Raw genomic sequence first — 72089 nt, 5'->3', positions numbered from 1 at the left:
TGGAGTTCCTGTGTTCAAAGTTTGTCTTCTGTGTTATTCCATGTCACGTATAGTCATCGAGTTGATTTATATTTATTTGATTCGTGGCTCGAGTTCGATAGTACCAAGCATTAAGTTATTCATATGACCCTCATCATTTTCAATAAAAGTTCAGCAAGCTCAAATTCCCAAATCTGATGAAGGGTCGAAAGAAAATGACATAAAAAATCTAAATTAAAACTTATTAATGCAGTCACTTTTAGTGTCAAGCTGTGCGACAATTTGTTTTACATTTATGATAGTGAAAAATCCGTAAGTAGCACTACTTAAGCTCATTAATCCGTACTATTTAATTGTATGTCTTCCTGGCATTGCTAAAAAAAATGTTATGCGCTGCTCGCGAGCATTATAGATTGAGCAATCACAAGTCAGGATATATAGGGGAACGTATGGCAAAGTAAAATTGTAAAATAATTTCAAAGTTTTCAGCGTCCCTAATCTACCAATATTTTATTTAAGTTCTTAAACATACATATTTGATTCCAGTCAAAAAATATGTGAAAAAAATAGTTCTAAAAGATAAAGGAAAATAATAACACAAGTCATTTTCAAAATGTGATGAATTCTGTAATATTTGTGGTTTATCATAAAATTATAAAGTACTTTTAATTAATATTTTAATTATTAATTTAGAGCTACTGATGTCCGGGATAGTACTTATTTATATATTATTGGGCACATGTTTTGATTTTAAACGTTTAATACAATTTGTCAAGTGCACGCGGGGCAAAGGGAAGTAGTTCATAAAGCTTACTTTCATTAATTTAGTTCATTAGTTTAGTTATTTTAATTCATTAATTTAGTTACATTCCTTCATTTTTTTATTCATTTATTTATTCATTAAGTCAATTGTTTTGTTATTTGTTCCTTATTTTATTATTTTTTCATATATTAATTAATTTATTTATTCATTCATTGTTTCATTATTTATTAATTTATTCATTCATTCCTTCATTTAGTCATTCATTTGATGATTTTCAATAATCAAATAGAAAATATTTCATTGGAAAACATTTTTAGTTTTCACTTTCCCTACACAACGGATAAAGTGAAAAATTTTCACTTTTTTGAAGGTAAAAATTTACGGCCAAAATAAAAAAATAGAATTTCAATGCATATTTTATAATGAAATAAGTTTTTCTTTCTTTATCAACGGTATTTTTCGAAATTAATTTCACGTTTCTTCTTCTTGAATAAAGTAATTATCTCACCTATTTAACTTCGCCCTGCATTCCCCTACATTGCATTGCTACAGCAAGCACTTAGCATATACGTGTAAATGAAGTACTTTTTCATCTTAAATGAAAAAAAATAAACAGTTACCTTACTTAAACGTAAATGCGAACGGAATTTAACACTTCAAATTTATTGACATCTGGAAAAGAGGCGCATGAAATTGAGAAATCATTTCATTTTAAGTTTGGATTGAAAACAATCACGTAATCTTTGAATAAATTTGCTACTAGTGCAAAAGAGACTTACTCAAAATTTTCTATAAATTCAAAAAAATAAAATGCGAAACACCTTTTCGTTAACAACGAAGCAACAAAAATAAATAAAAAGTCTTACCTGTTTTTGTTTAGGGAAAAATATTCTTTGTAACCAAACTTACTTTTCAAATCTTGTAGAAAGTTTTTTAAAAAATAAGCATGAGAAATGCTATGAACTATAGAAAAAAATAATTCGGCAATGATTAAATGATTTGTGTTTGCTGAAATACGGGTGTAAATTTGTTGTTGTTGCAAAACTCAGAAACCTCTTGATGTTTTTTTTTTTTTTTGCTAAATCAAACACAACCAAAATTTTACTAATTCATAGTTTGGTATCATATTCTCTTTTATAAAACAAAGATTAACTTCATAGAACTATTATGTAGTTACTGAGAGAGAAAAAGAAAGTTAATGAGAGAGAGAAAGAGAGAGAGAGAAAAAGAGCTGCCGGAGCTTTTGTACAAAAAAAAAAAAAAAAAAAAACCTTGGAGGTACGAGGGAGGGTTAAAAGGGGAGGGGGGGTATACCAGCTCTGAGTTGGGCAACACTTTCAACTCTTCCCTTCCGGCTTGACCTTGTATAAGATTAGTCTGGTGCTACTAAAGAATATCCTCCACAACTTGTCAGCATTAACTTTCTTGTTTGTTTCCGCTCATCAAAAGCTACTTCTTTCGACAAGAGAAATGTTTTTCCTTTTTTTTAATGCATGCACGCTATGCTTGTGGCTTGCTTCTATTATTTAATTACAAAGAAGATGTGTAAACACGTAATGAAAACTGATCGATGGCGTAATATTTAAACATATTGGCTGTTTAAGAATTTGCTGTTTTCTCGAACTCTTTGTTTTATGATTCTATTTGTAAGTTAATGGTTGAAAACGCTGATTTGAAAAATTTTAAAACAACAGATTCTCTGTGATTCTAAAAGTTCAATAATATCCCATTTATAACATCAATGTTTTTATTCGTATGCGTTTTTTTTCTTCTAATTTGTGTAAAATATTGCACTTAACGAGTAGGTAATGGTGGGAAACCGAAAAAAAAATCATTTAAAAGATAAAATCAATGCGTGACCCTCGGCATTTGTTGGTTACAAAACGAATTAAAACCGATTCTTTGTGCAATTAATATTTTGTGCTATTTATTTAGGAAATAATGCAGAAACATGAAAAATAGTGCTTCGTTATTATATTCGTTTGTAATTTTGGCTCAAAATGTTTTTGAAGGGTGGGATTTTTCTTATTCTGAGGGATCGAAAAGTACAATGAGTAAGTACTGAGTGAAGGATGGGATAATGTACCTACTGTTGTCCAGGAATGTTTATAAACAATTACGAGTTTTTAAGCTTCTCCTCTTATCGTAAGTTATTAAGATCATGTTCATCTTTGAATTTTTGCTGATATTTACTCCGCCATGTGTGAAATTTGTTTGGGATTATTGATAAGATGCTTTGATTCTTAGCAATTACCACAAAACGTTAAGACACAGAAAAGACAGTTAGTCCTTTGTGATAAGTCTTAAAGTGGCATTAAAGAATCAAACAGAAATTAATCCTTCTGTTTAAGAATGTAAATTGCTCTTCTTCGCTTGATAAATTGATTTACTTTGCGAAGAATTTCAAGAGACGCATTATTTAAATCTGAGCAGTTTATTTATTTATTTATTTATTTATTTATTTTGAGGGGAAAAAATATATATAGCCGCTTTCTGGAAATACTTCAGCAAGAGCTCAAGTTTCTTTGAATCTAAACATGTAAATTTTTACCATGACAGCTTCACCTGACCAAGCGTCACAAAAAAATAATGCAACCATTGCGGGGGGAAAAAATCACTGCTTTATTCTAAAACTATACTTCTCTGATGTCATCACTACAGCAGGGTTAATAAATTAAATTTTGCATGACCATAAATTCCATGGACTTGGAATTTAGAGAGGGCTTTGGTCTGGAGAGATGAGAGTATTCAATGAAACATTTTTACATTAGAAGTATTTTTTCTTATGAGATTCTTTCGTCAGAAATATCACACCGGAGTACTCATAAAAACTAATACTGATTGTTCTTTTATTTATTTCTTAACTTGGAAAGTCTTGCAGATAATTCAATTAATAACAAAGAGGAAATCATAAATTTTGTATTTATTTTTTTAAGCTGATGAGTTTAGTTGTCAAATGTTTTGTTGTGAGAAATTAATTGACTGCAAATTATATCACTAATTTTTTTTTCAGGTGTTTTGCATCAAATCAGATGGAATTCGTAATGAAGAAATTTTAACCACATAGGAAGAAATTGCAAAAGCAATGCACGTCGTGATGCTTTTGTATTTAGCACTGCCAGTTGGAAACATAGAGGAGAAATATATAGTTACATTAATATTTGAAATAAAGGTGCCCATTCAAGCTCTGAGCAACGGAAGAAAGATTTCTGATTGAAGAAGAAACATATTTTATAATTTAAATGAACCAAAAAAAGCTTTCGAGAGAGTAATTTCTTTTCGAAACGTGACAATTAAGGGTTTTGGCTTTAAAAAAAGTGATAATTCTAGTCTTAATGTTAACCAACCGGCCTACCACAAAGAGTGAACTGAATATCAGGTAATTATTTTAAATTTTGTAGTAAATATGTATTTTAAATAACTATTGCTTCTTAAATTGTTTTTCTCGGTTATTTAAAAATAGCTATGCATAATTTACACGTTGTAGTAAAAATATGTATCAACTAAGATTTTGCGAACCATTTACGGAATTGAAGTGTGATGTAATTTTGAGTTAAATGAAGTATATAATTTTCGACACAAAAGTATTTTCATGCATTTTTTTAATTGTGTGTAGCTATTTATTGTATATCTCATTAAAGGCGTTTGAACTAATTATTATAAGATATAGTAAAATGTTATTTCTCTTGCAATTTTTTTGTAAGAAAATAAAGAAGCATGCATCGTCAATTGTTAACTATTATTGTCTTTAAAAATTCGATAGGGCTTATTCAAGTAAATTCGAAGCGAAATAACTAATGCTGTTTGTTTATTAGTCAAAAAGCTGTGATACATGTAAAATGTTTGCATTAAGTCACGTATCACGTTGGTTTCTATGCAAAATTGCTAATTTTTATAGTAATATTATCTACTGGTGCTCAAAAATAAGTAAATAAAGCCCAAATTTTTAGGATAAACACACATGTGGTCAAGAGAAAATGCAGATTTGCACGAGAGGTGTTCAATGTCGTTCTTTTTACTGATCCGTTGATCAAAGGATCGTTTACTCTTTTGATCCGTTCATTTAACTCGTTCATTTGAACGACTTCGTTCATTTAACAAAAAGTTGTCGGTTGCAGGTTATCTCTCTGCACGACATACTCACTTACATTTAAAATGTTTCATTGGATCAGTAATATTCTTTGAAGGGAAAATTACTAAAATTATCTAAAAATAAGAAAATATGCTTATGAAAAGTGATTTAAAAAAACTTAATTCAGGTGTAGATGTACAAAGAAATTGTAGTTCATTTTGAAAAGTATTGCTCAGTTACCGGATGGTAAGATATGTTTTTCATTCCAAAAATCACATGTTCCATTTCAGCATATCACAAAATTAAGGTATTAAATTTACTGTATAAAAAATAAGTAAACTGCAAAATGAAATTTGCAAAATTGAACTTAGGTTAAATATTGCACTAATTTTAAATTGAAATATCATATCGCCAAGTGTAGTATAGTCACGGATGAAAATAAAACAAAACATAATTTTGAACGTGTACTTGGGGCTACATTTAAAAAAATGAAAATCACGAAATAAATAAAATAGAGAACTACCTAAAAAAAGAAAGAAACTGGCTATAATACATCAAACATGAGGATAAAGAAATGTTTATTAAAACTATGTACGCTAAATCATAAACTTAACAAAAATATTCTAATCATAAAACGTCTGCTTTTCAAATAAAACTGGCGTAAACTCTCGAAACTGACCTTTTTTGACCACAAAACAAACATCTGTCAACCATGACATCTACCCAAATTAAAAAGAGTTGCGTTCCTTCAAATATTTTTTATAGCTACAGCACTGTATACATACAAGTATTCGTACCAATAGAACGGATATCCAGCCGGATACTGGAAAGTTTAATTTAAAAAAAAAAGGATCTACCTAAATATTAGGGAGCTTAAAAATTATTCTACAGAACCAATGATAACAGAAAAAAAACCCGCAACACTTTTTTAAATGGTGGAAAATTAAACAGTAATAATCTTTATTTAAAATCTATGGATATTGAAAGTTAAATAAGCAACTTGGAAGTCGCCAAGTAAAAATAAAACCAAATCAATATAAAGTGGCTCCTAAAAGTGTTCGTTCACTTCGATTTTTAATGAAATATGCCCCTATCCATTATTTTTGCCAGTTGACCTTTTCTTAATTTGTTTTCGATCCGATTCTTTTCTTTAAAGTATTTTACTACGCACTTCACTATAGAATTGTATAAGTTAACTAATTTATTGATATTTCAAACCGATTTACCGCTACTGTGATGAAAAAAAAAGTGTTGTTTTTCACGAATACCAGCCATTTAAAAATAATAAGCAGAATATTAGGTAATAAATAAACAAAAAATTAAAGCCAAATAACTTTTAGGTGTCAACATAATGCAAAAATAATAAAAAACGACACATGATAATTTTAATTATGCGTTAATCCGAAATTATTTTAGTGTACGATGACTTTGTGGCATCTTATTTCGTTGTCTTTTCTCTTTTTCACCCATTTCAAATAGAAAATCAGTAAATATTTGGAAAAAAAATTACTGAATGTTACGTAGAATGACATAGAGATGATGTGAAAAAATATTGGACTTCCTATTCGCATTCAGCTTTGCGTTACTTTGGTTTTACTACAAAATTTCAAAGCGTAAGAACACTTTTGGGAGCCACTGTAGATGATAGTAGTTGATAGGAGGGATGTTATAGAAGACAAATTGTTAAAGAAAAGTGATGAATATAGTATCAGAAAGAAGAAAGGTTTGAAATGAATAGATTGCACTGCACTTAAAAAGGAATTTGAGATTGGTTCAGAGTTAAAAATTTAAAGATGAGTGTAATTCAAAAAAAAAAAAGAAAAAAAAAAGCGATTTTATCACAAGTGCATCCATACAATGTTCCAAACTTCTCACCGTTCAAAAGAACGGTCGTTCATTTTCTACGTGAACGAACGGATCCGTTCATTTTAAGGATTCGTTCTTTTTGACCCGTTCGTTCATGAACGACACATCCCTAATTTGCACTAACATTTAAAATGTAATATGAAAGCAAAATGTTTTTAAGCATTTTAAGAAGAATGCTATATTTTGTAGAGAATACGTAGTGAAACGAAAATGAATAAATAAAAAAAAAAGTAATTAGTGTTTATACTTAGTAGTAGGTTCCAAAATCTGGGAACTACGGTGTAGTTAAAGTAAATTCGTATGAAATGCATTCTGTTATCTTTCTCCTCATTGATTGAATAGTTTCATCCAAGTCATATGATTGAATGTGTGCATAGACGATGTTCTTATAAGCTAGTCAACTCTCCGGTGATGTGAGAAACATTCGCTTTTTTGCAGAACCGCACCTTCTACAAGTGAATTTCTTCTTGATTTTATGTTCCATCAACTTAAATTAAATAATGCTTCTCGTTGCATTGTGATCTTGCAATATAACCAGCAACTTTTTTTTTTTTTTTTTGTCAAATGTTAAACTGATTACTCTCAGGGGAAAAAGGAATCGGGAAAAAATAAAGATGCTTTAAAAAGTATGCAGAATAAAGCTGTAAATAGTTAAATTCTTTCTTTGAATAAACACGGGAAGTAAATGGTAAATAGTTTATTAAAAAGAAGGGAAATATTTAATGAGAATTGAAACGATACCATGTAGAAAATGTGAATGACATTTTAGTTCTTCTTCTTCTTCTTCTTCCTTTTTTTTTTTTTTTTTCTTTTGAGCGTATCTCTTTTACTGGGTGAGGAAAGAAAACAGGAGTTGGAGTTTCAGTAATGCAGTTATGTTTAGGAGAAATTCAATGGAAACATTTTTGTTCAGTCACTCGCAATTTACAAAGAATGCAGCAAAGAGGCGGGGGGAATGCCTTCATATTGCACGCTAATTGTATTTGTGAAATGTACGAGCATCGGACCCAGCAGGAGATATGTACCGATCCCGCCCCTTTTACAAGCAATGTAGAAGAAAAGAAAACTGCGTTTTTAGCCACAAATTGCCTAATAGATTACTCGCAACAATCGCGTGACATGTTGTCTTCGGTTCTTTTCCGTTACAACAACAACAAAATAAATTTGATTAAACGGGGAAATATGAGTTCGGGTTTCGACTCCCCCCGGGGTTATTACCTCTCCCAAATTTCACAGTGTAGACTGACGGCTTCACGCAAAGCCACATTGGGAAGGATTAAGCGGAGTGCTGGAGTACATAACCAGTGGGAAATCTCCCGCTATTAGATAATAGGAATCCTGTGGTGAAAGTAGCCGATTCCTGTAAATGCCGCTCTCTTTTCAATGCAATTTAGTATTCCGTTAGTTTGGTATTTAAAAGCGGCTAGAGGATAGCTGTTGACCACGGGTGGTTTACACATTGTTGCTGAAGGTTTACTACATGTGCTTCCTGCTAGGCTTTCTTGGAGAGGAATTAAGCTTAGCAGGAGCCGTAATACTTTAACTGAATCAATATCAGCTAAAGCCGTAAAGATGCGCTTAACTAATCTTAAAGAGCGTTAGAGCTGCTGTTGCTGTCAGAACAAGGCAATAAGCATGGATAATGTGGCACCAACCAGGGAAATCTTGAGAAGATCAGGCTGAACCACAGCTTTGCATAGGATTCACATGCCGTGAATAACATATTTTCACGAATAATTTAAGTGGTTTAAGTAGTGCGCGGGTGTTTATCGCAGAACCAAAAATAGGCTCTGTGATAAAAAAAATAAAAGCAGTAGCTTAAAATGCATAAATTTGATTACAACTAAAAGAAATGATTTTTTTAAGTGACAAAAACATTAGGAAAAAAATAAAAAGTCCACGCAACGTACACAAATAACGCTCCTAATTTATAAATTAAGCCCTCATTCCTTCATACAGCTTTAACTTGCCAATATAGTACAATAAATGAAAATCATTGCACCTAATGCGATGTTGCAAATGCAATAAATACCAAAGGCAAACTTCAAATGAATTAAAAATTTATGAAAACAGGTTTTAAATCCTGTAATAACTGGAGACTTTTGTAACTTCTAAATACAAATAAAAAATGTTGTTTAAATATTTGCCGTTTTGATTCAGCCTAAATTTTCAGACGATTATACAATTTGAAAACAATTATCGAAGCTGCATAATTCATACAAAATTACTGAAAGTATAAAAAGTAACTACAGTGTAAATAAAATCGAAAATTATACCTTAGTTTCCGAAAATGAAGCGTTTTATACTTCAAATTAACATTTCTGTGCACAATTCGTTTTAAATATTAAAGTTGAGTGCCAGCAATTATCCTGATAATATTGCTATAAGTGATTATTTTATTTTATTTTGAAGGTGTGTAACATCAATCCACTGGCAGGAAGGCAAACTAGGAATAAACATAATTTGCTGCAAATAAAACGCAATGTAAACTAGAAAAAAAAAAAGAAGTAAAATACGTATAACGTGCTAGTTTTCTTAATAAGTTTATTTTTAAGAAGCAGATTTCTTTGTAGAGCAATTTTCTTGAATTATGTAGTAAAAGCAAAAAATACATATGCTAAAATAGGTCTGGTTAATAATTTAATACATGATAAATTTAAGTTTATAAAACTTTAGTTTATATTTAAAAAAATCTTGTGCATTCATAAATTTTGACTTAAATCGGGTTCATTATAATTAAGAGATTTAGAAACTACCTGTAAATGGCTCAACATACCAGAAAATACATAAAAATATTTTTTCCAAATCTGTTCAGCACCAAAAATATATGAACCAAACTATCCAGTATCAGAAAAATCAGAGCTAAGAAAACTTATTTTATTGGGAAAGAAAATGACTCAAATCAATTAAAATGCGGAACACGATGCATCGTGAAGGGTATTGCTTCAGTTCGCTAACTGGCTCGCTAACTTTCACATTCGCAATTATTCCGCTAATTATCAATTGTCTTTACATTCAAAATTAGTTTTAAAAATAGTTTAAAAATATATAAATTAATCAGAAACATTTGTAACCAATGCTTTTCATCTTACAAGTTTAACAACTATCCAAAATCTCAAGAAACTGTTTGAATAATCAAACATGCTAAAATGAAAAATTCATCGCAACAAACACGGAAGTTGACCCCGCTCAATGTCAAATGTTACTTTTTAATAGCAAAAGTCTATTTTATGTTTACGACTTGGTTCCTTTTTGTTTATTCTAACCTTCTAAGATCTATTTGGAGAACTTAGTTTTTAAATAAAAAATCAATGCTTTTCTGAACTTATAACGTCAATTGGAGTAGTAACATATTTAAATAATCAAAATTTTTCATCCAAAACTTTTCTCCGCAAAAGATCCTATTCTGGGTTGGAGCATTCCGTTTTAAATAAACTATTGGTATGAATCTTGTCTTTCCAGAAGCTGATAACTTTTGATTCACTTACTTTAACCTGTCAGACCAATAAGTAAAATTAAAATTTCAGAATGTTTGGGGTTTCAGCTTTTGAATGGTTGGAAATGCAATGTTTGGAAAGCAAAAAGAGCACAAATCTGATTACACTTTTACACAATTATCAGAGCTCTAAAAGGTTTCTTGACAGTGAACTCGAATTAGTGCTGCTCTCATATTATGTTTTAATAGTATCTTATGCTTTCTAAATTGTATTACAACATGAGTAAAGGAAAAACAATAAAATAGCGTGAAAAGGCGAACTTTTCTGAGGAACCCCCTTTTCAATACAAAAGAATTGAGTTTATGGAAGAAAAGTCATCCATAAACTCAACACTTTAGCTTTGAAACAGGAGCTCCTTGTAACCACGAATTACGTGCATGCAGTTTCCTGCAAATGTGTGCCTCTTTTCGTTGTTTTATTTATTTTTTTTTTTTACTTTTCACACACAAAGGTATTTATGCAATTCTTGTGAGAAAAAGAGTTTAATTCTTTTTGCTAAAATCTCAAAACGCCCTTAATATATTAATTGTTTACTAGTGTGCTAAATTTCATAAAGGGATATCAATGCTATCTTACGTAAATGATTTTTTTAACTACATAACATATATGAAACACGTTATGAATTGTTTCCCATGAAAACCGCACCTATAAACTCATAAGTCAATATTTGAATGCTATTAATAAAGCATTTAAAAAAACATGGATTGACTCTTTCTGTGTCAATAATCATAATACAATGCCAGTGATCTCCCGTGGAGGTGGAAAAATGTTTCAATAAAGAAAAGAAAGAAAAAAAAAAGAAGAAGAAAACACAAACGTTTGGAAATGAAGGCTAGTTCTTACTTTTCATTTAGCGTTGACAGAAAACTTCAATTGGTTTTCGTTTATGCACTGATCAGTCAAGTGCATTTAGTGTTTTTTTTTTTTTTTCAAACTCTACAAGCTTTTTTCGTCTTTTTATCCGACTACGCGTGCGCGACGCAAAGGAGGGTAATGTGTTCATGAGTCTATGTATGTTTGTTTGTTCCTATATGGCGTTCTGGGGGCTAAACGCCTTGGCCAATTTTGATTATTCTTACGTCAATAGATTTGTTTTAATCTTGGAGTGTCAATAAACACATGACAGTAATCAAAATTCGCCACATCAACGACCAGTCGCTATATTATCCGTTCGGGATCGTGTCGCATACAGGTAACGTGCGACACAGTGTGCGACAAATGCAGGTAGCGTTTTCGCTGACTGATTTTTTTTGTTTACTAATCTACTAATTCGATTTTCATCTCTAACCTTTTGCGTTTGTTTTTGTCGTGATTCAGGGTACTGAGTTTCGCGACGTGTACTTTCTTGACAAACGTTTTTAGTTTTGCAAGAAAGATTTTACTGACGACGTTTCCGAGCTCGCGTCATCATGAGCTATACAGGCTGTTTATATAGCTGTGGTTGACTTATGTTCACGCATTTTTGCTAAAGGTAAAGCATATGTAGCTTTAAGTCGAATTAGATCCCTAGAGGGACTAATAATCAGTACTTTAGACCACTGCAAGTTACTTAATAACCATCACGATATAAACTCTCTCAATAAAATGACAAGATTGAAAAATGTACCGTCTTATAATCATAATAATTAAGTCAATGAAAATGAACTAAAAAGTGTAAAATAAAAAACGAGCAGATGTGTGCATCACATGACTTCCTTTTACTCCAATTTAATATAATTTCCTCATTATTGGCATTTTTAATGTGATTCAATAGTTTACTCTCTAAATATCATCATCAGTGACCAAATTGAAACCAGATTAAAAAAAAGAAATCGCCAAATTTGTTGCCAAGTTGGCGACAAAACTTGGCGACCAAAATACTGGCGATATATTGCCAAGTGTCCGTCAAACTATAAAACCACTTAAGTTTACATCAAAATTAACAATGATTCCCCCCCCCCAAAAAAAGGGGCAAAAGAACGGTTTGGAAACACCCAAATGCGACCAAAAGGGGAGGGGTGCACAACTAGACCCCACTAGGAGTCTACGTACCAAATTTCAACTTTCTAGGACATACCGTTCTTGAGTTATGCGACATATACGCACATACGCACCTACGCACATACATACAGACGTCACGAGAAAACTCGTTGTAATTAAATCGGGAATCGTCAAAATGGATATTTCACGTGTCTATACGTTCTTATGCACCTATCCACGTGTGGTCGAGTCGAAAAAAAATACCCTCAACATTCATTCGGGGGTGAGTAAAATGGAAATTAAAGTCGATTTTTAAGTGAAAATTTTTTCGCGAATACAAAACTTCCTCTTTACTTCCTTTTACAAACGAGCTGATGTGTGCATCACATGACTTCCTTTTACCCTAATTTAATGTCATTTTCTCATTATTGGCAGTTTTAATGTGATTCAATAGTTTACTTTCTAAATATCACCAACAGTGGCCAAATTGAAACCAGATTTAAGAATAAAATCACCACATTTATCGCCAAGTTGGCGACAAAACTTGGCGACCAAAAAGTGGCGATATATCGGCAAGTGTCCGCCAAATTATAACACCACTTGAGTTTACATCGAAATTATCAATGATTTCCCCCTAAAAAGGGGCAAAAGACCCCCTCTGGAGCATCCGAATGCAACCAAATATGAAGGTGCACAACTAGACCCCACTAGGAGTCTACGTACCAAATTTCAACTTTCTAAGACATTCCGTTCTTGAGTTATGCGACATACATACACACATACACACATACATATATAAATTACCATTAAAAACCATATAAATTAAATATCTATTAAAATTGTAACTATGCCTCCTTGACAAAAGACAAAATTCCGCTTTGCATAAAAAAACATTAGTTTCTATACCCCATAGGTTCTTAGTGAACTAATTGAGATGTAGTATTTCGGTAACGGAAGGACATCATATTGTTACCCCAGTAATGGACCTATTTCATAGTTGTAATAAAAGAAATTTGAAATTACTAACCAAAAACTTTAACTAGACATTCAAAACATAAAATTTGACCTAAATATTATTTGCTCATAATAAATTTTTCAAATTACAGTATGCAACAAAACAGAGATTTTTTGCTCTGTAAAAACATAAAGAGAAAACTTGAATTTGCACTTGAACTTCTGAAAGTCATCAAACTATTTGGGAAAAACACGTTAAGAATCGAGAAATTCATTTATTTCTGAAGAGAATGGTACATGGCAAGGGGCAGAACATTAATTTTTAAAATTCAAGTGTCATGTCTCCTTTTTCCTGGAATCCACCCCAACTATCAAAACTTGGAAAACTATAGTTTCAATTGAAGTTTGATTTATTAAAATAAAGTAGTTACAGCGTTCACGGCACTTTATTTTTTTCCCATAATGTATGAAACAACCTGTTTATTTGAAATGCATTAGAACTGAAGAGGGAGAGATCACTGATACGCGTAATCTTAAAATTTGGTGTTGTAGACGACAGGGCGGTCGATAGTGTTGTAGATGGTAGTCAGAAGTCCGTCGAATTCAGGGGTAAAGAAGTCGGAGTTGGGAGTTGACGGATTCAAAGTTCAAGAGTCGAGTCAGTCATTTTCCCTCTAGGTCTGAAACTCTTCCAGTGCTGGCGAATTTGGATTCGGAGTTGGAATATAACCGATTTTTGGTGCAAAGGACTCGGAGTTGGTCTGATTTCATGGTAAAAGAGTCGGAGTCGGGAGTGGACGGTTTGAAATTCCAAGAGTCGGAGTCGGTCAGTTTCCCTCAAAGTCCGTAACTCTGCCAGTGCTTGCGAATTTGGAGTCGGAGTAGGACAGATTTTTGCGATAAAAGAGTCGGAGAGGGAGGTTCTAAAATTCCCAAAGCCGGAGTTGGTCATTTTTTCTCCGACTCTGCAGCCCTGGTAGACAAGACATGGAGTTGCTTAGTTCTAATCAAACTTTGTTTAAAACGAGTAAAAAGGATCAAATTCTAGGCATTAAAAATACCCATTAGGGGAAAGTTGCCGTCAATGAACCACATAACAGTTTTCGATTTTTTTAGAAAGAAAATCCAACTCAAATTTCACGTTAATTATAGGAACAATTTCTCAGTATATTTCTCTTTTAATAATAATGCTCACTTCCATGATAAATATGCACCATAAAGAGTGAAAATTAAAAGTATACATTTTTGCATGTGGTCCATTAATGGCTACCGGTTGCTATGGATGGACCATCGAGTTTCCAACGATGGACCGCATTCTCAAATTAAAAAAATCAATGCGTAACTTACAAATATTTATAACAGGTGATCAATATACACATACAGAAAAATAGATTTTTTTTCTAAAATGCGTTATTTTCGGATAAGAGGAACATAAAAAAAAAAAAAAAACAGCACCACACAACACACAGCTGTTGTCATCACACCTCGTTCACCACTTGATATTTTCCCACCCTGTGCAACACCGTTCTTTGCTAATATCTTTTCAACTTCTTTCGAATCTTTGGGAATTTTTTTAAATCGATTTTAAAAATTTTCGTTCGACGCAAGATTGTACTTGCTCTCTCAAAAGTCAGAGAACATTTTTGACCATTTTATTACTGAAACCAAAAGTTTAAGTCTCAAACCACCATAGACTATGGTACTAACAGACTTTTTTGTCTTAATTAAATCTGTGGGACATGTTATTTTTCTCAGCCTCTTGAAAGGTCAATTCCCCCAATATTTCGGAAGTAATTCCAATTATTTTTTTCATTGTCATATTTATTTTTAAACAATTTAGCACTTTTCAAAGGTAATTGAGCTGAAGTTACAACAATATTCGAGATTTTCCATGAATGAAACACTTCGTCACGTGGACCATTCATGGAAACACCTCGTGGCTCAATGATAGCAACTGCGTCATTTTGAATATTCTTATTGGTGTTACTGCTATGACGAATCATAATGAAACAAGAAGAATGGGGAATTGTACTTAATAGAGCACTCTTCTAAGCCAATGTTCACGTTTAGATGATCAGTGATATTCAAAGCATGTTATAACTAAATGAAAATCTCAATAATTTGTAAGATCACGGTAGAAATCTTTTCTGACCGATTAACAATATGATGAAGTAATTTCATGTACTTGACGACTTTGCAGTAGACTGTTTTCAGACAAAGGAACGTACTAAAACTGATTACGCGTCTGCGCAAACTCTGGTACGAGAAATATCTTCGCGGTCTAGTCATGGAACCGGTTCATTGAGGTCAACCTTCTCCTATAGTTAATTAATGTACAACAGCGACTGAGAAAACAAAATGATTGCATTTTTAACACGAAAAAATCGTAGTTTGCTAATTAAAGGAATGTGGGGCAAAGTGAATTAACGGGGCAAAGTGAATTAGCTGGGCAAAGTGAAGTGGTGAAAAAGTTACTATTCTTTTAGCGCCACCTGCGTAGTATTACTTTAACTATGTAGTAACACATGTAGTCTATTGCAGTCAAGAAAAAATTACCTCTACAAATCAAAGAATCATAATACAAGCAATTTTCAAACATTGATGCTTATATTGTAATATTTTGTTGCAAGTCAAAACTTATCTTTGTTATTACTAAGTGATAATGTTATTGTTATTAACATTTTAAATATTAATTGAGACCGACTAATATTCGGTGCAGTATTTATTTGTTTAATATTAAGCTTATTTGTATTTCAAATGCTTTATACAGTTAGTCAAATTCAGGCGGGATAAAGCGGATGGGGCAACGTGAAATAGTACATTCATTTACTTATTCAATCTTTTATAAAATCATTTAGGAATTGATTAATTAGTTGTTACATTTAAACTCTTTCATTTAAAAATTCCCTTATTTATTCCTTCATTCACTTATTTTTCTTCTTTCATTTAATTTTCTCATACATTAACTTATTTATCTATTTATTTATCCGTGCATTTTTTCATTTTTTTTTCATTTATTCATTTATTCTTTTATTTACTCATTATTTGATCAAAAATATCTTTAACAATCGAATAGAAAATATTTCATTAGAAAAATATCTTATTTCTCACTTTGCTGAATAAAAAAAAGGGAAACATTTCCACCTTTTTTTTTGAAGATACAAATTTACTGTCAAAAATAAAAAATAATCTTTCAATGTAAGTTTTATTATAAAATATATTGTTCTTTTTTTATGCACCGTGATTTTCAAAACAAATTTCCAATTTGTTCATTTCGAAAAAAGTAAGTAATCGTAACTATTTCATTTTGTCTCACATTCTCCTACATCAAAATTATTCACAACATTAAAAAAGATTCTGAAATGATACAGCAAAACTGAAGTAAAATCTTCCAAAAGTGTAACATTTCCCTCTGCATCTTCAATAAAAAAAAAAAAAAAATAGAAAATAGTGCACTGCTGTCAAATTAAGAATCATCATGCGGCGTTCCGACAGGTTGCCGTGGAGTAACTGCATATATAACTCATTCTTGAATTTTTCTTCTACTAGATTCCTGTAGAGGACCATATTTTTGTTGTTGTACAATTGCATTTAAAAATCAAATGGTTCCAAAAGATTATTCGTTAAAAGTCCAATCAAAATATCGGAAACATTAAGATCAGCCGTTAAACTTAAGTTAATATTTTTTTTATTCCATCAAATTTTGTCATCCGTCTCTACTTTCCCTTCTACCTGACAAGTGAGGCTCTTCGTTCCCCCTTGCCCCTTTAGCCTCTGTGTGTGCGTGGATGGGCAAATTTACGATGCCACTTCGTAACCAAGAGACGCATAAAGACCTCCAACCAGAACGTTATGACAGAGTTCTGGAAATGGGGTTTTTAGGAATGGCAGCCATCATAAAAGAGGGTATTTGGCCCCACATTGCGAGGTCAAAAGCGGCTATCCGGCCCTCCCTCTATCCCTTAACTCGCTAGATTGAGTATGCGGTAGGTTTGATTTTTGGACCAGAAATTTCAATGGTGGATAACCACCCAGAATCAAGATTGCATAATTTTTAGAAATTATTGACAGAGTTCTTATTTTTTCCTGCGAGAATCTTCAAAGAGAAATCGAGAGTGAGTAGTGATAAAAATAAGAATAAATATTATTGCTGAATAAAACTGCTGTTAAAAAAAATCTGGAAAACAAATACCGTAATTTAAATTTTAACCATTCACACACTTTACTGAAACTTTACGATTAATAGATATTGAGATTTTTGCTTTTAAAATATTTTTAATTTTTGGCTAATTAATTAATTAATTAGCTGATGCAGTTCAGATACAACTAAATATTTTACTGATGCAGCTATATTTTACTGATGCAGCTAAATATTTTACTGATGCAGTTAAATATTTTACTGATACCCTATGCTTGCAGTCACTAATTCGTAAGCCTTTTCTTGCTTTGTGCTTGTCTTTATACTTGTGTAAAAACATTTTTAGGCGTCAGTTATTTCTCCGTGCTGATAGAAGAAGTTTTATTCATCAGTTTTGGAGAATGGGAAAAGATATTCGCACTAAAAGCATTAATATTTGTTACATCTTAAGAAAAAAGAAGAAAAAAAAAACCTTATATCTGAAATTTCTCACTCAAATATGTAATCTGCCGTGTGCAGGTAAAGGGCAGTAACTGCAAGTTTTTCATTTTCCATTATTTTGCATTTTTGTCATCTATTGTTTTTACTGTACAAGCTCGCTTATTTGGTTTCCGCTATCTTGGTATCTTGGTGAAGTATCTTGGTATAATTATTTGTTTAATTTGCAGCAATTATATAAAAGTCGTTACTCATCGCTTAAAATAAATTATATGCATGCTGTTAGAGCCGAAGAAGAAAAAAATGAAGGTATTTTTATTTTTCAGTGTAATAAAAAATGTAATTATTGTTCAACAGGAGCTTTTTGTTGCCTTAAAATGTCAAAGTAGTGTTGAAGAAAGTAAAAACTCTATAATCGTCCTAACTGCTGTGAATTGCGTTTTTTCCAATTTCATTTCCCGAAAATATTTTTAAATCACATTATTTTATAAATTTAAGTTTAAGAATTTTTCTGTGGAAAACACAAAGCTTGTCCGGTAGCACGATAAAATATGTAAATATCAGGAACTGAGCACCATAGTTGATAAATAACTGTATTTAGTGAAGAAATTTAAGTATAAAGTGAGTTATTTGTGAAGAGAGAGAAAAATTTGAAGACAGTATTAAAAAAAAAAAGAAAAAGAAAGAAAAAGGAAAAAAACCGCTTAGTTACCTAAAAACTTTACTTACCTTAAATTTTGAAACATAAATATAGTATATTTACACCAATTTCGGTTTCAACAAAGATCGTTTTTTGCAGAGAAATATTCAAACAAGGTAGATCAACATTTTTTAGCCATATGTATTGGCAAAAATGCAGTGAAATAGGAAGTTCATCTTCTACCAAATAAATTATATCATTTCTTAGAAGCTCTGAAAGGTTATCAAAAGAAAAATACTAACTTTCAATCAAGGAATGCTAAATGCTATTGCTTATATTTTCATTGAAAACTAAAATTGTGTGTCAACAACTGAAAAACATTCCCCTAATTGTCACAGCAGAGGAATATCAGTTTTTTCTTTTTTTCCCCTTTACTATTTGTTTTTCATATTTGGATCTAGAATTTATTTTTTATCTCCAAGCAGGTGAAGGAAATAACTTTAAAACTGACAGAACATGTAAGTGTATTGTTCTGATTTTAAAGGGACCACACAGATTGTTTTGTGTTCTGAAGCAAGAGTAATTAACTGATAAATTAAGCATAGCTCGCTTTCCAATTAATTAAAATCCACCATCAAGACTTCATCGTGTTTTTTTAAGTTATAATTGGTCGTAAACTATAGATGCTTACATGGAATGTTGTTGAAAACCTGATCAGACGTTCCAAACATTTCAAAAATCAATGTCTTTCGCTATTTTTAAAGGAACTTCTTTTTCCTTTTTTTTTTCAATTAGGTACACTGTGATAGGTTAGTTATACACTGCAGTAATTGTCTTTACCTTGGAACACTATTGTATATAGTTGACTGGAATTTTAATGTATGGAATTAACTTTAGAATGCCAGGTTGCCGATATTTCGGATTTATCAATGAAAAAATATCTAGTTAAAAGTTAGAAAGGAAATGAACGATTAGAGGAAAATATCTTTAAGAGTCATAATGGTTTTAAAATAGGGATCTGAATTCATTATAGTTCAGATATGGTACACTAACCTCATACCTGTGCCTCTTACTTTGTATCGGACAGCACTATTTTCTCATCTGTTCCCCCCCCCCCCCACAAGCTGGTATGTAACATAATATCTTAAGTTCGGAAAAATATTATAATATTTATTTTTTTAAGTACTATGTTATTTATTCAAATAGCTAGTTTTTATTCTATTAAATATATAGTGTTTCATTATATAACTTAATTTCAATTTAATGGGAACGGGAAAATTTGGGAGGGCGCCTGTAACCAAGGATGGTGTATAACTTAGATTTTGATGTATACATGTAACTATACCATTATATAATTTTATTATGTGCAGCATGGTTGACATTGTTGGGGTTCACATGAAAAACAATGCAGCAAGTTTTCAGAATCAAAAAATGTATATAAGCATGAAAACGAGAGCAAGTCAATTAAAGCTACTTTTCTAAATTCGTAATACTTCTCACTAAGACGACACTAAGCGAATTATTGTAGCAAATGTTTTGGTAGTGAAGAGCAAAAGGTATTTTTAAAAAGTATGCTTATGTTTTCACTTCATAATGTCTTTGACTTTATATCGCAGTAAAAGAAAACAACTTTTTATTATGATACGAGATAAAGATTCCCGTTTTTTTTCATTACGTGGTGCAAGCTAAAAAATATACATCCAAAAATTAATAATGAAAAGCTCATGTAGTTGGAAAAATTTGTACGATAGAACATTTTAGTTACAAATTTGAGTCGCATTTTGTGCAACAAATTTCTTGTCTTTGTTAGAAGTATTATGAATTTAGAAAAGTAGCTTTAATTGACTTGCTCGTTTCGTGACTCTCGTTTTCATACATAATTTTTTTTTTGATTCTGAAAATCTGGTGGATTGTTTTTCGTGTGATCCCCAACAACGCCAACCATGCTGCACATAATAAAATTACATAATGGTATAGTTAAATGTATAAATCAAAATCTAAATTATACACCATTCTTAGTTACAGGCGCCCTCCCAAATTTTCACGTTTCCTTTAAATTGAAATTATATTATATAATGCAACACTATATATTCAATAGAATAAAAACTAACTATTTAAAGAAATAACATAGTACTTAAAAAAAGAAATATTATAATATTTTTCAGAAATTAAAATATTATGTTACAGACCAGCTTGTGGGGGGGGGGGAACAGATGAGAAAATAGTGCTGTCCGATACAAAAAGCCAAAGGTATGAGGTTGGTGTACCAAAAAAGTGGAGGGGGTGGTGTCAAAAAGGGGCGGAGGAAAGCAGGTTTGGAGGACGGTGCCTCTAAAACTTTTTTTTTAACTGGGCAATTTAGTTTTGCGTCATTATTGATTGAATGACTCTCTAAAAAACTCGAGACATGGTCTCAAAAATCGACTGTCTACAGTAAACGCCTTCCTTCGCAATTCAAAGCACCATTTTAATTTTTCTGAAATAATGCTACGAGAAAAATATAAAACACATAATTATTAAATCAATTTTTTTAAACGCATGAACCGATCAATTTTGTCATTTTTCGATCGATCGTCAATTTTGACATTAGAGAAGTGGAAGAGCAAACCCCTTTACTTTCAAAAGCAAGGGAGTTGATATATATATATATATATATATATATATATATATATATATATATATATATATATATATATATATATATATATATATATATATATATATATATATATACACACACTGTTATGCAAAAATTAAGGACGAAGTCGAAAAATTAGCATATCAGCTGAACGAAGAGGCAGAGCGGACAGAAAGACCAATCAGGAGATTAAGTAAGGTGATGTATGGTAGCACATGCGCAGATATGCAGGCAGACGTAATGGGGAAGTGTCTGAGTAGCATAAAGCATGTTGTCGGTGTAAGATCAGTATTTCTGGCAAAGAGATTGCACGCCGTATAGCAGTTAAAATCACACCGAGTTGCTGCCTCAGCGAGAAATGGCGAATAATCAATCTGTTAAACGACATCTGGATGCTTTTACCCGAGGTCGAATCATTGGGAAGTTGGAGGAAGGCCGTAGTGTGACAAGTGTGGTTGCAGAGTTCGGAATTGCTCACAGCATCGTTTCACGACTTTGGAGACAATTTCAAACTACAGGAACAGCTATCCGGGGGTTCAGTAGTGTTCGTCCACGAGGAACCACACCCGCAGATGACCGGTATATTGTCTTACAGGCCAGAAGAAACAGGCGGCAGACAGCGGGAGAAATCGCTAGACACACGACACGGGCGACGGGACGACCGATATCGCGTTTTACCGTGGCCAGAAGACTGCACGGTGGTGATCTGTTTGCACGACGTCCTCCATGTCATCGCACAGTAGCTGCCGAACAGCTCTTAGAGAGTGAGGATATTAAATGTATGGATTGGCAAGCACGATCTCCCGATCTCAATCCCATCGAGCATGTATGGGATTTTCTAGGCAGACGCTTGACAGCTCGTACCTTACCACCAGTAACGATTCGGGAGCTTCGATTGCCTACGCAAGACGAATGGGCAGCAATGCCTCAACAACTCATTGACACCCTCATTCTCAGCATGGGCAGACGCTGTGAAACCTGCCTATCAGTCGGGGGAGATCATATCCCCTACTAAAGACCGGATGTTTCTTGCTGGACACCCATCACAGGGATGTTTCGGCCTTCAATCGCATTGCGCTCCATGCTACTTTTTCAATAAAGCTTCTCTTTATCCCTCTGATTTCTCTTTTAGTAAGTGTTGCTTACATTACACATGTCCATACGTATTGGGGATCTTACGGTATTAAATGTGTTGATTTGGGAAGATTTTGTACAAAGGTATATTGAAAAAACCGTCTCGTCCTTAATTTTTGCACACCAGTGTATATTAGATTGGGTCAAAAAAACTTTTTTTTTCTTTTTCGAAACACTGCGGAAAACTTGCCTATGAGATAGGTAAGTAAAATGCACATTAAACAAAGAACAAAAATTGAGTCCTCGGCTAGCGCAATGCACTTAAAATTTCGATTTTTTTCGAAAATCAAGTCATTTTACAATTTTTTCGCAGTACTCAGCCAATAATATTTGAAACTGCTATAGTGAAATTCCTTCAATATAATAGTTACAAAACACGAAAAAAAAAAAGAGTAAACTGATCGAAAGCTTTCAATTTTCAGTAGCACAAATTATTCTAAAACTGGTAAATTATTGCATTTAAGATGCATACTAACACCTAAAAGAAAGGTGTAGTAAGGCATTCTGAGTGTTGTATTAAATGACTATTTATTTACTTCACAGTGCAATTAATTGTAATAGCATGACCTTTTAATGATTAAAATAAAAGAAGAAATTAATGTTCACTTTTTATTATACTAACATTATTACTATAAAAAAAGAGAGAAAAGAACTGCATTGCAAAAAGTTACCGGAAGGAATCATTTAAACGTGATAAAGAAAAAGAAGTATTTAAAAAGAAGTACAGTTACATCTCAAGACATCAAATTCGTCCAAACAAAAACCACATTCAGTCAAACGAGAGATAATGCTATTAGCCATGGTTTGAGCAGACTCACTTGAGGGTGTAGCGTGGTCAACATAAACAGATTCGGAATATTGTATTTGTAGAATAATGTTCTTATTTTATGGTTCTTTGAAAATCTTTTGGTTGACATACTCAATTAAAAGGGTATTAATCTTCCTTCCATCAAAATAAAATAATTATTGCGTTCTTCTTGGCTTTGTTTATGAAGTTCTTTACACATTTAGCTTTTTTTTTCTCTTCTGATTTTCTTTTTGTCAACAACATGGGAATGATCTTCATTAGTTTCGAAATAAACATCTTTCTTGTGGCAACAGTAGCTGCTGCTCGGTCTGAAATTAAAAAGAGATTACAGTTTAGTGTAGTATTTTCCAGTTTTATACGCATTAATCAAGGTGACATAAAAACAGCGTCCGACTCGGATTCTTCATAGTTTTTATCTATTTCATTGTCAACGTCTTCGGACGAATTTTTCTTCAACATCAACACCTCTGGTTTAACCTTTTCCACATTTCTTTGAAAATACATGAATTTCAGCTGAATGGTAGCGATTTTTTTCGCTTTATCGCAGTCACAATGAATTGATATTGAACACTCACATTTTTCAGAAACCTTTTGATAGCTACAAGAGTATCATTTTGCACTTACATAAGGCCATGTCAGACATTTTTTTAACTTTCTTTTTAAATATTTCTTTTTCTTTATCACGTTTAAACAATTTCATTACCTTACGGTAACGTTTTGAAATGCAGTTCTTTTCTCTCTCTCTCTCTCTTTTTTTACTATTTTTAGTAATAATGTTATTAAAATAAAAAGTGAACATTAATTTGCTCTTTTATTTTTATCATTTACATATCATTATATATCATTAATTGTACTGCGAAGTAAATGAAGTAATAGTTTTTTAACACAACTCTCAGCATACTTGACTACACCTTTCCTTAGTTTGTTGTTAGTATGCACCTTAAATGCAATAATTTACCAATTTTAGAATCTTTTGCGCTACCTCAAATTGAAGTCTTTTTACTAGTTTACATTTTTTTCGTGTTTTTTAACTATTTTGTTAAAGGATTTTCACTATAGCAATTTCAAATACTATTGGCTGAGTACTGCGAAAAAAATTGGAAAATGGCTTGATTTTTGAAAAAAATCGTAATTTTAAGTACATTGCGCTAGCTGGGGACTCCATTTTTTTTCTTTGATGTGCATTTTACTTACCTTCCCCATAGGCAAATAGGCAAGTTTTCCGCGGTATAGCGTTTTGAAAAAGGAAAAAAAAGTTATATATATATATATATATATATATATATATATATATATATATATATATATACCTACAGACCTAGTAGAAGATAGTATATGTTTTTCCATTATAGTGCGTTAGGTAGAAAATTTATGTTAAAATATGCACATCGTTTCAAGTGTTGATTGAAATGTATTCCAGCAATAATTAATAATTTTTTTCTTAAATATAACGACTTGTATGGAATTCAAAAAAAGAGTAATTGTCAAACCGTTAATATACTATTCCCAAAAGTGAAGAATTTAGTGAGAAAAATAAAAGACAGCATAGCACTAATGGTCAGAAAAATACCACATAGTTTTTTCAACGCTAATAGGACACTTTGGCAGTGGAAAAAAAAAAGTACTGAACATACAACAACAATAAAGTCGTGAGTGTACTCCCCCCACCCTTTTATTTAATGAACTACATGTATTTTCGTTGTAACAAATCATGCCATACATTAGTTCAGAGCTAAATAATACCGAACCGTTTTCTGATTAATTCAGTAATGAGTAGACGGTATTCATGTGTCGATAAAAAAACAAATTTTACGAATTCGTGTGAGTAAGGTGTCAATAAACGAAACGAGATCTCAAATATACGCTCAATCTATGCTGAAAATTTAAAGTGACAGCTGTGTCGAATTCAGTGTAGTTGTTAAACACTAATACTTTTTACTGGAATAACGTTGAGTGAAAATGGAAAGAGTTATAATTTCTAATCTGTTTTGGAATCAGTGTTGTGATGATGAAAGACGACATTATCCGCAAAGAGATTAAAAGCTCCTTCCATGAAAGAAATAAACTGTCTCATGAAAGTGTAACCACACACACAAACTTGTACGCAAAATTTCTGTTACTCAAGCTAACATTTCTGCATGTAAGTTGTGAATATGTATATTAGTCCAGTTGCATACTTAAGGAAAAAGACCTTCCGTGGGAAATTTCGTGAGGAAATTGTGAGACCAATTTTAATGCATTCCTTATGGCCTATATAACTATGCCTCACCGGGTGTTTTGCTTGAATTTGTGTCAGACGGCCTGTGTGACGTCATTAATCCAAGATGGCGCCTGCACTAGATATTAATGAAAATTTTCGGTTTTAACTGATTTTTGAGGCATATTATGAAATTTTTTCAACTTATATTATATATTTAACATTTTAATACCATTACATTTCAAATTTAAAAACAAATTGTCTGTATAAAATAAGTTATTTATTTTGTTATTTTTGATTTTCGATAGATTTTATGAACTCATTTTGTAACCAATAGCAGTTAAAAAATATTTTGGAGAGCTTGTACGATAAAATTAAATTTATTATTCCAAAAAAACCTGTAAAATTATTTGTATACACGTGTTTTGGGGTTATAAGAAGCATTTTTTTCTTAATGAAGAAAAAATTTACAACTTCCGTTACTTAATATCGGAAGCAATGGCAATTTTATTTTTTACATTTCATGTACTCTAAATGATGAATAAATTATTTAAACTCTGATTTTTATTCAAAAATATAGATTTAAAAGTAAACAAATAGTCCTTACTTAAAGTTCTTCATTTGAAGTGTCATCAATATCGCTTTGTTGGCTGGGGGGGGGGGGTTGCTTTTCACGTAAATCCTCATCACCTCCACACACACAAAGTTCAGTGCATAAAATGTTTTGAGATTGGCATTTGCGTGAAACAATGCATTTGCCTTTTACACAGCTGCATCGAACTAGTTTCAAGATGGATTTAGATGTACAAGGAAGTATACACATAACTGAAGCATAGAAGTTGTCTTTCTTTTCTCATCCGAAGTCTAACCGTGATGGTGAGTTCCGGTGCTGCTGGTCAGCAAGACGCCACTCTAATACCTGATAAAGCGTTCTTAAAATGTATGGGGACAAAGATGCTCCTGTAGGAGGCAAATTTTCATTTTGAGCCTCCTGCTTGGAAAACATGAACCAACGAAGTTCTTCAACATCTGAAATCTTGGTCAGCGGCACATACACGGAGCAAATAAATCCCTCAGTTGCAACTTTATCTTTTGCACTAAATTATTCGGTTGACTCCAGATGACTCAGAGCATCAAGAGTATTTTGTCTGCCGTCTTATAAATTTTCCAAAAAGATGGATTCCCTTCTTAGCAAGAGAACCTGTTGTATCACATCCTGATAGAGCATGGAGTCCTAATATTCCTTTAGTTTTTTCTGGTCCTAATGCGGTCATAATTCCTTTAATATCTCACTTTCTGTATTTTTATCTTTTAATACTTCCCCAAATGCTGAACATTTGCGCTAACTTGTCTTTGCAATTTTATAGGACGTTATTTCAGTTAGGGATTGAGGTAATGTCAAAAGAGAACGGGCTGCTGAAGGTGTGGTAAAAGAAAGTGGAATTTGTCTATCCGAGTCTTTTCTGTTGATAAAGTTCCATTACAATGCTATGCAAAGTACTCTTCCCCTAAGCTGTGTCTTCAAGGAAATCAATGTTATCATCAACACAAAATAAAAATATTGCCTTTATCAGATCAGGAGGAATATAAATTCCGCCACTCTCATCCATGCGCCCTTTCCCTCATTCGCTATATCTGTGTTTCCAAGCGTGGAAGTAGAACTTAAACATAATCAATCGAAACACCTATTTTATGTAAAAAATCAATATATATTTGCTTCGGGTAACAGAGTGCATAGTAAGGCCAACACCAACTTGCAAAGGAATATCTCGGGCGTGTTGATAAACAGTTTCTTTCGAAGCTTGGTACGAAGACAGTATTTTATACATGAATATGTGTGATAGTCTTTTAGCTTTATTCAGTACGATATAGTCTTGTACCTCAGAAATATAATTAATTTCGAATTTTCCGTTGCAGCACCATTTACAAAACTGATCAACTTCGGTTAGAACGGCATCAACTATCTGATTGTGTTCAAGAGATCCTGTAAATGTCCACTTCTAATCAGATAAAACTGCTTTGCATAAAATGTTTGCAGCTTCAAAGATAGTTCTTTTTTTTTTCCAATGTCTATAAAATCATCTTCTGCATTAGATAAGGTAATATCTACAGTTGCCTTTAAAGAAACGCGTTGCGACTCATTTACACTTTTTGGATTACTAAATATAGCGACATCAATTTCTTCTTGAATGAGATTTTTAATTCCTTTTCGCGTTTTATTTTTTCCTCCATTTTTATTTGCAATTGACTGGCAATTCATTTCAAGTCTGCTATTGTAGTAACATTTCCCTGAATAAGAAAAACATTTAATGCATACAGAAATTCTACGTCTGTTGCTTCATTAGAAACGTCTTGTGACTTTGTTACTAAACCAGGATCGCAATTTTTTCGTAAAACATTAAATACATGTTTTGCTCAGCAAGATTTATGGTATAAAATGTCCTTTGCATGAGGGTCTCCTGGATCTGTACAGTCACTGAGTTTAATTTTGAAAGTTTCATTTTGGGAAATTTCAATGGCTTTTTTTAATTGCTGACCTGCAGAATCTGTTTACACCGTCTTTTCCGAGGCAGAAAAAACACTTATTTTTGTCACCAACGACAATTTTGGATCTTGTTGTGTGTAGCCTACATTATTGTCTTCATGAATGGAAGTAGAACAAGATGGTTTATTCTTTTACATTTTGGGTTTAATCTCTTACTTCTGTCCATACTTGCTTTATGAGGGCACTTCTTGTAGCATTCTGCATGCCATGATGCTTTTTCATTTTTCAATTCTTCTACGGTCACATTCGTTAATCTATCAGTAAGTAATGTATATACTCTTTGTCATTCCACTCTGCTCTCTTCATGAAACATTCTAACACTTTATCATAACCAATGGGTTTAACTAATGAACACTTCTTAATCTGACAAAAAATACATACATGGAATACACCGCCAGCTCAGTCATTTCCAGCCGAGGACTGCAGTTTCGTGCTTATTAGCACTCATCAGCCCGGCATAGGAAAGTGACTGAGCTGGAGATGAAAAACCTCTTAAGGAAGCCAAGAGTGCGAAACAAACTGGTAGCTAATACAGGATTAGCAGACCAGACGAGTGACCACAGCTAATCCTGTATTAGCTACTAGTTTGTTTCGCACTCTTGGCTTCCTTAAGAGGTTTTTCATCTCCAGCTCAGTCACTTTCCTATGCCGGGCTGATGAGTGCTAATAAGCACGAAACTGCAGTCCTCGGTTGGAAATGACTGAGCTGGCGATGTATTTCTGCTTTAGCCCTGGCTAATGGGCGGTAATTTACTGAATATAAAAAATACATAGTTTATAATTAATTTGTAGCCTTGCTTTTTTTTTTTTTTGAAGATGGATTCAAAGAAACTTGTAAATGAGTTTCTGGGAGGGGGGAGACATCGTGAATAAAATAGCACTGATAAGTTAAGGAAAAGTAGCCGTACTTGTAGATTTGCAGACTATTCACTAACAAACCGGCAAACAATACTTTCTCTACTCAGAAACTTTCTCTTCTACTCCCCCTACAGATTCCTTAAGAGCACCCCCGATGTACGATGTTCACATCCGGTCAAAGAGTTTCAAAGAGTTTAGGGGGTCAGGGGGTATACAGGTTGTTAGAATTCTGTTAAACGATTATACAGCCGAACCTCGTTAAAACGAACTCAAAGGGACCTTCAAAGTGAATTTGTCTCAACAGTAGCTCGTTTTATCCGAAAAACAATAGTGTTAGGTGTGTTAAGTGATTTTAAACAGACAGACGGGGATCGCAAATTTAGTTTGCTTTAGCAGTAGTTCGTTCTGATCGTGTTCGAATTAATGAGGTTCGACTGTGCTATTGTTTAGTGATCTTAGCCTAAAAATTGAAAGTATTTTTAACTCCGAAAGCTCACTCGAAGCAGCTAATTCTGAGAGATAAAGTGAAAAGAAAAAGATTTATCAGATATTTTTTTATTGAGTTAATAAACAAATAAATTAAATAGTTTGCTCTTAATTCATAATAAAAAGATGAATTGAATATTAATCAAGTAAATTCGCCAGCAAATTATCACAAAATACTCAAAAATTAACTCATAATTGCAAAAACTCATCAAAGCCGCCATCTCGATTGATAACGTCATACAGGCCGTCTGACACAAATTCAAGCAAAACACCCGGTGAGGCATAGTTACACAGGCCATAAGGAATATAAAAAAATTGGTCTCACAATTTCCTCACGAAATTTCCCACGGAATGTAGTATGCCCCCCTACTGTATTGTGATCGAAAAGTATTTTTAGGTGAAAATTCGATGAAATTGCGCTTTTTTATGAAGGTATCTTCATTTTGAAAAACATAGTTTAAATTCTAGACCAATGTTTTTAACTTTTTATTTTTAATACAAAAATAGCATTAAGACATTTCATGTTAAATTAAAAAACGACTCAAACATCCTGCTCTTAGAAATATTGAATTTATATATGCGGCAGTGAGAAGCAAAGGATGTATAAGTGGGCATTTTCAAGATTTGAATAAAGCGCGTTGGAAGACAAGGTCCTAGGTAGGTTTTCATTGAAAAGTTATTTTTTAAATCATGCTGTATAGCTGCACCTACCAGGACTACTAGTACTATCTCTTGCCCTAAGACAGAGGGGAGATTCACCTACCATTTGTACTGGTTATCTCGAAACTTTTAATTTTGGCACTTTCATCCCTTTGCTTCTCACTGCCTCGGGTGTATAACTTTTTAAACAGATGTCATTCATAAATAATGAGCAATTTTTGAAACGCGTTAAAATGCATCTTTTTTCCTGCCGGCAGTGCCTTAAAATGTTGTAATTGGAGTTACATGGGAGCTACTGAGTTGTATATAGCTCAACTGAAACCTCAACTTACATCCCTTTACCTCTCACTGCCTCAAATGAGGTAAAATACATCAGTGTCTCACAAGCGTTAATGCCTTGAAACCTTTCGGCTGGAGCTATTTGTTGAGCATTCACGATTGCTTATTGTTCTCACTTGACAGTTTTGATGTCCTATGATTTTATTTTCCCCCCTCCTTCCTCTGCAGCACCACCGTCGGCCGGCCGCCTCACGATGCTGCTCCTCTAGCGAAAACCGTCTACAGTGTCCATATCCGAGACACACACGCATACACACTCACATACCTACCTACACACACACACATATACTCACACACTCATGCCTGCACAGAGACACAAACACACACGCCTACACACACACACACACTCGTGATTGCGAAAAACATAATTTGGATTCTAGATGTCAAAATTCAAATTAGTTTTTTTTAATATTGAGCTTTTTTTTTCACTGTATTTTCAGTTTTATGGCTAGCTGCGAGTGCAGCAGTAGAGTCTTTTACTTAAACCATAAATAATCAAATTCTCCATTTTCAGGACTCTTCGAATCATCATTCTTCCACTTGTCGCTGTCGTCTTTATGGTAAGTACGGCTTTAAAATTGGCTATTTCCAGATTAATATTTGTATGTTGTTAATTTTTAAGTAAAATCTTTTGTCGGATGTCTTTTCATGCTTAAGCTCATTTCTTTTGCATTGAAAAAGGCGTTACTTGTAACGCCGAAACAGGCATATACAATAATCTGCAATTTGTGCTATTTGACGTTATTTCTTATTTTACTTTTTATGCCCAAAGTTATTTATTTAACTTAAAAGAACTTAAAAATAAAAATGCAGACTTACGAAAATTACTTAGAAATGATATAAAGAAATAAAATTGTTTCTAAAATAGAAGTTGTTGAATATAACTGTATCATGTGAGTTCTTTATTGGTTTTTAAGGGCTATAGGTGCTATTTGTTGATCATAAATTAGAACAACTAATGTTAATAATATCAAAATTATTGAGACCGGTCCAACGAGCCCCGACTGTTCCTTTATTTAAATATAAGAAAATTTTGTAGGGGAGACCGGGGCAGGATGACTATGCTAACAATTTTTGTTGTTTATTAATTTATTTTTAAGGATCGTAAAATTAATTTTACGTGAGCTGTTAGAGTAGTCCTTTGTAGTATTAAATATATTACCATTTAATTTTTCGAATAAAAATAACGAAGGATATTTTTATTTTTTCATAACCCTAACAAATCGTCATCTTGCCCCAGTACTGGGGCAAGATGACGACGTTGAAAAAGGTTGAACATATCTTATGTTTTGCATATGTTATCTAGCTTTACAAATGATTACTGTGTTTTACATCTTAAAAAATATCAAATTAAGCTTAATGCATTGTAGCGTATTGTTGAAGCGTTAAGTTGTGCAGCTAACAAATAAAAATGTCATTTTCATAATTGAAACATTCCTCATGCCACCACTTTTGGCTTTTACAGCACTGAATTCATTCTTCTGTTGCAGTGTCACACTATTCCTCTTTACAAGCAGGGCATCTTATAACACCATTATTTGAAGTTGTTTCAACTGGATTGCTTGGCATGAGGAACTTAGTTTCAGTTTTTTTACTCCATTTTTAGCTTCACGAGCTTAAAATTTCTCTTTTTGTTTTAAATGATTAATTATTTCCTTTCTCTTTGCTCCTTGTTCTGACATTCCTTTGATGGGTGTGCGTGTAAGAATGTGTGAGCTTAGTTTTCTGCTTTTCCTTTTTGTTTTCACACATTGTGTTGCTTTAGGCAATGCAATGAAATCAGAAACACTAACAGGCTTCTTTAGTGCATCGGTACGAGCATTTGTCATAACTTCTGCTTCGTCTAGAGGGTTTATATGTTGATTTTCTACTCCCAAGGTCTGAAGATTAGCACTAGTATTCTCAGTTTCATTGCCAACAATATCATAGTTCGCTAAAAACAAGAGAATGAGTCTCATGTCTCATTCTTTAAATCCTTTAGCGGCATTTTCCAAATGTAGCTGCTTTGAAGTAAGCGGTGCTTAAAAGCTCACCAATATTTTTGTCTCTGATAGTTTGTCCTCGATGAATGACCACAAAGTTGTCACATGCTTGGCTGTATTAGGTTTTTAATGGGCAGAAAGATGACGCATCAGTAGCTAGAGACGATGCTTTTTGTGCTGTGGAAACCCAACCATGATAATGTTTTTCACTACAATATAAGATAGCCTGCAAAGTTATGTGAGATTTATGATTGTCAATAACCAACAGAGCAGGAGATTCTTTGCTTGGTTTAATTCAGTCAACTAGTCATTAGATTAACTAGTTATAGAAGCGCAAGGTCGCGTGGACAAACACACAGACAAATAAGCGTTTACAGGATTTAATAAACTGGATAATATAGTTATTTTAATAAATGCCGAAACACGGGGCAAGATGACGAGCTCGTCATCTTGCCCCGCGCTTCGATCTGTCATCTTACCCCGGACTGCCTGTCTGAACGGATTTTTCTCCATTGCCATAAAAGAAGGCGACTAATTGATATTTATTCATGGTAATAGGTAGTATTTAAACTAAGCTACTCATAAATACTAAAGAAACACGATATATCTTCTCTGTATATGTAGCAGAGCTTATTTACACATGCATAAAAATTATACCGTGGCAACGGTAAACAATCAGAGTTTCAAAACTAACACAAATATCGCAATTTCAGCGTCTCTATACTATTGCTGAACGAACAACGGATAGGAGAGCCAGTATCATGCATTTGATGCAGTTACCTAGTGGAGAATAGAAAAATTAAGGCATTCGTCATCTTGCCCGGCTCGTCATCTTGCCCCGGTCTCCCCTACGTATGACAAGAAAATATATACAAAAAAAATCATGGCATTGCAGCCAAACTTGTTTACTATGATATCACTTTTAACAACGCATTAGTTATATTATCAATATACCTCTGATCTTAGGGATTCCCTTGGCAGCAATGTTAAATTACTTGACTTTTAGCTAAATGGTTTAAAATACGACGTCGGTTTTAACGTAATCTTTTCCGCAGTTTCGAGCATGTTTTATAGGTGATCTACAGAATATATAGGATTTTTTTAAAAATAATATCACATTTTTTCTTGAATTGACTTTCTTGTCTCACCACAACTTGAATGACAAACTAAATCCTTAATAAATGTCGACAAATTTAAACCTAGAAACTTAGTAGTTCAATAAGGTTTAGGTGTATATAAAATTATAGAGGATATTTGGTAAACATTTAAAGAAGGAAAAAACTCTCTGAAACGAATCAAGAAAAAAGATCTATGTCATTAAATCAACAATGTAAGAGGAAAACCTTGACAGTGAAATTGTGAACTTTTACAGAAGTTTTAAACATTTAGAAAGTGCAAAAAAGCAAATTTTGAATCCACAAAAAGAAACTTATAAAGAATTTTTCTTTTCTACTATCACAAAGCTTGCTTCAGAGTTGATGCAAAATATTACGTGCAAGTGTTTCAAGACATTTTTATTGTAAAACAAACAATTGGAAGTGCAATTTGTAAAAACCTTCTCATTTATAACTTTAGCCACTGCAAACTGGAGGTGGTACAAAAAAACACTGACACTTCAGACCATTTCCTCAAAATAATTAAGTTCCTTGATTGCTTTAGTAGGAATAGTTTAAAAAAAGAAAGAAAGAAAAGAAGAGAAATAGATGAAAAAAAAAGACAATAGCTTAGAACCATGATAAATATTTGCTTTGGAATTTCATTTTTTTTTTCAAAAATAGAAGCATATTTTAAAATTTACTACTGCTTGCATCAAAACGTATTCCGTGTATGTTTTTAAATCCATATGTATAAAACTTCACAAATATAATCAGAACAAATTTATTGGACTACATACATCTATTCTAAATAAAGGCAACAAGCAAGTGATTGAGCACTGTCTGTTAAACAATTTGATTTGATTTGATGGTCTGCTTTTCAGGCATACTTTTTGGTACATTGATTATTTAACATATTTCCTCTTTCTCGTAACATTCCTAGTAACCAAAATACCAGAACTTGAATTTGACGCCTTATGCAAATAAAATTCTTGGAAATCTTCCCTCTGTGGTATCCACATATTACATGTCAATGCAAACAGCAAGGAATGATTTGCTGCTGCGCTTGGGGGTTTGGCCCCCTGGGTTTGAGTGATGACAGCAGTATAAAAGAACTGTCAAAAAGAATGGTTAAAGAAAACAAAGTGGTTGTGAAGAAAGAAAGGACCGCTGTATTGATGCAGTAAACCTCATTTCACGGTGGCAACTTTAAAATATTCGAAGGGAAGGTGTTACTAAATTTATTAGGGGGAAAACTGGAAACCGTTAATTAATAGCAAAAAGTCCATGGTTCTGAGTAACTTTTAGAGGCTCAAACTTCTTGTTTCCATTTTTAGGCTACGTTTAAAAGATTATCAGAAAGTTTTAGATATTTCTAATTCTCTTTCACATTCTTTGAAGTCAGCACATCCAATAGTTTGTTTTAAGTAGAAATCAGCATTAGTTAATATTTTTTGCTGAACTGAACAAAACGGGCTCCTGGAAATGAGCAGTAACTCTCGAACGAACCTGAGAAGGAAATAAACAAAGTAAAATAGAATTTTTAGAAACGAATACCAGAATTGTTTTTCTGAGACAAGCGCAAAATTTATCTTATTTAAATTGAAAATTTCATTAAAAAAAAACCTTTATTCCTACAAAATCAGAATTATATCAAAATGTCAATGTTTATAAACTAACTGAACATTTATTTATTAGAATGACATATGTTTTATTGCATATTCAATGATGGAAAATAATATTTATATACTAATCTGAACAAGAGGCAATCATTTTGTTACGCATTGTCTTTTCTCTTAAGCAAGATATTATTTTACATTATTTTATTTAATAACATGTTTGATCTTAAATATTTTTATAGAAAACTACGCCCAGAATATTTCAAAAACCTCCCTTCAACACTTAAAAGAAAAAAGTGGATATTTGGAGGGGGGCAGTGCTAACTAGATTATCTAAACTGAAATATTATTGTAGGAAAGCCTTACCTCGAAAAATTAACAACGTGGCCCTTGTGCAGAAGAGGTTTGAGATCCCTAATGTAGAGCAAAGCAACAGAATTCAAGAACCTTTTTAGTACAATATGGGTTAACTCCTGAAAAATAATGGAATTTAGGATTTTAAATTCTTAAAAGTACATACTTTCCTTATAGAAATTAACTTTCGAAAGAAATTTTTTTTAAATGTGTCAGAAATAAAAATGTCATTGATTTTTTGCAATGAAATATATCAACTTTGATTTTACAAGAAGACAATATTGTTGCAGCCGTTTTTCCTCAAATGTTTTGCAGATTTCTCCAAGGAGAAAATTAAACCAAATAAGATATAGCCGAGTTTACGTTATTGGTATAAAAGCACCCCCAAATAAATAAACATGTATTCATTTTGTAAAAGGTTTTGAATATCTTGCACCAGCTTATTTGAATACGAAGTTGAGTTAGATAGAAAAGCAGGTTTAATTATTTGCATTAATGATTTAAAAATGTATAGATTGATTAAATTATTTTCATAATTAGATGTGATCATAGTTACTGGAAATCACTAGCTAAAGTTAGTGAAAAATTTGTTTGAAGTACTAATTTTCAAACCCATGCTTTTTTCCTTTATCGTAATTGATCATTAAAGCATTGACGCTGATGTTTATGGAACGTGCAGGGTCATTTTTCTTAATGGCAAAAAATATTTATCAATGTTTAGAAAGTTACCATTTTTTAATGCAATTTAATTTAATGGGAAATATTAGCTCTTAACTAACAAATAATGCTTTCAAAAATAGGTGAAAAAATGCAGTATTGAAGCATTATTAAAACACTGCAAATAAAATTATCAAAAAGAGAAACATAAATTTCATATAATAGGACATTTAGTTTCATATGGGAACTCGTTTAATATTATGCATGGAGGATTTTAAAAAACTATTAAACTACCATTTTGACTTAACTCAGATTTCAAAGACTGCTTTATTCTCGTTGTTTATGTCAAAAACCTTTGTGAAACTTTTCAATTTATATATTATATTCATGAAGAATTCAAATTTATTTGATTTCTCATTTATAATTCTAATAATTTGGTTTATGGTGTGCAAACACGTTTATGTTCTAATGGGTGGGGATTTTAACTTACGTTTTATTGTTGTATGAGATTGTCTAAAAAATTTCTTTCGCTGTATTAACATGAAAAAAAAATCCATATTATCGAGTTTTTCGTATTCACCAATTGTTTTATGTCAGTGGTTCCCAATCATTTGCATGTGGCGACACCTCTTTTGACAAGAAAGCAGCCCGCGACCCCGTATGTAGACCGCCGTAAATAAATAGATATGAAATACATTATACGTGCTTTGCCTGATAATTCAAGGCCCCGCATTTGTGGTAAGTATGAGTAAAATTAAGAGTAAAATTTATAATTTTTTTAAAAAACAACACAATGCAATTAACGATTGATAAAAACTTACTGCCAACTTTTTAAACACAAATTTAAATAATACACTATTAACAAAACTAACCGTGTTTAATATCGCTACAAGGAAATTAAAGCAATGTTTTTTTTTCTTCTGTAACAGTTTTTCAACCATGTAATATTATTAGTTTTAAAACTAGGAATAATGTCGCCTTCACGTGAGTAATGCTTTACTACCCCATTTAGGGTCGCTCCCTACAGGTTGGGAATAGCCGATTTATGTCATAAAAGTGAGAATTTTAATCAAAACGAATGTATTGATGGTTACGAAATATAGGGCAGAATTTTTTGATCTAGAGATGAACAATGTGTTTTCAACTTTCAAGTGGATTTGGGTTTTGCGACAACTCTCAACAGTTGATAAATCCTTTTTGAACATTTCCGTCGCATTCAATTGAATATTATTTTCAGCTTGGGGGCTGAAAACAAATGATGTCACATTTTAAGGGGGCGGGGGTGTGAAATTTTGGCTTTATGACAAGGGGTAACGTGTGATAATACGCAATTTTATAACAATATGACTATGAAAAACAGTTGACATGTGACCAGAAGCACCCCGAACTTACATTTTTAGGACGGTGGAAATTCTCAATTTTCCGAATGGAGTTGCAAATTTTGCCGAACTATGATAATTTTGCAGAATCGTCAGAAAAAATTTGCGAATAAAGAAATTTTTGGGAGGTCACAATGACCTCCCTTCGGGTCACCCCTCCATGTGACAAAAGGGGAGAGTTAACCTGAAGTGTGACACTTTGTGATACAAGAAGGAGAGGGTCAATTTGAAAAAAAAAATGGTATGACATCATTTATGGATAATATTTCTTTATGATCTTGATTTCTTAATCTCAGGGGATTTGTAGGTAATGATAGGCAAAATAGACGAAATACTCTTTTACGATAAGCTCAAATAATGGAATAAATATTAATTAATTTATTCCATTAATTTTTAATTAGTTTTTCAGATGGAATAAATTTAAAATCTTATGACTTATTTCTTCATTAGGTTGCTGAAGCAGAAATAGCTGGCATTCTTTCAAGCGAAAAAACTGAAAGATATCTGACTGACAACAACATTAACAATTTCCGTTTATACAAAAGGCATTACAAATTTTACAACCACTGCAGTGAAAGACAGTTGCAAATTATTGGCAATTCTGTGACAGCTCTCGGGTCGGCAGACAGCCCCAATTGTAAGTTTATAATTTCAGTTATTAATTTAAACTACATGTTTGAACTTCAATTCTTATGTCGGAAAATTTTAATAAAATTAATTTAATAATACCTATTAATTTCAGTAACTTGTTGCTTAAAACCTTATTATGTAGTAAAGTCACAGTTATGAGAACTTAAAAATAATCTGAGTACCTTTACATGATGTCTGGGAGAAGTTATTAATTTCATCTGCCGTTATAGGCTTTAGTGTCTTCAGAGCGTCCCTTATTTCATGTGTCATTGTATACTCCATGAACCAAGGTGCCATTTTATGTAAAAGGGTTGTATATGACTCACTGAGAGAGCAAAGGGGAGAACCTTTCGAAACAGTAAGTTTCAGAAGGAAATACTTAACACTACTTATTACCCATAGTCTTCCTTACCTCAGTAGTGATTCGAATCAAAGAAGTTAAAGGGTAAGTCACTGTTGCTTGAAGAAAATTTTAACAAATAGGTCAATGATGCTGATTTACTGAAGGTTTTGTGAGAAAATTTTATGAAGTTTCTGTGCATGGAAAAAGTATATGAAAAACATTTTTCGGAAATTGAAAAAAAAAGGGGGGGGGGACAACACATCAAATCTTACAAATAAATTACAAGCAAGATTAGCAAATTTAAGAAAATTGCGTATTACTTTTCTTAGTGACCCGGAAAAACCTATCTCAGTTGCAACTTTGAAAAAATAAAACAAATTTTCCAAGCACGAAGGAGTAAATTTAATAAAATCAATTTCAAAGAAATTTAAATTAGAAATTTTCATATTTAACATTTTCCACACCTGATCGAATACAAGTATTCATACTTAATTAATTAAGGAAAAAATCCAAGTCGCCCATTCTACAAATAATTTGATTTTTCATAATACAATGCATGAGTTCTTTGCGTTAAATAAAAATTAGCCGCATAAAAAGATTAATTAAATAGTACGAAAACAGTTTTACTGCATCTTCAAACAGATTATACAGTGGATAATGATGTTCTGAAAAGAAAAATATTCTTTCATGGAATCGGTGTCAATTCGCAAATATAATTACTGAAAATACCTATTGTTTTTAAAATTAACATTTTTCTAATGATGATTTTTGCAATTTAATGCATTTTCGACTGTCTCTTTTTAGACTTTCAAAATTTCTCACATTTAAAAAATGAATGAACAATAAATTCTGAAATCTGGGTGTTGTTTCTTATCAGAATGACAGGATTCGAACTGGCTCATGCATTTAAAAGTGACATCATGAACCCTGGAAAAACGTTAAAAGAATAAAATCTAAAATCACAGCATCAGATTTATTTCGAACCTTAAATATAGTCAAAAATATTTTTTATAACTTCAAAACGTGGTTTACAAAATTTTTAATAGAGCATTTAGTCTCTTTTGAATGTAATGGGTCATACTTCATCAATCAAACAATATCAAGGTAAGTATAATGTTGTCTTTGTAATTTCTCTTAAGAAAACTTTGCAGCTGTCTAAGATTTCAAGGAGCATATTTAAGTGCACTATGCTTGAATTTTCCTGAAAATCCTAAGATTATATTGGTTCATGTCTTTAAAAGTTTTTCATCCTGTTTCTTGTTTCAGAAACAAGCTTTGATCCAGAATGCCAAAAATGTATTTTGAGTTACGCATTAACATTTAGTGATGTTACTTAAGCATACATTTTCGAAATCAATCATTGTTTTGAAGTAGCTGAAAATAAGCTGTATAATTCACTGCTGAAGTGTAAATTAAAGTTAAAAAGTGCAGAAATCATTCACAGAAAAATGTGATGGTTTTTGGTAAGTGCTGAAATGTCAAACTGATTTCATAACCGCTCATTATTTTTGTGAAAAATAACCATTTTTGTTGCTTATAAAAGAAAACCCCTCTCAAAACACATTTTTAACCCCCATACTCGAGCTTGAAATCCAATACTCAGAACATAATTTTTAACAATTTGAATACATTTGATGCCAATATATCAAAGACTTGATAAGTTTCTCCTCGTAAGAAGAAAAAGGGACGCAACAAACTTGACAATATATTTCTAAATATTTCAATTACACACTTGAATATCAAGTAAATAATTAGCCTTTTTTCCATACATCTATTAAAGCCACATATTAATTTGATAGTGGCGTCCATCAGGGGTTTTAATGTGGTACGAACTTCATAAGAGTTGTCTTTGCTATCCAGCAGCAGGTTTTGTTCCGGCAATGAGTGACGAAGAGGAGAAAACTCAAAAGTATTCTGCAAAATAAACAGACTTAAGATTAATCGTAAAATTTATATCAGCATCGAAAAATGCTTAAAAATAAAATGCTAAACTACAAGTACATGCAGCGTTGTGGATTATATTCCGGAAAATATGAGAAAAACATTTATTTGTAAAAATTCAAATTTATTTATCTTCAAAAATGTAATTTCTGTTTCGCCCCAACTAAGAAATAGTCTGCAGACTTTCTAAAGAATATGTGACGCGCGTCGCAACGTCACGCATTTCTGGTACCAGATCTCTAACAAATAATCACCCTTATCTGATCGATAATTAACGTCTACCATTTTAAACCTAGTGATTTATAATTTAAAAAATCAGTTAGTTAATCGAAGAGAGAAGTCATTTCAAATTCCCCCTTCTTTCCCTTTCATAACCTCATTTTCTCCTCTTTGCTGAGCTTTAAAAAGCAACTTGTTTGTAATGGCAAAAGCCATTTGAGCCTGGCTTCCGTATTTGTCACGTATCCCTAACGCTGGGTTCTCCAGTTTCCTTTTAATTGATGTTGCGCTTCAATGGCACCGCCAACGATGATATCAAGAGCAGCCATCGCGCTCAAATAATTCCACCTGAAACTCACTCACTAACCTTCCCTTATCGTTTGGATATCGCGCGACGCTAACCTTTCACCTGTTGTAAAGTGGCTGGCTTCCAAATAATTGGTCTCACCAAAATCTCCATTTGACAGTTTGCGGATGAAATGTTTCTAGGCGAAAATCAATCCGTTTGGAACAACTCTCGCTATTTGGTCTTATGTCTCGAAGCAAAATTCAGTGTAAGAGATAGCTTCGCCTAACATGAGGCATTTCTTTAATTGAGGCAGCTTCGAACCTGTGTGTGTTATTTTTCTTGTTCGAATCGCAATGATCCTTCCAATTAAAGAAGAGAGTAATTGCTGTCTTCTATTGCATAACTGCCCTATTACCCTCGGATGCCCTAATCGGTAACTAGTTATCGCCATTCTGGAATGGGTTGTTGGTTTTAAATAGATTGTATTGAATGCTTAATGAATGTCACGCGAAAAATGTTACTTCATTTTCTCTTCAAGACTCTTATTCTTCGATTAAGGATCGAAGCACATATTTTTCCAGTTTGCCCTTCCTCAGTTTCTAATAAAGGATTCTGTAGCTTTTTCTACACGATGATCTACCTCCATCGTGACTGTTACTTAGCGTTCTTTGGAAGTATTTTTTCAAAAGTTTTAGATAAATAATGAATAGTCAATGAATTTGCGAAGCTGGATGATGTTTTTCAAAAAGGTAAAAAACCTTATCTGCAATTATAAATTGTCAAGACATAACAGTAAATTTTCAAACTTGAAGACTGATAAAATGTGTTAAGAGGTCGTGAGGTTTTGTTACGTAATACAGTCAAAACCTGATTTTTTGAAAACCATTACAGCGAAAATTGTATTATAAAGAAGACTCCTAAAATCCTCGGCCTATATTAACATTAGGATCTAGTAATTTTGCAACAACGAAGTTTGCCTATAACAAAATTGTATCTCGGTTAAATTCAATTTCTTTCAAACAGTATTCGACGAAAATCTGCTTTTATAAATTACTAATAAACAATCAGTTTTTTTTTCTTTTGAAGTTTCTCATTCCAAGAGAAAGTTTGACAAAAAGTCCGTAAGTTTGCCTACGTATTTATCATCTACTAAGTACTTCATCCATCGTGCACATTAAAGACCCTCAATATTAGGCAGAAGTAACTCCTTTTTCAATAATAATAATAATAATAATAACAATAATAATAATATATACATATAAATCCGAAAGAGTTTTTCAATTTGTGCATCAAAATTTTAGTATTAAGGATTAAAATGTGTTCGTTAACTTTTTGGTTGACTGTGTGTAATTTATTACCTCAAATTATCTTTGACTTTTTACGATAATCATAGCAAGTAAGCTAATTTTTACGATAATGTTTTGTTTTTTTCCCGCTGAAAAAAAATCATTTATCACGAAATTCTTGAAGGGCTCACAGTACCTTCACAACCTTTTTTTTTTAGTTTACGTGATTTTTTTTTTTTTTTTTTTGAAGCCATAACAAGCACACTTATTTCGCAATCAGTGATTTATTTTCAAAATTTCAAAATATTGCCCACATTTTTTAAAAGTTTAAAATTTAGTAAAATTTCAATTTTTCAAATCCCTAAGATTTTTTTGTTTTTGCACTTATTTAAAAATTTTTTTTTTGCTAAGCGATCATAATAATCATGGATAAAAATCTGTGCATTCATTTGCTAATATATTTGTTAGATCTTTTTCTGTGATTATATACGTAAAAAATCGTTTTTTTTTTTTTTTAAATTTATTTTTTAAGGTATGACGTGCTCTAAACACTTGAGTAATGTATAAAATGCTTATCCAATGCACATTTTTGTTAAATATACTATCCAGACTGCAAAAAGTATTACTTTAAAGCTGTATCTTAAATAGAAAAAGTCCTCAGGGATTCTTATGACATGAAAAAAAAAAAAAAAAACGATCACCGAGAAAAAGCAATTTAAAGTTTTTCTTTTCCACAAGAGCACATAGCGAGCATGACCTAAAACCACTCATAACTTTCATAATATTTGAACTACAGCAATGAAATCTTAACCCTGTGTTCGTAATAATTTTAAGCTTTGAAATAGCAATTTAACTTTTTTTTGATCGTTTTATCATTTTTGATGTACTGTAACCCCTAAAATTATAGCTTCTTTTGTACAGCACTAAAAAGTAGCATTTGTTTTACTCAACAAATTAATCTTACTCAACGACTTTGAGCTAAAAGAAAATTTTAGAACAATAAATATTACCTTTTAAAGTATTTTTGGTGTGTCAACAGAAAAAGTCTTGCATTTTAAACTTTCGAGTCCCATTCATGTTTTCTTTTCTTTTTTTCATGTTTCTCCCTTATTCCGTCCCTCTCCCCCCAGTCGTACATCATTCTTTAGTGTAGCAACTTGTTTGACCATACATAGAAAGGACAAGACAAAAAACAAACCATACATCAGCTAAAGTTACTTATTTCTTTGGAAATTAATGTATTTCAGTGCAAAAGTAGACAATTTTTTCTAAAACGAATTTCAAATCATACCGGTGCAAAATCGTTTTAATTAAGTACTACTTTTCTGAAAGAAAAGACAAAACATTTCAAAGTATTTTTGTAAATCTCTCTTCAGGTAAAATAAACTTGTACTAAGAATTGCTCTAAAATAGAACCAATTTATTTCAGTAATTACAAATAAAACATTTAAAATTGACAAAAAAAAAAAAGATAATACATAAAAATTTTTATTGACGCAGTCTGTTAATTAGTTTTACCATAAATATAAAATAAATTGACAGCGTCATGAAATATTAAATCTAGAATACTGGTCAAACTTTAGAAAACGGACACCAGTTACGATGTATTTCTTAAGGATTAAAAATTAAATCGTCGCAGGGGGGAGGGAGGATTTAGGTCTTTAATTCCCCTTGAATTGAACACTAAATATATTTAAAAACTGAAAGATCAAAAAAAAAAAAAAACTTAATATTTTAATGACTAAATATAATTTATTAGTGAAAAAAATACATTACATTAATTAATTCAACTATTAGTGTAGCAAAATACATTTAATTTACGGATTTACTACATAATTAACTTTAGTACGAGTTTACATCTACATAATTAAAATTAACTGGCGTCACCGTGAAAATTAAACTTCCCAATGATGTGAGAATTAAATATTGTTCAAGACGAAGACGCCTCCGTCGAGCAAATTCACTGTTCAAGGCCAAATCACATGACCTGTGACGTATCGTTAAGCTGACATAAGCCGATTTACGGAGCCACACAACGCGTATTAAATTTAAACTTTCTTAGATTTCTCCGGAACCCCTCATCAGACCCAGACTAAATTACCATGGCACCATCTGGGAAGTATACCCTTTCAAACAGAAAAAGAATTTTTTCAAATCGGTCCTGACGTCTTCAAGTAATTGGAGAACATACATAAAAAGTCTGCGATGAATACTTAACCTCCTTTTTTTCAGTTGAAAACTGAAGTATAAGGTTAACGTCCGAAATAAGTAAAAACATAAATGTTCAACAAACTTGGTTACGTTTTCTTAGTACACGAGTTTTTTCCGAATAACTCTTATGGAGTATGTTACTACATCTTAAGGGATAAGTAATTACGACATGAAATATTTTCTGCGTTCAAACCTCAAAATGGCTAGTTTTTCCGTTCTTGAACCACTGTGCGTCGTGCGAGAGTGCGAGTAAAGCCCTGGTTTCCTAGAAGCGAAATCACCGCGATTTGACGTCGCTGCTTGGCGTGACGCTGAAATCAAAGTCAAGTGATTCCGGCGTGCCACTCACAACGTCGGTTTTGGTCGGGCGCGCATGCGCAGAAGAATCAAGTTTTCCTCTCGGCGAGAAGCGACGCCGAAGGTCGGCGATTCCCTCCTAGGAAACCAATGCTGAACGCTAAGGTCATGGGTTTAATTTCCCATGAGTCAGAAAATTTAGCTTTTGAGTGACTTATTTTCCTCTGCAGATTTCTGATCCAATTTTTCATGAATATACAAAACTCTTTGCATGATTCTGAACTGTAGTTCTGTCGTTGTATTTAAGTCGAAAAGAATCATTCCTTTTAAAATGGTAAATCATAATGTAACTTTTCTTAAATATACGTTTTTTCAAATGAAATAGAGGCATGTATTTCAATTTATGTTGTTATTTTATCACGCACTGCGTTAGTGCATTCCGGGATGGAGGCCCATAAATAGTTGGTTAGAGCATCGCGCTAACGACGCGAAGATCGTATGTTCGATCCTCCCATGGCTAGAATATGTCACTTTGAGTAGCTCTTTTTCCTTCGTATCCAAATTTCCTGGAATATATAATTTGCACCCATTGCAGGATTCTGAATCAAAGTTGTGCTGTATCAAAATCAGGAAAGAAAACGATTATTTTAACATGGTAAATCGCAGTATCATTTTAAGTGTTATTATTATTACTATATATTTTTTGCTAGTCTTCTAAATACATGGGACATTTAACTTACTCTGAAAAATGACATATGAAGCATACCTTTTATGCGACAAAATTTACTGAAATTCTTATCAATGTTAATTTTTGCAAGTGATGCAGCTTTTTTTGTCAGCCACTGTTTAAAAATACAATATTCTACATGAAAAACAAATCTCGCACCGTCTTTTTTAATGTGTGATGTATGTGATGACTCATGGGAAATTAATATGTGATACACCCGGCGGGCAACCGGCCATTTGCCCGGTGGGTCGGTCATGTTTCGGGCGGATCAGTTGCCCTGTCTACAAACAGTAAAATGTTAATACCGCTACGTAAATTCTCTAGCTTCAATCCCTTTTACGCATGTGCTCAAGCCTGCGGATGGAGGGTGCAAGGCCGTCGCTAAGGGAGCCGTGGGGGTGCTACACCAGCCCAGCTTTTCAGAAATGGGACCGCCTATTTCATTTTAGTAATGTAATAAAAAACAGAAAAACAAGGGCAGTATTTAAAAGTTAAAATACTTTTGTCCATTTTTCAATTTCATTCATAAATTGCGATTCACATTTACTTTACTTATGAATGACAATTCACAATTGTTATGAATTGTAGTTCATAACAATACAATAAAAGTGACAAAAAGTATTTTTTCGATAAAGCTTTAATAGAAAATGCAATCTTAAAACACCATTTGGAGCATTCAAAATTCTGTATCATAAAGATTATTTAAGTAAAGGCCTCCTAAATGTGCGTTTCTAAACTTTTTTTTTTTTTTGCGAAAAATGAAATATTCAGTTTCTCTCACTCAATATCCCTCGAAGGGTTCAAACCCACGGTTGAAGACCCTTCAGCTTAAAAATGATTATATAAAAAAATATGATTCTCAGGGGCCGCCGACACACCGACCTTTTCTACCTTTTACCTTTCCTAATTTTTCAAAAATGAAAAATATCATCTTAAAAATCAGAGTTATGTATAATATAGAAAAATATACAGGCCCCAGAAATATGGTTTAACTAGGAGAAAAATTAAAATATAGCGAGAGAGATTGAAAATATTGAAATTAATAGCCACACCAGTAGTTCTAAGTGTTTGAATGTAAAAATCGTGTATAAATTTAAAATTGAAACAAAACTTTATCAAGAGGTGAAGAAGGAATTTTATTTAAAATAAAATAAAGTCAAAAAAAAGAACAAAGATCAAATTAAAGTTATTTAAGGTCATCGAAGCACCAGATCGGTTAAAGAAAAGCTTTTTTTTACCTGGGGCCGCAGATAGCTTGCATTTCAAGCAAATAAAAATACTAGGCTGTAAATTGAAAATTTTATTATGGAAAATCTAAATGTAAATGGTTTTGAAGGAGAACACTGTTGTGGAGGGTGTTTCATATTTTTTATCAATAAAATAAATAAAAGAAGATTAGGATGTAGCCAAAAGGTGGAAGAGAGGGATTCAGAAGCTTATATCTTCCTTTTTAGTCACCAAAGCTTGCCTAAAGTGCGTTTTTGAAACTTAGCTTTTTAAGGAATTCCTGGGACAAACGTCCGAACCCCGTTCCTTGGTTTAACTTCATTAAAGATGGCCTACAACAGCGTATTTGGGATTTCAGCTTCGAACAACTTGGAGAGTATTTCCGCCTCAATCGACCTAGAATGTCTCCACCCCATCATTAGTCTATCAGCTAGCACCCAAAATTTCGACAAATAGCGTCATTTCTGCGATAAAGCTGAGTGATGTGTCATTTTCTTCAGTTTTTTGCATAGATTACGAATATTCTAAGGCGGAAATCGAAATCGGTAGCTTTTGTACAGTAATTGCCCCCCCCCCCCCCCAAAAAAAGCATCAAATTCATCATTTTTTGAAGTTTTGGCTTTTTGTTAATTGGAGTGACATTTACCGAAAAAAAAGATCCGAATGAAAGTTAGTCAGTCTTTAATTATATACTGGTGGCTCCGCCCTCTGCTCGATTCGCTCACTAACCACCGTTCGCCGCCATCGGCGGTGGCTCAATGCCGCCTGCAGCGGGTGGTTAATTTCTAGAGAAAAAAACTGACTTGTAGCATTTAATAAATAAAAAAGATGAAAACTCTTTTAAAAAATTATTCAAATTAAGTATGCTATATGAGTTTTTAACTATTCTTGGGGCAAACCTAACCTGGTAGCATTGTAAAGGCTATGCTGACCTTAATCTCAACATTATGACACTGCCAGGTTAGGTTCGCCTGAACTATACTTGTGTTGAATTTTAAAAAGATGCAATGTTAAAGAAGAAGAGTATTTAAGATTATCTTATTTTAACTGGCTTAAAAATCGTTGTCGTTGTCATTCCCAATCTTCTCACAATATCCAGTATTTATAGAGTCGTGACTATCTGCATCAAGTTCTTGTTTGGCACATAAGCAGTAGCAGATATCAGTACATGGCAGGTTGATATCTGAACATTGACATACTCTTTGTTACTAGGGTTGAAGGTTAAGAGTCAATTGTGGTACGTTGTAGAAAAGAATGTACTCGATGAACTCGAGTACCCACAAAACACAGGGTTAATTTTCGATGGAATGTCTTTGCTCCGAAAAGTTAAAATCCCTAACGGTCTGACATTCAACGAAAAGGGCGAAATCATCTTCGAAACGATAACTCATAGTCCTAGAAATAGAGTTGATATAGTTTTGGATAAGTATGTAACTAAGTCTATTAAAGATTTTGAGCCAGCACATCGCCAAGATGATATAATTCCGGTATTGTATGCAAATATCAAAGAAGGCTTCAAAGCTGGATCTTGGCTACAGTTTCTTAATTTGAGCTCCAATAAAACTAATTTTATTTAGCTCCTGTTGGATTTGTGGAAAACTCCTGCATACCAGTGTCAATAATAGGGAAGACAATTATTCTTTGCTAGTGATGAGAAATGCTGGAAAATAACATCAAATGGAACTATAGAATGCATGGAATTAGCTTGCGATCTCGAAGATGGTGACACAAGAATAGCAATACATGCTTCACATGTTGGTTACAGCAACATCCTTTCAGTATAGTTGTTCATTCGGATGACACAGATGTCCTTCTCATTCTGAAATCGTTCATTCATAAACTGAACTGCAAAGTTTGTGTTCGAATTGGAAAGCAGGCCAAAGACCGGATAATCTTCCTTCAGAATGTTGTCAGAAACAGCTAAGCTACCAGATGAATGCACCGGTGTTGATCTGATTGAAGTTATGCCTGGATTTCACAGCTTCATAGGTTATGACAGCATTTCGGTGTTTTATGGAAAAGATAAAAAGAGACCATTCGAAATAATAGTCACTGCATCATTTTATATTGAGACCTTTAAAAACCTTGGTGAAGAATGGACTCTAAGTGAACGCGTGAATGCAAGCCTTGAAAGCTTTGTATGTGAAATGTACGGCAGTTCAAAAACTGGAGACGTGAACAAGCTGAAGTATAATTGGTACTACTCTAAAAGACCATGTTCTGCCTGAGCTCTTGCCTCCTTGTAAATTTACATTGAATCTCCATGTCAAGAGAGCCAACTACTAGGCTACAATACGGAGAAAATCTCTTGTTCAATATCAATTTGTTCCAACGCCATACGAACATGGTTGTATTGCTGAAAATGATAAAATTGTTATAACCTGGCTTGGGAGTCGACCCTCACCCGAGGAAGTCATTGAAAGAATATCGTGCAACAAATGCAAAGTTTGCCAACAAGGAGTATGTCCATGCTCTGATGTCAACCTCCATGAACTGACATCTGCAACTTCTTATGTGACAAGCCAGAACTTGATGCAGATAGTCACGACTATATAAATACTGGATATTGTGAGGATATTGGGAATGACGACGACAACGATTTTTAAGCCAATTAAAAAGTAAGAGAATCTTAAATACTCTTCTTCTTTAATATTGCATCTTTTTTAAACTCAACACAAGTAGAGTTCGGGCAAACCTAACCTGGCAGTGTCATAATGTTGAGATTAGGATCAGCGTAGCCTTTACAATGCTACCAGGTTAGGTTTGCCCCAACTATAGTTATAAACTCATATATCATACTTTTTTGAATATTTTTTTAAAGAGTTTTCCTCTTTTTTATTTATTAAATGCAACAAGTCAGTTTTTTCTCGAAATTAAACACCCACTGCCGGCGGCATTGAGCCACCGTAGGTGGCGAACGGGGGTTAGCGAACGAATCGAGCAGAGGGCGAAGCCCTCAGTATGTAATTAATTGCTGACTAACTTGTTACTTTTATGAAATACAACAAGTCAGTTAGTTTCGCTAGAAATTGCCACTCGCTGCAGGTGGCATTGAGCAACCGCCGATGGTGGCGAACGGGGGTTAGCGAGCGAATCAAGTAGAGGGCGAAGCACCCAGTATATAATTAAAGACTGACTAACTTTCATCTGGATTTTTTTGCGAACGGGGGTTAGCGAGCGAATCAAGTAGAGGGCGAAGCACCCAGTATATAATTAAAGACTGACTAACTTTCATCTGGATTTTCTTCCGGTAAAAGTCATTCCAATTGACAAAAAACCAAAACTTCAAAAATTGATGATTTTGATGCCTTTTTTGGCAATTACTGTACAAAAGCTACCGATTTCAATTTCCGCCTTAGCATATTCGTAATCTACGCAAAAAACTGAAGAAAATGACACCTCACCCAGCTTTATCGCAAAAACGACGCTATTTTTCGGTCTAGCTGATAGACTACTTTAAAGAGCGTCAGAAATCAGTGTCGAAAAAATTTCGGAGGCCCTTTAAGCATCTCCTTCCCATAATATCATCGAAGATCGTCTAAAATTACCTTTTTTGGGCTTCAATCTCAAAAAAAAGGGAGGAAAACTCCCAAATCCCCACTTTTCCCATAACGTCATGACAGATTTTTTGACCTATTCCCAAAAATTAAATTAAAACCTAAATTTAAATCTAAACATCACACACGAAGCAATTTTTGTAACTGGCCATAGTCCTTTCCTTATCGATCTACTTCGTTTCTCACTTTCAGATTCTGTATCATGTAAAAGTCCATGTCATGTTGTCATGGATTCACAGGTACACCAGACCTTTATATCTTCCAATGTCCTCTAATATCATCTTTCCGCATTAAATATTACCCCTCTAATTTCTCTTTCCGAAGTTTTGATTGTTTCCCCGGTGAAAGCCCTCGATCCTCTCTTCTTAGTAACACTATGAAAGATCGTTTATAACTCTGTTTTCGAATCTACATCATCGAAAAATTTCAATGAAAGTCCCTCCTCCCTCCCTCCCCCTTCGTCATCATCAGTAAAGCACGTCAGAAATCTCGTTTCTAATGCTTCAATTTCGAAAAAATTCCAAGGAGAGCCTCGCCATAACTCCTCCTTCTAAAATCATCGAAGGTTGGTAAAAGTTTCGTTTTTGAAACTTAACTTTTGAATAACTATTGATGTCCTAGTTTTTATCAAAAAAAAAAAAAAAGCTTACAATTACCTTTTTAAGATTTCAATTTCAAAAAATTTCTTGGTGGATGTTGCTCGAATCTCTCCTTTCCCAAGCATCACACAAAATCTTTTAAAACTGTTTTCAGAGCTAATATTTTGAAATTTTCCCTGACCCCATCTTCCTAACATAATTGAAGATAATATATAAATGCAAGTTCGGAGTTTCACTTCCAAAACATTGCCGGAAGAGAACACTCGAACCTCCGCTCTCCCTAACATCACCAGAGATCATCTAAAATTGTGTTTTTAGGACTACAATTTGAACATTTTTCCGAGGGAGAGACCCCAGGACCTTATATTCTTACTCAATGTTAATCTTACAATTAAGTTTCTAATGCTAATATATATTAATTCCTATATGCAAGAAAATCAATCTACTCCCTATCTCTCTCTCTGTATTGATACATGTGTTTGAAAAATTAAGGAATCGCACCCTCCCCCCCTCTCGTCTCTCTAATAATCTCCCTATTCTAACTGAAGTAATGTTAGAAGATATCATCACGGAAAGAATCAATACAGAACCAAGCACTTAAAAATACTTAAATAGATTATTACAATCACCATTTTTTTTTTTTTTACAAAGGTTTAGCTTATCTTGTATCAATTGTTCACCATTAAAACACAGAAATGAATCCAATCTGCTAAATTTTATTTAAAAGAAAGTATTCAATTTTTTTGAATAATTTCCACACATTTAAGTAATATCGTTTCCCAATAATTTTTGTAAAATTTAATATCTACAGAAGCTATGAGGCCGCAACATCCCTTTATGCCAGGGACGATTTCTTTAACCAATCCGCCACTGGATGTATGCGATAGCAAAGGGTTTTTTTTTATAAAGAAAGTAACTGATGCCATTTAAGAATGATACATGTGGACGTAAATTTGAGAACTTTAGCAATGGTAGCAATACATCTCGTCTTTCAAATGAAATGTTAAAAAAATGAAGTTGGATAGAAAAGGAAGGGGATTTTTTTCCCTTGGCCCATAGCTGTACCTCTACTGGTTACATCTATGGGCTACCTCATTTTAATCTAGAAAAAACATTGAAAACTTGATCTGGTCTATTGTTGTCTGAGGCTACAAGTTGCCTTCTGCTTGGAGCTTTATAAAGAATTTTTTCAGTCCATATTTTACCCCTTTTTTTTTCAATCATTCAAAGATTAATCATTACTTGACCTCGACTGATTAATTAAGTTCAACATTGTAATTGTAGGTAACGTTTTTTATTATCTACCTAAGTTTTGAAATAGAGACATTTAAAAACTAGAAAATTTTCTCAAGCTAAAGGCTAAGTACCTATACTTAGTTCTCAGGAACTACCTAGGTCTGACAAGTTTTAAACGAGATAAACAAAATTTTTGAAAAATGAAATGTGAAATCACATTTCACATTCCAAGGCTCATCAAAATAAATTATTTAAAAAATAATTTTAGAAATCTTCTTGGTCCGGATTTCACACAGCAACTTCCTCAAAAACTCCTCTGAATACGGACGATAGGGACGACACCCAAGCTTCATTTTGTCTTTTATTACCATTATCAACAACAAATAACACACAATAGGAAGAAAGCATCCCTAAAGAAAATAAAATGAAGCTCCAAAAACCATGAAAAATTGATGGCGCATTGTTGTACCCCAACATTCCCCTTTTCGATAAATGTTGAGAGCTTGTGCAAATTATGAAACATTTTAAGTCAACAAGAAGCTTAATTTGTAACTGTCAAAATGGTAAAGCAAATTTGAACTTACCAGGCCCAAAGGAGACTTACCAGGCCCAAAGGACTCACTTCGTGCACTTGCACGAGTGAGTCGAATCACGTACTAAGAACGACTGAGTTATCCAAGGTATACAACAACAATGGCAGTCTCTAATAAGGTGTCTTTAGTAACCTATGGTTACACTACTTGGTGAATTCTTTTGAACTCGTAAGTTTGAAAAAAAGTGCCACTAGAAAGTGAAATCATCTCCATGGCAACAGTGGCCCATTGTTACCACCTAAACACAAAGATTTACAGTTCATATAAGTTCGCGTACAAAGATAACATTTCATCCTCTTCGTCAAACTCACTGCTAGCGTCACCTTCTGCGGCTGTGAGTTGTTCTTCCACTTCCACTTTTCTTTTTCCGAGGATTTCTACTATTTTTCTCAGTTCCTCCACAGCTGCTGTATTTTTACTGTATTCTATAATACAGTCATCGACATTTTCCCGGCACAGCGGACACGTTCTTCGCTCTGAACACCATGTAGAAAGGCATTTTAAAAGAAAAGAATGTCTACAGTCAGGGCCGATTCTAGGGTGTCGGCCGCCCGTGTGCAAAGCCCTAATGTGCCGCCCCTCAAAGAGTAATTTGCATATTTTGACTAATCTTTAACTTTCATATAAATCTTTCTTCAAATTTCTGTGTCAAATTTTGATTCAAATAACAAAAAAAAAAAAAAAATGAATTTTGACATTTTGAATTTAAATTATGTTTTTCGCAATCACGAGTGTGTGTATGTTTGTATGTGTGGGCTATGTGTGTTTGTGTGTAGGGGGTATGCGTATGTGTGTGTAGGCATGTGAGTTTGTATCTGTGTGCTGCATAAGTGTGTGGGTAGTTGTGTGTATGAATGTGTGTGGGGGGTATGTGTATGTGTGTGTAGGCATGAATGTGTGGGTAGTTGTGTGTATGTGTGTGTATGTTTTTGTGTGCATGTGTAGGTGTCTGTATGTATGCGTATGTGTATGTGTGTAGGTGTATGTGTGTGTGTGTATGTGTGAGCGTGTGTGTGTAGTTGTGTATGTATGCGCGTGTGTGTGTAGTTGTGTATGTATGCGCGTGTGTGTGTAGTTGTGTATGTATGCGCGTGTGTGTGTAGTTGTGTATGTATGCGCGTGTGTGTAGGACATGGATGCAACCTGGAGACGGCTTTCGCTATAGGAGCAGCTTCGTGAGGAGCTGGTCGACGGTGATGGTGCGGAGGGTGGCGGTGGGAAAATAAAATGATAGGACGCCAAAAACAGTCAAATGAACGCAATAAGCAATCGTGATTGCTCAAAAAAAAGAACGATGAACTTATAAAAAGGAAGACAAGTTTTATAGAAAGAAACTCCTTAGGTACAATTTGTATCTTTGAGGAAAGTAATAGATATACCAAAATTTACTAGTCTGTCTGTACCATTTTATAGTCTGTCTTCGGTGACATCAGAAGAAGGACGGAGGAGAGGAAGCAGGGAGGGGGGGGGAATTATTCCAGAAAATTATCGAAATTGGCCGTATGGAAAATTGTTTTAATTAATCTTTGGTTGTGTTTGATTGCAATGACTAAAGAATTGGGTATATTCATGATGCATGGAAAAATTTTCGAAATTGACGCCAAATATCGCAATTTTAGGAACTTTTTCAAAACTTCATGGAAAGTACTAATGCAAGCTGAAGTTCTTTCCTAAAATTCTTTCAAAATTGAAATCAATTTGAAGCTATTTTTTGTGACCGTAGCTTTGGAAGAATCGGCACTCTTCCCGAAAATTTTCCGAAACTGGAGTTTTAAACACGCAATTTTGGGCTATCTTTGTTGCCGTTTCTAAAGGGAGGGAAATTCAATCGTCTTTCATCGAAAATTTTCGAAATTGAAGTTTAAAACGCAAATTTAGGCTGTCTTTGGTGACGGTAAGTGGATCTGGTGGCTTTCCTTCGGACGTTTCTCGGGACTATTGTTTTAAAAACCCACTTTTGACCATATTTGAAAACGATAAGGGGAAACGTGAAAATATTCCTAACCGAAATATTTTTCGGAACTAAAATCCATTTCAGGCTATTTTTGGGAAAGGAGGGTTTTGGGGTTCCGAAGCGGATATTTCTAAAAGCACAATTTTATACTATCTTTGGTGACGTTAACGAAAATGGGAAGCTTCGGCGGATCTTTCGGATATTTTTCGATATTAATATTTGAAAAATACAACTATAGACTTTTGTCCACCTCACTTCGACAATTGATGGGTATGCCCCAGCGCAGTGAAAAGTTACATAAGCAAGACAGTTCTCCGGAATTTTTAAAAAATTGAAGTCCCAAAATCATATTTTAAGCATTGTTTGATAACGATGGGACACAGAGCGGGCGGGGATTCAATGTGCCCTCACGAACTGTTTTTTTGAAACTGAAGTCAATTTCAGGCTAGTTTTGGCAGGAAGGGTTCTGTGACTCCACGGAACTGTCCAAATTTGAAACCGAGCACTTCATCCGTAATTTTAATTTGAAAAAATTGCTGCAAAGGGAGAAAATTACAAAATTTTTGTTCGTCATTCGTATATGTTTGACTCTCAAGGGAGTTGTAATTTTCTCCCTTAATAATAATGGACAATGAAAAAAAAAGGTGCTTAACATTCTATTTTTTTAAACTATGCTATGCTGTCGGGAAATTGGCACTTAATTTGATAATTGAACATTTAAAATTCAGCATATTTATTCGACTTATTATAAGTTATCTTGTGAGAAATTCTTGGGGAATGTTTCTTGATTAAAAGAACTATATGATGCGGCCTGCGGCCGCCCCTTGCTTTGGCCGCCCTTGTGCGGTGCACGCGCTGCACACCTGCTAGGATCGGCCCTGTCTACAGTCTAACACGATACATCTTTTCTCCTCCTCGTCCAGGCAAATCACGCAATCTGAATTGGTGATAGTAACACTGGACGAGGCGAGGAGATGACTGGAATCGTAGTCGATGAAACGTTTACCATAGTTCACTAAACATTGTAGCTCTAAATGTATGGATTTCAAAGTTCTGTTTTTGATGAAGCTCAATGTACAAGTTTTCGTAGGCGCGTTTAATTCGACGCAAAGCAACCAACGGCATTTCGTCAAACGCCAGGTCTGCCGCCATTTCTACCCGTTATGCCACTGACACACGCACCTTGGAGAAGTGTCTATTCTCACTCAGGGTAAATAAACAATTCCTCTGGCCTGACTAAATCTACCCTATCTCACGATAAATCCCTATCTCACAACCAAATCTTCCCTATTTGTATCTGAGAAGGGTCCATTATTATTTTTTTACGCTAGTGAAATAATAGGATTGGTTGATGAAAGAAAAGGCGAGACGCAACGAGATGAGTGTGTCGTTGATCTTTCAGACACAATTGGGGAATATTTCGTTCTTTCTTTATTCTTCCCCAAATCTAAGAAATCTTTGATTGCCGGTTACTCGAAGAAGTCAGGGTAGGATTTTGTGAAAACAGGTTTTTCAGACGCTAGTGAAAATGCGGAGTTGTTTTTACAGGCATTTCAATTTCCCACAAATGTTTATTTTTTAAGATTAATGAAAAATTGATTTTTTTAAAAATATTATTTAAGATGTGAAATTAGTTTCTTAAACAGAAAAAATGAATTAAACATTTTTTTTGTGTGTGTATGCTTCTCTTCCTTGTCTCATAATATACGAATCTTATTATTATTATTATTATTATTATTTTTTTTTTTGGAACTTGGGATTCCTTCTAGATACCAGAAAGTATTGTTTTAAAAAATATTTTATTGGACAGCAGAATCGAACTGGATTCATTCATGACGTGGCTTAGGCCCATATTTTTAGGCAAAATATGGGCAGAAACGACTATTTTGCATGTAAAAAACGGCAACCAATTTAGTAAAGTGCAACTAATATACAGAAAAAACTACTTTTTACTCCAAGAGCCTTTTTTTTAAGTCTGTTTGCTTTTAATTTTTCACCCCCTGTTTTCCAAAAAAAAAAAGAAACAGGAACTCATTACCGCCTTTAGTTATTATTTATTTTTTGAAAATAAGTTTTTAAAAAGTAGAAAAATGAAATGCAATAAAGGTATTCACGATTATAGATATGTTATGCTCATATTTTTAGCGATGAATTTTGGTTTTGCAGTCACTATTTTTGCAAAGGATTCGTTTTTTGCTACCGCTATTTTTGCAGAAAATTCGTTTCTTTTACTATTATCAGCTGCTTGAATTCGGAATGGATGTCAGTAAAGTTTTGCGGTTTAATTTCTTATAGACTTATTTCATTCATTTTTTTTTTGAAAGCGAGAGCTTTTTCAAACGCAATGTGAAAGGTCCTGAATGCTGCGTTTCTGGCACTTTTTATGAAGTCAGTTTTCTACTGTCATTTTTAGCATTTAGACACTGCGAAATTAGACCATAACGTGTCGGTACTTGTTTCTTTATTGCTCATTTCAAAGGGCTTCTATAGTCTGGAAAACTTGTTTTCTGTTTTTTTTTTTTTTTTTTGAACAATCACGAACTGCTTATTGTCTTCACTTGAAACAAAGTTGATGTTTATCTGATTTTTCAGATTACCATGGCAACTAGAATAAGTTATGCTCTTTGTTTCAATATTTACTAAGAGGACGAATTTTCGTCGCCATAGTTACAAATCATTGGCATTCATTCAAGTCTTAAATTTAAGCATACTTAATTCTTCGAACTCCAATGTTCATCAGCCTCCGCGAGCGGGATCACTCCTGGGCGGTAGCGTCTATGTCCTACACACACAACCAACAAGCATACACAAATCCACACACACACACACACGTCTACACACATACACTCGCTATTGCGAAAAACATAATTTGAATTCAGGGCTCAAAAATTCAATTTTTTTCCCAAGGTTTGTTTAGGTGACTTTCTTGGAAATTTTGCGCCCCCCCCCCCCTCATATAGCTGTAGCCCCCTACTTTAAGTGGTTCCACTTATGTACTATGGAAGTCAAGAAATGTCTATTTACCGAAGTTTTTTTTTAAATGAAACTATCATAGAAAGTTTTCTTCACTTAGCAACTATTTTGGAGACTATTTTTCAGATTACAGCTACTGAAGTAACTTAAAAGCGGTATTCAATGGCGGCCATGAGAATTCGTTTTTAGTCGATACTATCTAAAAAGTGAGCAGTTTTCCTTATTGTAAAACTGAAGTTGAGACCGTCAAATAAGCAAAACACTGTAAGCTATCGATTAACTTAAAGACAGTTAAATTTTCAATTATTTGATATTCAAGAACAGTATACTGATTAATGGAGATCTGAGACCCACATTATGTGAGTTAAAAGTTCCTAGCCCCCCAAAATATCAATAAGACTTCTAAGTAACTAATATAAAAAAATAATTAACAATAACTAACACAATGTTTAAAATAAATGGGGGTTACTTTTGAAAAGCTCTGTACAGATAAGCCACTCATACCATATTTTAAGAGTCACGTCGGAAATAAAAAATTGGCGAACTTGAGAAAGACTTACTCCTCACTGTTTGATTTAGTCTTTGGGAATTTTTGTTTACAATGCATCTTTTCTTCACTTACATTTGGCTATTATCATTAACATTTGTCATTTCAGTTATTGGATAAAAATGATTTCTAACACGTTTAACGTTCTGAACGGGTTGTAACCACACTGTAAAAACGATTCAGAAACGTTCCTGGAAAATAATAGGCAGCTGATGTGCCCATTTTCTGCCAGTAACATATCTCGCAAAAACCAGGAAAGTTTTCCCCTAAAATTCAGTAACCTTCCTGAAAAATCCAGAAATCTTACTGATTAAAGTCGTTGTATCTCTGGTAGGGATAATATTATATTTCGCCACCTTCCTGATTTATCAAGACAGTGCCAAAAGCAGTACTGCAAGCATGGCCAAAGCTAAGCTAGAATTGCAAGTAAGTATCAAGCATCCCACTTGCTTGCAATTCTTGCAAAGCTACGAAGTCAATACTGATTCGCTCCCTTTGGGAGTTTAATCAGCATGGACGAGCCGCAAACGAAATGAAGCCAATACACCTTATAAATACTCTCAAATAATCTTTAAACTGGGAGCTAAACATATTTTTTACAGCAGAGAGAAGTCTGCAGCCGTGAAACTTGTAGCAATTCAGGAAACTTTTTGTTAGTGATACTTGATATTTCCAGGAAGTGGATAAAAACTACTGAAATCCCGAAAGGTTACACGGAAATAGTTAGTAATGTTTCTGAATTTTTTTACAGTGCAGGGTTGGCCGGATTGGACACGCACATAAAACATGAATTTTGAACTTTAATAGTATTTCTTAACTCTTAACCGCATTAAAAAAATATTTCAAAGATTTAAAAATATGTATATATTTACATATATATTTACATATATAAATATATATATTACAATGGACATAAAAAATGAATTTTGAACTTTAATAGTATTTCTTAACTCTTAACGGCATTGAAAAAATATTCTTTAAAGAGTTTAAGTAAATATATTTAACTTTTTTCTTTATCTGGTCAATAAATAACTCAAATTATCTTGACTGAGTCCTGTCCTGTCTGATTTTCTCAATATTTGTAGATTGTACAGAGGAAACTACTCTAGCTAAAAGGCTTTCATGTGAATTATTTTCTGCAAACCAACACGTCACAAATCTCGAATAAACAAGGTATATTTTTTAGAAATTAACAGGTTTTATAAACGATCGGACAGAAAACGGAATAGGATGTACAGTATTTTCAATAACTTACGAAGAAGTTTAATATTTCTTACTCTCTACACAGAAATAGAAAAACAGGGAACATAAAATTCAAAGAAATGTCTTGATTAAGCTGGAATTCAGTAAAAAGGGATTTAAACTACTTGAGGCTCTACAGTAGTTTTGCATAACAGAATGAAATATAATAAAGTAAAATGAAAAAAAAAAAAAAGAAATCTAGTGATTAAAAACGAACAATAGATTTCATCACTCGAGCAGTAACTTTGCCTTAACTGTTGGTAATCATGGAAACTAAAAAATCTGAAACTTCACCATTCTTGGGTTTCGTCGTCTTTTATACTTTACTTCAGAAAACGCTGAATTTTAACTAGTCTTTTAGCTTTTTTTTTTTTACCCCAAGACAATTTTTGCGCTTTGTCCATGTACTTACGCTACAATATGCTACAAGTACCCCTCATTTTCCCTAAAAAAAAGACAAAAAAAAAAAAAAAACACATTTCTTTAATAAAAACCTAGCTTTAGTTGGGGTTTTTCGAGTTTTATTTAAAAAACCCAAAAAACCCTGTGTCCATGGGTTTTTTTTTATAAAACCATGGGTTAGGTTTTTGCCAACCCTGGTTGTAAACGAAACTTCCACTAGAACATCTATTCGTCTTGAGAGGAGGCATTTCATTCAACTTTCTGTCATCAACTCTTATAAATACATAACTTGTAAAAATCCCCTATAGACTACCAAATGTTAAGTTCGGTAGCTTTAGATTTAAGATTATCTTCAGAGAAAAATTTTAGTTCGAATCGCCTCGACTATGAACTATGCTATGGTCCTCTAGAACGTTTGAAACCGTGATACATAATTTTCTAGTCGTGGTTTAAGTTAGGGTAGTTCAAAAATACATGTAAAAAAAAAGTTTCTCCTAGAAAACAGGACATTCCTCAATATTTTTAGACTTGTGGCTTGTAATGTACTGGAAGAATTTTAGCTTCCTATTTCAACTGAAGGAGGGTGCTCAACCCCATCCCTCAAACTTGATAAGTATGGGGAGGAAGGTTAAAAAAATACATTGAACTGAAAAAACATTGCTACATATAATAATATAGACGAAAAATATGCATTTACATTGCAATAAAATAATTATTTACAAAAAAAAAAAAAAAAAAGCTGGGGAAATTAAATGTTTTTAAATTTGTGACATTTTCTATGCTACGGCTAATGTTAAATTAAGGGGTCATTGAGCGCCCTCTTAAAATTTGAGTAAGAAGCTAAATCTTTTACAGCATAATGCTATTAGTAACTCTAAAAACAAATAGGGGTTTGTCCTGTACTCTAGCTAAAAAAAAAGTTTTTTTTGAGCCACCCTAGTCTACCTATTGTTTATTCGTACTTTTAGATCGATCCAAAGCAGTTTCACACGTTTCATTCTATCCATTATATAAATGCGTTTCATTTCTTATCGTGGCACTTTTTATCTTAAACTTCTCCTTATAATTACCAATAACCATTTTTTTATACGTAGTAATCTAAAGCTATCATAATGCTCTGTTGGTTATTGTCTTATATTCCGTACTTAGTGCTGTGAAAACAGATGAATTAAGAACTTTTCTTTGAATTGCTGTTTTCACAACTTACTCCTTTTTAATTTTTATTATTTCATAAATTTCATTCGTAATATTATCTTAAATAGTATTTCTTGATTTTTTTGGCTCAAGACTTTGCCTTTCCTCACTTTCAACTTCAAAAATTATTAATAATTATATACTTTAATATACATAATATATTATATATATAAGTATATAATTAATAATTTATATATTATATATATTATATAATTAATAAATAAATAAATCACACTATAATTATAACTAAAATAAATCGACTTTTTTTTATAACTACAATAATATGTTGCTTATTAGGATGTCTTACTTAGGAATATAGAATTGTAATCGTGTCTTCTAACGTTACCACGTTTTTGAAATTATTTAATGAACATTATGCATCAACTTTTTTTTCTTTGTAATGATTAAATGTTTAATTTATTTTACTGCATACAGTTCTTTAATTAATTTTACACATATATTTACTCTAGAAAAAGATACTTGCGCCGGGATGAAAACTGGCTTTTTTTTCTGATTAAAAATAGAAAAATAAATTCCGTGGACATCAATGAACGAAAACAGTATCTCTAAAAATGAAAGAAAAATGTATGAAAAGGAAGTTATGAATATTATATAAATAATTTTCACTTAATAATGAATTCAAGTGTTTTGATCAAGGTTCGAGCAACCGAGAATGAAATGTATTTTTAATGAGTGTTTACACTCCTTTTTCCTTTTTAGCGAACATAATTTTGCAATCTGCTAACTACAACAATCACTATGGAATCAACATAATAGGCGAAAGGAGTGGAAAATTTCTCTGTTTCAGTAAAAAAGGCAAGCTAATAACTAGGGTAAGTAATCATTTATTGCTTTGCACTATTGTTATTAAGTTAGGATACCAATGATGAATGTAGGAATTTTTTTACAGGATCTGCCTGAAATGCGAAATAAAAATAATAAAATCCGTACTGCTGATTAGTTATTTCAAAGCACGATTTTTTAAGAAAAATTATTATTATTTTAAATTCACGAAGAAAGTAGTCTTCCAATATTTTAAGAAAAAAAGCATTTTATTTCAGCATAACCGTAAAAGTTGACGAAGAATAATATTTGAATCACTGCTAAAAGAGGGTAAGCGCTAACGTGTCCATATAACACACATGCGTTTCGATATTAATTAATTAGGGTAAAATGAATATAAGATATTAGTTAATTAGGGTGAATGCTAACTTTCCACCTTCACCAATTTTAAGAACATACTTTTCAAACGTAGGCACCTTTTTCAAAGTATTTATCAAAAATAGTTGTTAGGAGTATATAGGACGAAACACATATAATGGCATTTTTTACCTCTGAGAAAACTTTTGTAATCAGTTTTTTTCTTGTTCACTTAAAACCTTCTGCTTTTATCTTCACTTTTCAAAGAGGAGCCATACGATGTTTGCGAATCTTTTGCTGTTGGGTGAAAATATTTTTAACTACCAGTGTAAATATAATCTCAGCTTCAATATGAGGTTTTTGCCATAAACCCAGTTATAGATATTCCAGACGGACGAGCTCGAAACAAGTGTGAAGCTGTGGTCACTGAAAGTAGTAATTTAGCTTTTTGGTATATGCTTGTAATTCAACCTTAGCACCGGCTTTGGCGCTGCGAATCGTAATTTTATAGGTTACTTATAATCTTAAACCATTCTTTGAATTTACGTATTGTGTTTTCATTGTTATCAAATTGTGGCTAACCACCATGTATTAAAATGGGAATTATTTCTATTATGTTGATATTATTCTGTTAAGCTATATGAACTAATTTATTTTTTATTCAACCTGAAAAGTCAAGTACATATCAATGGATTCTTTTGAAAAGCATTACTAAAGCAAACAAGTCATAAAAAGTGATCATAAGTGCATACATAAAAATATATTTGTTCAGACATATTTTCGGTTATGTTTTCACGACAAAATTAAGTTTTTGCACAAAATGTTTGAGCACGTAAAAGTTACATTCTCATTTTTTTTTAAAGTACATAAATAAATTATTAAAATCAAAGTAAAAATTCTTTTTTTTTCTTGTCTTCTAGTTTGCCTTTAAAATATCTTCAGATTCAATTACGATGAAGAAGCACAATTATAGCGCGCTTTGTTATGAATGTGTCACAAGTATCTCCACTCAAGTGTCACTCGCCGATTGGAGTAAAACTTAGCACGTCGCATCGGTAAAACACTTAAAAATAATTACCCCCCCCCCCCTTTTTTTAATTTTTTTAGGCTTCAAACACTTTTAACGGGTTGGAAATCACCCCTTAATATTGGATTATTGAGACTTAATTTAGAGGATAAAATATATTCTTTTACTTTTAAGTTTTCATTACACAAATTCAAACAATGATTAAAATTTCGAAAAACAAAATTTTTTTGAAAGTGAAATTCAAAAACAAATTTTGAATAAAATAAACTGAAATTCAAAACAATCTAAAAATTTTGACTTCAAGGTTAAACACACGCCATAAATCTAGGATCTTGAATTTACATTTGAACCTTGAATTCGTGATCGCCTATCCATAAAAACACTCGTTAGCCGTTTTGAAAGCAAAAGGTAATTGAATAATACTCAATTGAAGGAGTTGATCGTAAGGGATGGTTTATCTCTATAAATAGTATTTTCAAAAAAAAAAAAAAAAAATGTTCAAAAACACTTCAGCTTTGGCTTGTTTTCTTATTGCAAAATATTTTTTTTGAATGTTTAATCATTACTTGAATTTTTTTATTAAATCTTTACTAATAATAAAGCTGAAAGTCTCTCTGTCTGGATGTCTGAATGTCTGTAGGATGTCTGGATCTCTGTGATGCGCATAGCTCCTAGACCGTTCGACCGATTTTCATGAAATTCGGAACAAAGTTAGTTTGTAGTATGGGGGTATGCACCTCGAAGTGATTTTTCGAAAATTCGATTTTGTTCTTTTTCTATTTCAATTTTAAGAACATTTTCCGAAGCAAAATTATCATAAGATGGACGAGTAAATTACGAAATTATCATAACGTGGAATGGGAGAGCGAATGAACATAGCCAATTGGCGAGAAATTCGTCATTCATTATTTGTAAATATACAGGCGAAGCGAATGACCTTTTAATTTTCAACTACGGGCAAAGCCGTGCGGGTACCACAAGTTTAAAATAAAAGACTATATGTCATACATCAAAAAATATATTTCAATATTTAGGGGTAAATTTGTTTCATGGTGATAATTTAAAAAATACTAATACGTTTTTAAATTAATGTATTATTTTTTTTAAATAATTATAAAGGTTTAATAATTATAAATGTTCGATCGACGTGCAAAGTTCTACTCCTATCGGCGAGTGACACTTGGGTAGGATTTCTTGTCAGAATATAGGCAAATTTAAGCAAACGAGATTACTTGGTTACTAAATTTATTTTTTTTCTTGCAACCCGACAATCCATTTTTCTCTAAAAGATAATATAAGCAACATTAATTTCTTTCCTTTTATCTGACCCTTTTATTCTGCAACGAAATTTAACTATTATTTCTAATGAACAAAATGTATGTAGAATAAATGCGACTAACAAAACTAGGAAATGAAATAACATTACTTATCCATGCCGTACCATATTCGTTGTAAAAGTGGTCTGTCTCCATACTTTAAAAAGGCGTACTTATTTGATAAATGATATCAGATTTAGTTTTATCTTTTAGAATGAAAGCAAAGCAAATAACTTTTCAAAAGAAAAATATCTTATGACTAATATTGGTTGAGCATTTGTATTTGTTTTCTTGTTTTCTTTTGGAAAAATTTGCACAGGGCTTTATATAATAAGGCATAGTAAAATATTTTACTAGGAGTTACGAGAATTTTACAGAACGACATATATACACTTTACTCAAAATAATGGGTATTGTAATGAGAAGTAAATGCATATTTCTTTTAAAAGTTTTATAAAATTTCATATAAATACACGAAGTTTGTGTACTTCTAATTAATGCTGTTTAATAATGATGCTGCAGATAACGTTATTTATACCGATAAATACTGCATTAGATATTACCAGAAGATTACCCAAAGTTGTTGCATTAATGCCAAATCCTTTCATATTTCAAACCGAACTTAAGTTTAGAATTTGAAGCTAATAAAACATTAAATGACAGATTGAAGTGACGACAAGTTTATCAGAACATACAGATGAGGGATACATTTACAATGAGCTAGCTTTAAGTTTAAAAGATTCATCTAACAGAGGTGTAAAATGTATGTTTTAACTATAGGACTTTTTACCAAAGTGTAATCCGATACCTCGAACTATTGTTATTGTTTTATAATCAAGTGAGGAAAATCATAATTACGCTAAAAATTAGTTAACAGTGTCTACAATCACTTTGCGTATGTTTATGTTGTACCATGAACAATTTATCTGTGAAACATCTGGTGGAAAGATCGGAAAAAATGTAACCGCACTAGCTTACAAATCCGTGATTAGGCTCACTTTTCAGAGAGAAAAAAAGCGTGGTGGCCAATTGCGACACCATCTATAACTGTTAATCAACCCTTATGTCAGGCGAAAGATGGAGCAGGGACCCAACTGACAGGCTCTAGTAAGTATCAGCTATCGGATCTTAGTAACACCCGGCACATTAATAGGCAACAAGACGCCATCAAAGAACACGGAAGCAGCCACTTTTTCAAATTATACCTTCCCTTGCTGGGAATTTTTCGATAGTAATCCATATTGAGAATTATGCTTGTTATCAGGGGACGAATCGGGGGGTTTCAAATTATACTAACGTCTCCTTGTCCCGGAGATGCGCGACAGGTGCTAATTAGTGGCTTTCCCCCGGTTTTATTTGCTTATCATAAGAATGGTCCATAATCACCACTGGTGGTTCGGGGCTTCAGAGTATTATTTTTCTTCAATGGGTTTCCGATATTCGATGTTGAAGATTTATTGAGGGGAAGTTCTGATCGCATCTAAATAGCTAAATATGTAGCTTTTAGCATAACAGAGTCATCAGCTAAAGTTTCAGCTGTTGTCGGCAAGTGATGCTGTATTTAAATTAATCATATCTTCTATTCATAAACTGAAGCTTAATTTGTAGCAGGAATAGATTAGTTATACTATCTAAAGGATATGTATAAGAGCTATGGAGGTCATTTAACTCTCCCTTTACAATGTAAGACATCGCTAAACATCAAAATGAGTTAGTCACTCACTTGTAAGTCTTATATTACGTTTCTTGTTCTGTTTACGAGGATGTAGAGGTAATTTTAGAAAGTTTTATTTGCATCCAAATTTGAACAGATTACTATAAACCTTTTTATACTCAAGAATTGTCCCTTTTATTTATATATCAAATAGTAATTAAGATAAATTCAATTACTATAGGAAACGATTTCAAAGTCTCTTTCAGAAGAAAAAATAAGAGTTTGTCGACATCAGTAGTGTATTTGGCAGTACCAATCAATATTTCTGTAGCTCTTGGGCTTGGGTGCTAAGCTATAATCGTCTGAATCGAAAGCCCAGTCTGACGCTAGACTTTTAGTGAACTAGACGTTTTCCAAAAGATCTTGATACCCCATTTCTTCGACCCTGGGTTAATCAGTATGTCGACCTTAATCCTAAACTCTGGTTAGCTGCTAGGTAGTTACTCGTAGTTACGCTAACCACTACTCGACAATAGTGAAAAAAAGCAAATTTTTTTTTACTCCTCGCTTAAATTGATTATTGATACACAAAACTAAGACATGTACAATTTAGTTTACAATTTATTTTTTACGATAAAACACACTATTACAATTGTTATCAATACACTTTCACTCTGTTTTTAACATTTTTATACTTTAACTTGAGCCATTTTATTTGAGCCGTTCTTTATCAATGGTGATTTCTGTGTCCCTAATAATGAATAAGAATTTCAGTTTTTTTTTTTTTTTTTGGTACAGTATTAGCAACAGTATGGAGATACTGCGGTTACTAATTTAAGTATGAGTTTAGAAAATATTTCGAACGTTATTTTACCGTAAAACTATGATGATTCGGAAATTTAAAAAAAATTACATAGAGCAATACAAAATTAACATTCTTTATAATGAAAAAAATTGTGTTCTTAAAATCATGAGACATTTTCTTGTCTATTTGAAATATACTGCTCAATTTAGAAGAATAAATTTTGTAGTTGGATGCGGTGTATAATAGTCCTTGCTTGTTTAACAGAAAATTGAATAACTAGCTGTAACTTCTAAGTATAATCATTAACTAAAAACAGCCATGTTCAACATACTGAAAATCATGCGTGAAGTTAGTTTTGTCTATTTTTTCGAAATTTTTCCATGAGCTTTGATTTTCTTCAGAGAACGCTCTTCCCCACCAAAAAAAGTTAATCAAGATTACTTATTCATTTACAAATAAACTGCAATAGAAATAACACAGTCAATTGAATGGTCTGTTGCATTTTTTATGCGTCCAACGATTGTACCTCTATCTAGTTTTATATAGTAGGTCTCTTGTAGGAATTGAATAAGATCCTGGTAAATGTGCGTAATCCATAAATTTAATCTTACATAACGGAATAATACATAACTGAATTAGAAAAATATTTTACTAACATCATATTGACTGATATATTACTGACATCATATTGTTCTTCATTTTTACTGAAAAATAACGATAATTTCGTCAGAGACGAAATACGAAACTAAAAATTGTCCGCACAAGTTGTTCATTTATACTGATCTTTGCAATGTTGTAAAATCAAACATAGTTGAAATGAATGAACTTACCCGCTATGTGCAATTTCCCTACGTTTTCCATTGTACCGTAGTATTCATTCTCTCTGGGCTGTATATCTTTCTTGTATCATTGTATATGTTAGTAAAGAAGTTTAACCTATCGTAACAATGGTGCCCCATATCTTCATAGAGATTAGCAACTATGCCACGACAAAACTGGTAAGGAGTAGGTCCAAAATTTTATCTGCAATGTTCCGCTGATTATCTCTATTTGAGGAAAAATTCTCTTTGCGGTTCAAACATACCCGTAATGAGCTTGCTTTTTGGTAAACGCCTCTGTTACGCCTTGCGTTACAATAGTCATTAGTGGTTGACATAGCTCTTTTCAAGAGGAATATTGCCAGATAATCAAGAAACACAGAAATGTCGATAGAGCACCTAATCAGACAATTTATGTTCTTTAATTTACAGCATTTGTTCATTACTGTTACTCATTGAGAATCTACTGCTTTCAGAATTACGAAATATACAATATTAGTTACTCTAAGCATCTGCAAGAAAATAATATCAGTTCCTTAACTCAAGATGAATTATTATAATGCTACTAAAATTTAAATTTTATGATAAAATTTAATTGCTTACTTATAAATTGATACATTTTTTGTTTAAATAAAATATTTATAGTAACATTAACTTTGAAATAATGAAGCAATACCATAAACGGGTAGTCAAACAAATCAGTAAAATCATGTCTGGCAAATGAAATGAAATAATTGAGTAATTCTTAGTAAAGTTTGTTAAGGAATCATGAACAGGTCCACAGTGGTATAATGTAAGTAGGATTTTCAATTTGCTTTTGCATGTGGCATGACTTAGTTATGATTTTAAAAAATGCCAAGTTAAGCATTTTATAATTCGGTTATGATCGTCTTGTAGAAACTAGACGTGTAAGTATACATGTCTTAGTGTTGTAAGATATGAAAAATTTCCTGCGCAAATAATCATGGATGCTACTATGCTCTTGTAAAGGTTGGTGATTTTTGTTTTTCCTTGCTTTCAATTCAAGATAATTGAGCTTTCAGATCTATCATTTCTTGTTGAAGTTTGTACAAAATGTGGAAACATATTTTGACTTTTTGTTACAGCTGCAAAATATCCACACAATTCTTCAAATTAATATTTTTGTAGGAATCAATGCCAAATTCGATACTGTTGTTTAAGTAGTCGATGCGAACAGAGTGATTCAGAGCGATTGTTTAGTAAACTACATTTTGTTTAGCCATACGATAAAAATTAAGGCGACATATAGAAACAGACGGTCGCAAACGCAATACTGAAAGAAAAACGTGAAAAGTATAGAAAATAAAATTTAAAAGCCCTAAGAAAAACGCTCTTTTTTCTTTTAAAACGCAAAAAAAAAAAAAAGAAAAGAAAAGAAAAAAGAAAAGACCGCCGCAAACGTAACAGTACTTATGTTTTGACCTCAAAACTGGAATAAAAAATTTAAAAAAGAAAATTGATTTTGAAAATAATCCTTTCTTTTATGTAAATCTACGGTACAGTACAATGAGAATTATTTAAGTTTTGTTCAATTTCTCTTATATTTAACTCCCCCCCCCCCCCCCCTCGCCACAAAAGTAGAGGGACAGCTTTTGATGTTGTCGTATTATTATAAGGATTAATTTTTTTGGTTCCTAATTATTGTGTTAGCTGATATAAACTTATACTCATGCAGTTTCTTAAATCTAAAAATGTACCAACCTGAAAAATCACAAAAACCATTTTGCTCAGAAAAAGTTGATTTATAGAAAAGATTTTATATTTTAGTTATGCAATCGAAGCTTAGTGTGTAAATAAATAAACGGTGATGACAACTAAAAAGAACCCTATGCAAAATAATTCAATTAATAGAAGATCAAAAAAAAAAAAGTTAGAATTTGAAGGATAAGAAAATTGAATCGTTTTCAGAGCACTGTAACTGAGAAAAGAACACTGTATGAAGCAAACTAGGGTTTCCAATCCCGCGCCAATTTCGGGATCTTCAAAAAATAGAAAAAGTTGTGCATTTTAGGAAGGACTGCTTTTATTACTTGAATTAGTAATTTTTTTTTTTTTTTTTTGAATTCCGTACACCAATTGAAGAGCACTACAAAGTCGAATTCCAATTAGTAATTATTGTTTGGTACGCAAATGTGTGCCCTAAAAAGGTCCAAAGCATCTTAACAAAGCATCGCTAGTACAGGATGAGAAAGGACTTTTGCTCAACTTGACGAAAACACGTGCTGTGGCTCCACCTGCTCCACTTTTGCAAAAGATCCCCATTATCTTTATCATGTTCTGCAATAGATTTTTCTACTCTTATGCTTAGTCCCCCCCCCCCCAAAAAACTGCAAATTTCGAATAAAAACGATGGGTATGTATGTTTTGCTGTATACAGTTTAACTTGCCATTAAGAATACCATTGTTGTTTCATAAACGTTGGTCATTTAATCAGTGAATTTGGTTCATTACTGCAAGGGGTGAGTGCTACTTGGTTTGACCAAGTCGTAGGCTCGGTAAAAGTTTTTGGATAATTTCGCTAATTTTACCTCTCATTTTAAAGAAACATTCAAAAACTTCAGCAGCTTAACTTACTGCACTGTCATACGAGTTATCCTATGTTTCATCCAAGTTTCTCTCACCTCTCTTAGAGTCCTGCCGAATATATAAATAATGGCAGGTTTTACATTGCTTTCTTCTTTGTAGAAAAATATTGTGCCCTTTAAGTTAAAGGTTTTGAGTGCATTCCTTAAGCTTACAAAATTTCTCCAATATTACATTGAGATTATCCCAGTGGTTTTCGCAATCTCTCTATTTTTTCTAAACCGTAATTTTCTGGAATTTAAATTTTAGTGATATTTTAGAAAATGTTTTTAAATTATACACATATTCGCAATTGCTGAACGTATGAAAACTAAATCCTCCCATATAAGAATACCAATTCAATTTCCGAAAAATAAATTCAATTTTTATTGTGTTCTTAAATGGTAAATCCATCGTTCATCATATGAGACACAAAGCTTTTTTTGAGTTCGTCAAACTTCAGATGATGCTCGTGAAAATAGTCATTTTATGAGTGGCAAAAGTTGAAATACATTTACATGGAAAAAAGTCACGGGATTTGGCTCTCAATCCCGAGGGATCAATCCCGCTAAATATGATGCGAAATCCCGCAGGATTTGCGATCGGGATTTCGGGATTGAAAACCCTAAAGCAAACGTTATCTTTGAGCAGAAACAAAATGAGGGAGAGTAGTGTAGGTGACACGCAAATCGCACAATATATTGCAAACAAGTGTTTTGGGAAATAAGAAATGAAAAGTTATGCTTTGGGGTTTTAAGGAAATGCTTTATTATTATTTTTATTAATCAATTTATTTATTTTTAAAAAAAGCACTTTTACGTCGAAAGAGGGGTGCTGCTTTGTAACCGTGAAAGTGTTTTGGGAAATAAGGAATGAAAAGTTCTGTTTTGAGGTTTCAAGGAAATGTTTTATTATTATTATTATTATTTATCAGTCTATTTATTTAAAAAAAGCATTTTTACGTTGAAAGAGGGGTTTTTGTAACTCCATAAGCGAGCGTTTAATATGTTTTACAATGTATGGGTCACAATGTTGTTTCTTCTCTTTTAATAAAAGTATATTTTCAGAAAAATAAGATAAGCAATAATAGAAAGTAAGTTTTTGAAATCAATTTTTATTTAAATATATATATATATATATATATATATATATATATATATATATATTATATATATATATATATATATATATATATATATATATATATATATATATATATATATATATATATATATATATATATACATATATATACATAAATTACAAAAAAAATATGTAGCAAATGTTACCTTTCAGAGGAAATAAGTGAGGGACAGCAGCATAGTGACACATACGTTGCAAGATGTATTTGGGACTATTGTTTCGTTAACTGAAAAATAGGAAGTTATGATTTTGGATTTCAAGAATAAATTTAAAAAAAAAATACTCCTCACATTTAAAAAAAGGCACATTGTAAACCCGAAATACGAGCATTTAATATATACAGTGGCTCCCAAAAGTGTTCGTACACCTTGAAATTTTTTAGTAAAACCAAAATAACGCGAAACTTCACATCATTCCTATGTCATTCTAAATACAACCCAGTAGTTTTTTAAAAATATTGACGGATCTTCTTTTCGAAATGGGTCAAGAAACGAAGAGACAGTGAAATAACACGCCACAAAAGTCATCGTACTCTCAAATATTTTCGAATACATTCATAATTAAAATTATTATATGCCGTTTATTTAATATTTTTGCATTGTATTGACCCTTAAAAGTCATTTGACTTTAATTTTTTGTTTATGTATTCCTTAATATTGTGCTTATTACTTTAAAATGGCTGGTATTCGTAAAAAACAACAAACACTATTCGAAATTTGATTTTTTTTTCACGGTAGCGGTAAATTGGTTTAAAATGTCTCAAAATTAGATAATTTATACCGTTCCATTGTAAAGTGCTGGATAAAATGCTTTAAAGAAAAGAATCGGACTGAAAACAAGGTAAGAAAAGGTCAACTGGCAAAGTTAACAAAGCGTGATCGGAGATTTAAAGTTAAAAAAATTATGAAAATTACACATTTGAGTGCTGTAAATGTTTCTGCAGAGTTAAATGAAAAATTTTACATTTAGTTTTCACCTAAAATTGTTCACCAAGTGCTCTGATTAGCTGGATTAAATGGACGTCTTCCCGCAGAAATTTTCTTGGTCGTGAGAAAAACAGAAAGCTTACGCTTTTCGTCG

At 32.7% G+C, this 72089-nt stretch overlaps 1 long non-coding RNA gene across 1 annotated transcript; it reads right to left on the bottom strand.

Moving 5' to 3' along the window:
* Positions 1–22686: 22686 nt before the first annotated feature.
* On the bottom strand, positions 22687–67496 carry LOC129218360 (uncharacterized). Its single transcript, XR_008580317.1, has 4 exons — positions 67296–67496; positions 39799–39943; positions 35033–35139; positions 22687–23194 (listed from the first exon to the last, which is right to left on the bottom strand). It is a non-coding gene; the product is annotated as an uncharacterized LOC129218360 (long non-coding RNA).
* Positions 67497–72089: the final 4593 nt, after the last annotated feature.

Source organism: Uloborus diversus, chromosome 3, assembly GCF_026930045.1.
Source record: "Uloborus diversus isolate 005 chromosome 3, Udiv.v.3.1, whole genome shotgun sequence".
NCBI classification, from domain to species: Eukaryota; Metazoa; Arthropoda; class Arachnida; order Araneae; family Uloboridae; genus Uloborus; species Uloborus diversus.
The sequence above is the reverse complement of the archived record's forward strand: the minus strand, read 5'-3'. Positions and strand labels throughout refer to the sequence as shown.